This window comes from Marmota monax, unplaced genomic scaffold, assembly GCF_021218885.2.
Source record: "Marmota monax isolate L192 unplaced genomic scaffold, Marmota_monax_Labrador192_F-V1.1 WCK01_AAM20220418_F8-fsc00055, whole genome shotgun sequence".
Classification (NCBI taxonomy): Eukaryota; Metazoa; Chordata; class Mammalia; order Rodentia; family Sciuridae; genus Marmota; species Marmota monax.
This window is the reverse complement of record NW_026695205.1, coordinates 9,191,759-9,263,196: the sequence shown is the minus strand read 5'-3', so window position 1 is coordinate 9,263,196 and position 71,438 is coordinate 9,191,759. Positions and strand designations below refer to the sequence as shown.

The 71,438-nt window shown below is 48.0% G+C and overlaps 3 long non-coding RNA genes across 6 annotated transcripts; 1 reads left to right on the top strand and 2 right to left on the bottom strand.

Moving 5' to 3' along the window:
* Positions 1-16,968: 16,968 nt before the first annotated feature.
* LOC124083511 (uncharacterized) lies at positions 16,969-25,576 on the bottom strand. Its single transcript, XR_006848766.2, has 2 exons — positions 22,376-25,576; positions 16,969-22,039 (listed from the first exon to the last, which is right to left on the bottom strand). It is a non-coding gene; the product is annotated as an uncharacterized LOC124083511 (long non-coding RNA).
* An 11,835-nt stretch (positions 25,577-37,411) lies between these two features.
* LOC124083514 (uncharacterized) lies at positions 37,412-41,692 on the top strand. Of its 3 annotated transcripts, none has more exons than XR_006848772.2 (2): positions 37,412-38,324; positions 39,692-41,692. It is a non-coding gene; the product is annotated as an uncharacterized LOC124083514 (long non-coding RNA). The 3 variants fall into 3 exon arrangements; XR_006848771.2 differs by having other exon boundaries at positions 39,687-41,692; XR_006848770.2 differs by having other exon boundaries at positions 37,412-38,484; positions 39,687-41,692.
* A 15,624-nt stretch (positions 41,693-57,316) lies between these two features.
* LOC124083512 (uncharacterized) lies at positions 57,317-65,382 on the bottom strand. 2 transcript variants are annotated; one of them, XR_009225479.1, is made up of 3 exons: positions 59,212-65,382; positions 58,319-58,434; positions 57,317-58,057 (listed from the first exon to the last, which is right to left on the bottom strand). It is a non-coding gene; the product is annotated as an uncharacterized LOC124083512 (long non-coding RNA). The 2 variants fall into 2 exon arrangements; XR_006848768.2 differs by lacking the exon at positions 59,212-65,382 and having other exon boundaries at positions 58,319-59,202.
* Between the last annotated feature and the right edge of the window lie 6,056 nt (positions 65,383-71,438).

Genomic DNA, 71,438 nt, shown 5'->3' with positions numbered 1-71,438 from the left:
GCATAGACTTGTTCCTGGCCAACTAGATCCACACTCTTTTCACTTTTCTGGCTTGGAAAAGGAATACGCTGGAAAAGTCTCCCCAGTGCCTTGAAATCATGGGAATCTGCTCTGCTCCCTTTGAAGAGTTGGACATTCTGCTACAAATGGATTTAAAGGTAATAAAACCTAGGTTGAGCTCTGATGGCCTAACAGAGTCCACAGGTATCACTGTGGATGGCCCCTTTATCACTCCTCATCAAGACACCAGGAGCAGCCCCAGGATACGTCGTGAGAGAATGACGAGAGTGTGGGTTGTCATTTATGGCAAGTTCAAGTCAAGCTCCTCAAGTGACTCTACTTCATTCTTCTGTGCCAGTTCACCATCCAACTGCTTGTATTCCAACTGACATGGGAAGGCGATTTGATGAAAAGATCTAGGAGTCATTTCCCCCATTTCTCTTTATTGCCTCTGGTCCTGGTTGGAGACAGGCAGGAAGTGAGGTACAGCCATAGTTCAAAACCCAGGCAGTCTTTGATCAGGTTTGCAGAGCCTCCTCTCTCTCTAATGGTTTAGAGGGTGGAAGGAAATCCCCAGACGTGACATCAAATACCTGCCCTGAGACCACATTTCCTTCCACAGTTTGTCCAGTGAACGTGGACAGCTCAGAAAGCTTTCCACCTCCTGGCTGTTGGAAACCTTCTCTGATAAGCTGGTGTGTGGTGGCGGGGGGAGCAGGGTGGGCGGGGGGCTCCTGGGTTGGTGAGAACTGCCTTTGGCTGCTTGGACTCTAAGCCAGTGTCCACCCAGCTGTACGGCGCGGACAGCAGCAGCGCCTGCTTCCCAGCAGCCTCGTGAGCAGGGGTGAAGTGCAGGTGCTGAGCTCAAGGCTTGGTGGTCGGCACTCAGTACCCAACACCTATCCACTGTGGGTGCAACAAGAGCTCAGCTCCGTGTCTCCTCCTCATGGGGACTTTCCTCATCACCGCAGAGGCACTTCTCTCAGGGCTGCCATGACACGGTGTTTGTGGTGTTTCTGTTCAGCATGAAGTTGTCTTGCACTGTGTTAAAATTAGTAGCTTATATGAAACTCCCAAAGATAATGTCTTCCCACCAGGAGCTCCTCACAGTCGGTGGGGACACACAGAGAAGGCTCAAAGCCACTTGTGAACTGATCTGAAAGGACGGCTCAAAACAGAAAGCTCCTTTTGCAAAACTAGAAGAGAGGCTCTGTGTCTCCCCAACAGCAACGGAGGCAGCGAGACGCAAACAGGTTTAACAGTCACCCAGACGAGGGGTGGCCAAGAGACTGAGAGGGAGAAGAGACTGAATCACACAAGCAAAAATTCCCATATGAGGGAAACCACTAGGAAAAATGTTGACGCACTGGAATGAATGCTGCTTCAACTCCCAGAGTTAACAGGATTGAGGAGCCATGGAGAGCATTAATGTGGATGAACTGGGCGACGTGCCCCTGGTTTGCAAGGAAAAGGGATCACGAGCACTCAGCTGCTGACAGGCAGTTTAACCTTTCAAGTCCAACCTATCTGCTCACCAGCTGAAGGCAACTGCTCCCATGCATGGGAGAAATAAGTATTCATTGGTGGGTCACTCACGACTAATTTTTACAGGCCCTGCAATTTGTAGCTCTGTGTACAGTCAGCGTCCCGCTGACTGGGAGGAGGACGGGGAGGAGGACCGGGAGGCGGAGGGAGAGGGGAGGCTGGAGACTGAACCTCTGCAGTTTCCCCCGCACACCACTCCCTCCTCTTCTGTGACATTTTGTCTTCTCGGCTTTTGTCCAAGACGTGTGTGTGTGCAAACGCCTGCCGTCTGACAGACGGGCTGGGTGAGAACCGCGTAGATGAGGGCTGGTTACAGGCCTCTTCTCCACGAAACGAAAGCAGGCGGTGCCTCCCCAGCTCCAGGGCCTCCTCAACAGAGACTAAGCACTGGCCACGAGGCCGGGCATGAGAGTGGATCAAGTGCGGGCAGGAGGGAGGCCAGCAGGGCTTATTCCAGCACAGGCCCAGCCCTGTCCCAGGTCAGGGCCAAATCGTGTTGACCTTGGAAATGACTAAGACATGCTCCAGCTACTCCTCAGCATGAAAAGGCCACCTAACAGTCAGGGTGGAAACAGCACTTAGAAAAACCAACTTTAGTGTCTACTGTTGGCCTGAAAGTTCCAGGGGCACTGCCGAGGGTGGAAATGGCTCTAATTCCACCTTGTCCTGCCTGGCTCTGCCTTACCCTCTGGAGAGAGCAGGTAAGCTGCTTAGCCATTCAGGGTTGGTGAGTAATTGGGAAAATGAGGAAGTTGAAGTAGATCATCTCCAACATGACGCTCGTAACACTTGGAGAGAATAAGAACTTTCAAAATCTGATGGGAACTGTAAACCTTCTTTCTAGAAGAAAACACATAGATTTGACTTTCAGCATTCACTTTCAGGGAATTGATGGACACACCGAACCCATCCATGGACCCTGGGTCCCTGCTCTCCAGCAGGCTCTCCTAGCATCTTGGGACTATGAATTCTCACCGAAAAGTGGTGATACGCAGGGCACTGGCTTCTGCCCTCAAAAACACCAAGTTTAAATTCAATATTCCAGAGAGTACCAGTTCAAAATAAAAAAAAAGTCTGGTGTCTTGAATTTTAATTCATACAATATTATAACATTTAAATCAAAGGACTTTAAATTATATTGGCCTTAGGTTTCTTATTGAATATTTTATAAATAAAATTAAATTTTCTTAATGCATCAGACTTTCTACTTGCACCAGGATTTCAAAGCAATTTCCCTTGGGGATAGTGTTTTGTCCTTGGACAGCAAATTTATACAAAATAACCTCATTTTAATGAGAACTAATATTCATTTGCGAGACCCCTTTGGCCCTGTTTGGCACTGTTTCAGAATGTCAGGAAGACAAAGGTAAGGACTGAGCCCTTAGAAGAAGCACTGTGGACACTGTCACCGACTCCCCTTTAGAAATCTATGTAGTGGGCTGGAACACTTTGAGGATGGCTCCAACGTGTGGAATAGGAGCCGGGTCAGGTGGGAGCAAGAGGTGGCCAGCAGGGCCATTTCAGCAGAGGGGGAAAGCCCAAGACCATGTCACACACAGAAGGCAGCCCAGTCTCCACTGGGGTGACATATTGGAGGTCTCAGCCCCTTCTAATTCACATGCGCTTTTTTGTTAAAAGCTTCCACACCATCTTTCATTAAAACATTTCCACAGCCTAAGGCAGGTGGGCCCAGGGCGCCTCTGGGACACTCTTTTCCTCCTTTCTCCCATCTTTTGTAAAAGAAAGTGTCAGAATGGAAAGCAGAAATACTTTCCTGTGTTAGTGCCTGAGACCATCATTTCCCTGGGCCAAGGTGTTGAGTCCCCAACGTCCCCTTTTCTAAGCTGCAAATAGTTTTGGAATGAAGAAATATTGTCACTGTGATAACTTGGTATAATGTGACACAGGTTCTCCCAGTCAATGGCTCTCAGCCATCCACATGGGGCATGAAGGGACCAAAGACAGATGAGCAAGGACAGGCACGTTTTGACCTGCATCAGGAAGAGGAGCGGCCCTGAGAGGCAAGGAAGGACACTCATGCTGAGAAGGGACACCTGGGAGTGGGCAGCAGAGGGTGCCCGGGTGCAGGAGAACGCCGGAGGACTTGGTGACCATGCACAGGGAAATCTGCCTTCACCTCAAATAATTCCAATCAGTTGACAAAAATGATATGTTCCACATGAGTTTGAATGTGTCAGTTATCTTATTTTGAAAACTTTTACACATGGTAGGCAGAAAAATATTTGTGGAATGAATGAAATTATCACCAACACCCCTGAGCCATATGATAACTAAGCTTAAAATCCTCCTCATTAAAATGCAGTTCTAAAGCTGAGGGCCCTAGTGCTGACTGACGTTTATCAGTGATGGTCTGGCCATCTGTCCCAAATAAATGCCGTCAAGGTCACACTCCATGGTTCTGCATACTGTGCTCCTTTCTAGTTGTAGAATATTTTGTATTCTGTCTTTGCTTTTCATTGTGGCTATGTTGATAATGCACCTGTCACTACTATTAGTGACAATTAGAGAATTCCTGACAAGTGTCACATTGGATTTGCTCATTTGCATAGGGAGATATTAGCAATGTTTTCATTTTGCAGATTGAGATCCTGGGGCTTCAAGGCCATTCAGTAGCAAGCAGTGGAGCAGGTTCCCAGCCATCATTATGGGCCTCCCAGTCAGGGCTCTCAGCCCTTAAGGTGCCCACGTTCTGCAGCAAGAGGGCCCTCGGTCAAGGTTGCTGATAGGTGGGAGCCAGTTCACGATATAATTGCAATTAGAGTGAAAGGCTCCCGAGGAATAACAGGCACTAAGGACCTGGTGCCAAGGAGGCTGGCTTTGGTCTGGTGTTACTAAAGCTTCCTCTCTGCCAAAGCTGCACCCACGAGAGCCTGCTGCTCCTCAGCGAGACAGGCGACCTGCAGGGTGATCTGCCTCTGCACTCTGTGCAAAGGTGAGGCCACCCTCAGGTAACCTTGAGGAATGTGCTCTGAACTTTGAAGAATGTGCTCCGTCTCTCCCACTCCTCCCTGGTGCCCCTGGGAACCTACAAAACCAACCTGCCTGGCCCTGCTTTCTGGGCATCCAGGCTCCCCCACCCCACTCCCACCCCCTGCCCTCCCTGGGGAGGAATCTTGCCTCTGGCAGTTCCTGTACTCACTGCCTCCTCCCAGCCAGCTGGTGGAAACTGCCTGGCACCAGCCAGGGCTCCAGAACCTCACTGGTTCCTTCCTAGAGCCCTGAATGCAGGGTCTGGCTTGTGCTGGTAACTTCGAACCAGCTAGGGCCGCCAGTCACACCACCCCCGGGAAGCAGCGGGCTCCTGAACTCCAGCCTGTCCAGGGGGAAGGGCCAAGGTGGGAGCCACAGACTTGCTGAGGGACAGAGCTGCTGTTGTTGGCATTTGAAGATGCAGCCTCCTTTAGTCATCCTCACTCTGCTGTGACGGTGACCAGAACAGCCTGAGTCCCCAGCCAAGGAGCTGGGCAGGCGAGGCAGTGGCCAGCTCACCCCCGGGGACGTCAAAGCTGAGGTTGGGAGTCAGTCTTTCCCATGTTAGCCTGTCCTGTGCCCTTGTCTGCAGGGTGCTCACACAGAGCACGCCAGCGCCTGTCCCGGAGAGGCTCCTCTGTCCAGCTGAGGCTGCACTTCGGGTTCACTCTGCGGAGCCAGAGGGGGACTCTAAAACTCCCTCCTGCAAACACCTTGCAGGTGGACAAACTGCCTAAACACTCTAAAACTCCCTCCTGCTGGCCTGCACCCTGCTGCAACTTACTCCCACCCAGGAGACGAACCTGTGATTTTGTGCAGTCGCTGTGCCCTGAGGTCAGATCCACTCCCTGCTTGCTATCCTCTGAGCTCCTGAGGTGTCACTGACAAGCCCACCAGTGCTGTTTCCCTGTCCTTCAGAACCTCTGGGTGTGTTGTGGTGCCAGGCCTGGGCCCTGGGGGGGGGGTCCCAGGCTGTCCCTTTCTGGCTGAGCAACCTTAGGCAAGTCAGGTCCTCTGAACCTCAGTTTGCTGTATCATTGGCGTGTGGCTAGGGGAAGTCTGTCTATACCGCGCCTCAGTGTCCCCTCTTTAGGAGGGGAGTGATCTGAGACTCCTTCCTGACTATCCATTCTCACAAAAGCTTTACAAATAAATCTGATGGTTGAGAAACAGAGTTCCCTGGGGAACTGTTTCCCAGGGAACCCAACCTAAGATATTTATTACAGGGTTCAAATAATATTTGTAGAAGGCCAGTCAGACACTGGAAGTGGGTAAATCTACCAGCAGAATTAATTCAATTTAATATAAATATCCCTCAAGAGACAAAAAGGAATAGAACCCTGGCCCCTTTCCATGTTTCATAGGGAAAAATTCCTTAAGACATAGGAGAGACCTAAGTAACTGATGCTACACATAATGAATTATTTCTTTGAAAGACACACATTTAAATGATTTGCACAGGGCGCGAAAAAGTCCAATGTGACCTTTGTCACATAACCATCACTCACCAAACTTTAAAGATTCTTTAAAAAGAGAGCAGCGTGGCAGCATGTAAAATCCAATAGGCCTAAGAATTTTCAAGACAGCATCAGATTTTCATTAATGTTTATCTGACCAAATTAACCAAAAGGAGAGAGGGTGTCTGCCCATCAGTTGGTATCCATCAGGCCCAGTTCAAATGACACTGGTGTCAATTGACCCTTGGATACTAAGGATTCATCATTAACACAAACACCTTGCAGGTGGACAAACTGCCCAAACACCACCGAGCCCCTCTTCCTCACTCCTCAGGGTCCTGTGTGACAACCCTTGGTCTCATGATAGACTTTCTCCTCTCCCTCTTTATTATTTTCTCTTCATTTTAATATCAGAGGTGTGTCATTTATGGAGAAGTCAGTCCGTTCCTGTGACCTTGGCAACCACCCTTGCTGTAAAAGCCGACTCACCCAGGGAAGTCAATAAATCATGACCCTCAAGAGCTGTCCAAGTCTCTAGAAGGGAAAAGACTTCACTGTGAGAGAACAGGAACCAACACTCTCCCACTGTCCACCCCCCACCCACAAAGAAGGTCGACGGGGGAAATGTCTGTCTTGAACTATAGGTGGAGGGGAAGTATCATCCTCTGAGAATCTGTCGTGGACATTTGGCCCTCCTATTATCAATTTAATTCAACAAAGCGCATGTTGAAATTTCATTTTGAGATAGTATAGCATTGGTAACCTCCTATCATCTCACTAGAACAAACAAATTCTCCAAGGAAGAGCGGCTTTTTCCATGCAAAGTTAAAGCAAACAAGAGTTCACTGAAAAGAGGTGTGAATGAGACCAACAGTGTGGAATCAGACCCGAGAGGACGTCGGCCCCGAGGCACTGCGTGCAGTGTATAAAGTGGGTGTATTTAATTTGCGTAAAGATGTAAGAGGGGTGTTTAAAGGGATAAGAGACTGAAATAGCCAGGCAGGTTTGAAGAACAGGAAGCAGAGCCTCTCTAAAAGAGAGTGCAGCTCTTGACACTTAAAAGCCCCTGGGGAGGCGGAGCAGGGCATTGCCCAGCCGGGTGTGGACCTGGGAGACAGACTTGAAGAGCTAGCCAGAAAGCAGCACCGAGGAACTGTGGGACGGGTGGCATGAAACACGGCCAGCCTGGGTCTAGCTGAGTTCCAGAATGGAATGCAGAAAAGACTGCAGCATCTTGCAGCCTGGGTGGGGACCTGAGCCCAGATCCAGAAGCCCAGATGCGGCCCAGGCTGGCCGAGCCTTTCCCTGCGGTGGATTTCTCCAGACGCCACCAGCTTCAGCCTCCTCCAGGGCTCTCTGGGTGGCTGGTGCCCTGGAGGCTTTCTGAGCCCTACTCCACTGTCCCCAGGCTCTGCCTGCACTCCCGTGCCTCTGAGAGAGTTGCTCTGTCTGTCTTGGGGGGACATTAGGCAGGTGCTGCTTCAGCATGCTCTCTGTGCTGAGTTCTAGGTGAGCCTTTCCTGGGCACCCTGCCCCACCCAACAGTGGGTGCCTCTGGCTCCAGTTGTCTCCTTCCCTTCCCGTAGGAGCAGAGTGGTGGTTTGGGGTTGTTTGTTTGGCCCTGCCGTGTATTCGTTGGTGACCGGGGGGGACAGGGTGAACTGTTCCTCAGGGAGAGGTTCTGGACGACGTTTCATGCTTTACCTGTGGCCAGCCTGTGCCAGCAAAGGATGGCATTCTCTGGTCCTCAGACCTGCCTGGGACCTTCTCAGGAGCACCTGCTCGATGTCCACAGTGAAGAGTCGCTGAGTGGAAACTCTCCTATGGCTTCCCCGGCTGGCTCCATGTCTCACAGGAGCATGTACTTGGTCTTTAGATATTAAGAACAAAACCTGCTTTCTTACTTACGACTTAGGTGGCCCCATCCCCCCCTGTGCTCTGCTGCTCATGACTTGGGCTCCAAGCTCAGGACTCCTCCCTCCTGGGGGTTCCTCCAGCTCAGACCAGTTCAGGACTGGTGCAAGGAGTCAGCCTTCCCCAGACTCTTGCCTTTGTTAAACAAGGGGAGTTTTGCCTTCTCTATGGAGAAAATTGGGGGAGATTTAAGAAGAAACTCACCCAAAGAACAGATAAATACAAGCCTATTACATGTAGTACCAAGATTTAGACACACGTGTAAAACACATGAATCAAGGGAGATTGCTATGGCATACGTAGGCATTTGACAGATAGACTGCTGAATTGCTTAGAGTTCCATCTTTTGAACTTTTTTTTTGTTTAAAGATCTTGGATTACAATTTCAGGTTGTGGCTACCTGACTATGTATCCTGGACAAAATCACTCCATCTTTCCAGGCCTCCGTTTTCTCTGCTGTGGAAACGGAGGGTGATTTCTAAAGCTACACCACAGGATGGTTATTAAATAAGACTGGAATGCATGATAGAGTGTAAAATGCTGAGTGCCCAGCGCATGCTCGTGGGCATGGACGGCGCTGGCCGTGGAAGCTGGAAGGCTAACAGTCCATCAGTGACCCAGTCTCCTCCAGTCTGTACCCATCCCACCACTGAGTGTGGCTCCAGGGCTAAACCTCTCATGGAAAAGCTCAGAGGGCGGCGTCAAAGGTGAGCTGCAGGTGTCAGAGGAAGACAGAAGACGTGGGGAGACCAGGGGAGCAGAGAGAGCTCCCAGCATGGCCGCTCCATCACTGACCTGGTTCCTGGAAGGCCCTGGAGGAAGTCGGATGATGAATCTGCTGGCACATGGACGGTCACAGCTGTTTATAATAACAAACCAGCTTCAGAACCATTCTGCGCGGACTGATTTAATGTTCTTCTGCGGCAGATTGATGGGCTGCTTTGTAGATAAAATAAGTAATAAATATAGCCTATCTCATCATCAGCGAGAGTATGGCTCTGAGCCAAGAGAGCCTGCTAACAAGCTAGGAAACCCCATCTCTAGGGCCCTTGTGCTGCAAGGGGACGCGCCACGAGTCCCCTGCAATGTGGGGTCCTGGCCACACAGTGCATGGGCAGCTGGGGTCACAGTTTGGAAGACATGAGTGCTTCTCACTGAGTCCATCCCGAGTTTCCAGGAATGACTGAGACCTCCCAGACAAAGCTAGCGGTCTGAGTGGCCTGGACAAGTTGCAGAAGTCCTTATTCATGGACGGATGAAGCTGTGGACAGGTAAGGCCACAGCCATTTATTCAGAGAGAGTGAGCGCCTCGTGAGTACCAGAGTGGGAAACAAATGCCTCCCAAAATGGTACGCTAGGCTTCTACCCATTCACCAGGAGTGGTGGAAGTCACTTTGACTATGGGTTGTCCAAAATCCACAGCCTCAGAATCAGACTCAGTTGAACCCTAGGTCTTCTACTCCTGGGCTGTGTGTCCTTGGACAGGTCCTCACCTCTGCCTCCCCTGCCCCGTCACCTCCTCATCTGTTAAAAGTTAAGAGGCAGGAATGGCCACCTGCACCTCGGTAGTACGCGGTACCTGGAGGATCCTTTGTAGCACACCCACATCCACCTCCTCCCTTCTGCTGGGTGACTGACAGCTCCAAGCTCCCTGGTGGCTGGTGCCCTCCTGGTACCCGCTGCCTCCCCGGCCCTCGGGTCCTATTTCTGGAATCTTCTCTCCATAGACTTCTTGGTATATGAAATAATAGATGTTCTTATTTGAGTTAGGGCTGTTCTCATATTTATTGCCAAAATGATTCCACATTGAAAGAGTTGCACGATGCCTGGTGTGTAACTGTCACTCAGAATGCCTCAGTCATAACTTGTCATTATTCACTTTTCTGTAGCATCTGGCCCTGCTGATGGCCTCCTTTTTATGAAAGTTTGTCACTAGTTTTCCAGTTCCTTCCCCTCTGTTTCATCTTCAGACTGAATGAGTAGAACGATATTTCTAAGACATAAAGCTCAGTCAGTCCCTGCCGTGGTGTTTTCAGGAGGAAGACGTAGGCTGCAGAGTCCACAGGCCCTTTCATGATGGAGTCCAGGGTGTTCACCCTGACGCCACCTCAGAGTGGCCGAGAGCAATTTGAAAGACACCACACCCCACTCCAGAGATTTTCATCAGTTTGATTGATGAGGTGGGCATTTTAAGAGTCTCTCCAGGTGGTTCTTTCCCGACGGGGTCGAGAACCACCGTGCACAGGTACTTCTGCAGCCTCACCCTCGCCGCTCACCACACAGCCGTTGTACAAAAGGGTCTGCACTGTTGAATGGGTGACAGTCCCGCCAACGTCTGTCTCACAGGTGCTGGGAAGCCCTTCTCACTTGTCTTTGCGGGGCCTGCCAGTCTGTCAATCCGTCAACCCTAGTGGCAGATGCCAGCTCTTCCCAGAATGCCCTGCTCTGCTGTGGCACAGCTTTGATCCCAGCAGTGGGGACTGTCCCTCCTTCACTCAGTCACTGTGCGCTCTGCGGGTACTTTATGGTGCATCCTTTGTTCCTGCAATGAACATCTGGTGAGCCATCCTGGCAGGTGTGTCCCGAGGAACAGCAGACGGAGCTGTGGGCCTCCTCCCCGCTAACTAGCCAGGGAGGCCGGCTCCAAGACAGCCCAGGGACCCTGGAGCCCTGGAGCATGGCTGCGCTTACTGACCCACCTCTAATGAACTGCACACAGAAGCGGGGACCTGCCAGTCCAAGATTAGGGTGCTGAGTGCTCGCGGCTCCATGTTGGACTCCTCTCTCTCCCTCCCTCTCTCTCTCTCTGAGGGAAGCTGATTGCATGCTGGGGGCTGCACTATGCAGAGTAGAAATATCTTTCTACTCATTCAGTCTGAAGATGAAACAGAGGGGAAGAAACTGGAAAACTAGTGACCGAGGGCAGCCGCTGTCCCACAGGTAGTGAGCAGTCGAGAACTTGGGTCTGATGCCCACCCTGAACCGATTTTGCCAATGACAGTGAGTACTTGAAACATCCTACCCCGCGGAGCCTCGCAACAGCTTGAGTGTGACCTCACAACAGACCTCGAGCCAGAGGCACCCCTCGAAGCAGCGCCAGAATCCCTCACTACAGAAATGGCGAGAGGACGGGTACCTGTTGTTTAAGCAGGTAGGTCTTGGGGCGTTTGTTACACGGCGATAGAACATACGCACGCTGGCCACACGGCTTACATGGGGACTTAATTTGCCATCCTCCAGTTTCTTCATCAGGGTTCCTTCAGCTGTAAATAGGGGGACAATACCACCCACTCCTCAGGTGATCCTGAGACTCCAATGACAGGATGCAAATAAAAACAGTTGGTACAAAGTACTAGTAAAGCCAGGGAATCCATTTCTAGACATACCACAATTCAGATAGAGGCCTTCTCATCCTGAATTGTTTAATATCAAATGTCCTGAGATCCTAGATGAGCAACTCGAGGTGTGCAGATACCGTCACTGCGTCACTGTGTCTGCAGGGGTGACACTGCAGGGCCCAGCTGTGCTTGTAATCACTTCAACATTAGCTCCCTGCACACTCTGCTCTGACATTTGTCAGCTGATAATTAATGCCTGGGGGGAAAAAATCACAGCATCCTTTATTTATGTAGACCCTACGTGCTTCTTTTCTCAAAAGATTCAAAACAGAGGAAAGGAGAGCAGAGCCTATGTTCAGAGCCTCCACAGTGTCTCTGCCAAGCTGTGGCAGGGCTGGGCGGGCCACTCTGATCAGCAGGGGACATTCAGTGAGAGACATCACCAGTGAGCCCCACATGACCAGGCTCCAGGGGGTGCAGAGAGCTTTCAGCTGGACTCAGCTGCCTCCGAGCTCACCATCCCACGGGGCTGGAGGGGCTAGGACAGCGGCATGTGCAATGGAACAAGAAGCATCCGCAGACATTCCTCAGCCTGCGGAAGTGCAGGAGCAGTGGGGATGAGCCCAGGAGGGGATTTGTATTCAGGCCTCTTCATTCTGCTCTAGACACAAGGTCTGTGGCAAGAATAAAAATAGCAAGCCACGATATTTGAATGGAACTTGTAAAAATTTACAGCATTTTCCATCTTTTTATGATCTCGCAGAAGTTTTTAAAAATCAATCATTCCTTCCAGAATTGTATTTGGCCCTTATTAGTTGCAAAGCACTAGGCTTAATGTTGTGGAGCATAAAATGTATGAGAAAGCAATAATAAGAACAACAATAAGAACAGCAGCAGCAGCAGCAACAGCACAAGACACAGACCTTAGTACGTCCTTATATTAGGATTTTGATGCATTGTCCTCATTTTATCTTAAGAATAACTTTTAAAAGAAGATAGAAATATCCCTATCAAAGATGAGGACTAAGGTTCAGGAAAGAGTAGTAATTTCCCCAGGATTATAGAAGTGAGATGATCACAGCCAGAACCTGAGGGGTCTGTGTGTCCCAGGACCTTTGTGAATCACACACCATATCTGGCCACATCTCAACCTATCTTTATTTCAGATGTCAATAACACCTAGTGACATTTTATGTAGCATTTTATGGATTTACAAAAGCATCTTTGTACATCATTATATTTATTTTCACATCAGACCTCTGAAATTGGTATCATCTCCATTTAACACGAGAAAGTACAAGCTTGAAGAGCCTTTGGGACGAGTTCAAGGCCATCTGGTAGACCTGACAATCTCTCTGAGCAATGTGCCCAAGACTGCGATGATTTAAGGTGGAATCCACCCAGTGTTGAGAGCTACATGACAGGGGCTACATAGGAGCGTTAGAGAGGGGTGGTGGGTGCAGTGAATGGCTGTTGGAGGAATTGTGTCTTCAGGAAGGAAAAACAGCAGGTGGACAGATGTCCAGAGGACCTTTCTGCGGAGAGTGAGGTGAAGCTGTCCATGTGTCAGAAGGAGCGTTTGCTAAGGGTGGGATTGATTCCCAGTCCTGCCATAAACTCACCCAGGATCTTGGGCAAGGCCCTGACCTCTCGGAGCTTGCTCCTCTGGGGTAATAGAAGGGTGGCCACACTTACCCAGGGTCAAAGTGGGGAGAATTGAGGGGTGGCACCGTAGTTTGAAAGCTGTAAAGGTCTTTATGAATATCAACCTAATCTGAATTTTAGGCAAGGTGAACGTGTTGATCAGAGTCCCAAAGAACTTGCCCAGGGTCACACAGGAAGACCCTCTAAGAGCCAGGAGTGACCACTGTGCTCCTGGACAGCCAGCCAGCTTCGCAGGGCCCTGAGCCCTGTCAGTATCTGGAGGGACACTGGTTTGCTGAGCTTTCTGTCCACGAGGACATACTTCTTTCTCCAATCATGAACACCCAAGTCGACCAAGAGGAAAAGCTGTCTGCACACTTGTTGGTCTGAGAGGGTGAGCAGTGCTATGGCTTGAATGGAAACTTCATCCCCAGTGCAACAGAATGGTGACGTGCAGCCTTTAAGGGGCCACTAGTTCCTAAGGACAAAGCCTCAGGAATGGATCGATGCTGTTATCCCAGGAGTGGGGTCGTTACCATGGGAGTGCTTCCTGATGGAAGGAAGAGTACGACCCGTCTCTCCACACAGTACCCGCCATGTTCTGACGCAGCCAGAGGTCCCTGCTCACTCTGCAACTCCCCAGCCTCTGAACCAGGAGCCAAATGCATTGCTGTTCCTCATAAGTTAGTCTGTGGAATTCTGTAGACACATGAAAAGGAGTTTCTAAGGGATGGTCTTGGGCTCAGGACCCCCACACTTAACCTGTGACAATGACAAACTGTAGTAGGCTCATCCTCAGCTGAATCTTCAGGTAGGCTTAGAGGAGATGAGGTGGAATCAAGAATTAATAAATGGGATGGATTCAAATTAAAAAGCTTTTTCTCAGCAAAGGAAACAATAAAGTGAGGAGAGAGCCTACAGATTGGGAGAAAATCTTGACCACTTTCATCTCTGATAAAGCATTAATCTCTAGGATATATAAAGAACTCAAAAAACTTAACACCAAAAAAAAAAAAACCAATCAATAAATGAGCTAAGGAACTGAATAGACACTTCACAGAAGAAGAAATACAACTGTTCAACAAATATATGAAAAAGTGTTCAACGTCTCTAGCAGTTAGAGAAATGCAAATCAAAACTACACTAAGATTTCATCTCACTCCTGTCAGAATGGCAATCTTCAAGAATACAGGCAACAATAAATGTTGGGCAAGGATGTGGGAAAAAGGTACACTTATACATTGCTGGTGGGACTGCAAATTGGTACAGCCACTATGGACAGCAGTATGGAGATTCCTCAGAAAATTGGAAATGGAACTATCATTTGAACCAGCTATCCCATTCCTTGGTTTATACCCAGAGGACTTAAATTCAGCATACTACAGTGATGTGGCCACATCAATGTTTATAGCAGCTCAATTCACAATGGCTAGATTATGGAACCAATCTAGGTATCCCTCAATTGATGAATGGATAAAGAAAATGTGGTATATATACTCAATTGAATATTATTCAGCTTTAAAGAAGAGTAAATAATGGCATTTGCCAGTCAATGGTTAGAGTTAGAGAATATTATGCTAAGTGAAATAAGCCAATCCCACAAAACCAAAGGCCGAATGTTTTCTCTAATATGTGGATGCTAATTCACAACAAGGTGGAGGGCACTAGGGAAGAATAAAGTTATGTTGGATTAAGTAGAAGGAAGTGATGGGAGGGGAGGAGAGAGGATGTGGGGATAGGAAAGACAGTAGAATGAAACAGACATTATTACTGTATGTATATATGTGACTGCATGACCAATGTGATTCTGCAACATGTACACTCAGAAAAATGAGAAATTATATCCCATCTATGTATGGTATGCTTTTGAGACCATATCTACCTAATTTGAACCAAATAATACTACTTTTTTGAAGATGACTTAGTTTCTAATCTGATGCATAAACTACTTCTGTTATCTTTCTTCACAGGAGGCTCTAATACCAATACTAAGGCAGCAGACGGTGATACACAAGGGCCCTGTGCACCTGGGCTGCCTGGTGGCCTGCTGTTCCTACCTGTGTCTCTCAGGACGAGGCAGCAAACCTCTCAGAGACTCACAGAATGGGAATGATAACAGCCAATTGGCAGTTTTGTTAGTTACGAATTGAGATGTTGTTTATAAATAGCTTAAAACACTATAAAGACTTAAAATGACCATTACTGTTAATAAGAATGGTGGGCTGTCATGCACTGGGGGACAGAGGACTCGCAGTGGAAGGACTTAAGTCTCCTCCCTCACCTCAGGCAGGCACTGCTTCCCGTGGATGGACGGTCTTCTCCAGGCTAAACAGACACGAACACCCTGTGGTCTTTTCCTAAACACAGCACTCACCAGGCATTTCTACCCAGCTCCTCTCCATACCTGATTTGGAGATGAGGCGGGACCCCAACACAGACATGTGATCTCCTGCTTCCTTCAACTCGTGGAAAACACAGAGGCTTCTAGATTTAAACTTTTCCCTAATTGAGTATTAAATGGTATATTACATTCGCTTTCATTTCTATGTTTCTTACTACTGGTGAGGCTGAGAATCTCTTTAACTTAGTTATTTGGTCTTTAATTTTGTGCATGGCCAGTTCATAATCTTTTTCCTGTCTTTTTCCTCTCCCCATTGGTTAGTAGCAATTTCGTCTGTGACTCTAAATATTAACCACGTTGATTTTCAACCTTGCTGATGCCCCGCCTCACCTGCCGGTGTCTGTTAACAAACGCTGTCTGTTGTGCCCACAGTGAATAGAAATCTCCAGCGATTTTCAGCCTTGTATGTAGATTGTGCTGGTGGGTCTTATCTTAAAAATCATTTTCTACCCTAATGTTTGTGCATAACTGACTTAACTTTTTGTCAATCTTCATTCTTTCATGTTTATTTTGGAGTCAATTTGTCAAATTTCTCAAAAATTTCTTCTGGAGTTTATACTGGAATGTGATGCATATATAGATGAACTTAGGGGAGAACTAACCAAGTTATAATATCATTCATTCACTATCCAGTACTGAGGAGAGAACTGGGGAATGCTTTACATGGAGCTGCATCCCCAGCCCTTTTTATTTTTTTAAATTTTGGGTCAGAAAGTTACTAAGTTTCCCAGGTTGACCTCAAACTTGAATCCTCCTGCCTCAGCCTCCTGAGTCACCTGGGCATAATTATAGGTATGTGCCCAGCTTTTTTCTATGTCTTTTAAAAAAACCATTAACATCTAAATATTTTGCACATTCCCTGTTATTTCTATTCCTGGAAACTTTAGAGATATTTTAATTTTTATTATGATTTCTTGTTGGTGTCCATAGTGTAGATCTAGTTTGTATTGGACACCCTTGCAGAGCCCCTTGTCAGCTGTAGGAGCCTGTGGTTCTGGGGGTTCCAACGGGTCTGTGACTGCTTATTCCATGGTACACTGAAGTCAGGTGCATACCTGCAGCATGTTTTCACCACTAACTGTCCTGGAAACTGTCCTGTGCTGACAGGTCCCTGTCAGAAATGCAGCCATCATCTATCCTCTGGTACTGCCCTGAGCACGCTGTCTGCACTGCTCTCTCCACCCACCCGAAGAATGACCCCATTTGATTTATTATCATCCACACTTTTTTTTTTCAATAAAAAGAGGCTAAGAAAGTAAGTTCTCTCCAGTTGCACAGTTAGAGACCGAGAGAAGCCCAGGCATCTGCCCTAAAGCCCAGCCCTCTACAGTGTTGCTCATCCAGGTGTGGAGCGGGGGCCTGGGTGCTGTGCTGGATGAAGCCCATATTCGTTATGCATAGGCACACTTTCAGTGAAACAATGTGTCCATTTTTGTAATTTTATTTGTGCTATGTTTATTCTGATTATATGTATTCAATACCAAGTTAATATAATATCCAACACAAATATATAACAAATATACTTATGTTGATTCTAATCATAAAAAATAGATCTTGGCTTTTTGCTAAAATCAAGTGTTGTTTCTATTTTTCTGTTTCATATCTGATATGTCCTCTATCCAAGGGGAAAAAAATGTAATGTGGCCTCTAATAATCAATAAAAACTTAAGGGTTGATATCAAGCATGTCTGCTTTCCATTTATTTTTCTGATAATTACTTTTATCACATTTTATAAAATATTTATCACATTTTATAAAAGTAAAGTACAAATTGGTAGCATATTGAAAAAAATAACAAAAACATGTTCTTTACCAATGGCAGTTTGAGGAGCATTGACCTAGACCACGTGTACCTTCTCTGTGAAGCTATCTCTTGCCAGCTTAAGTGCTTGAAGAAGCAAATCAGGTATAATGAAAGTTACAAGGATGTGTCCGGATGCCCGACTGTCTCGATTGTCTTGATTTGTATTTCCGAGGTGCTCCTGTTGCATGAGAGCCATCAGGGCACCAAGGCAGCCTCAGAGCACGTCCTCACAATGCTCATCCGTCCCTGTCTGCTCCTTTAGACTTCAATGTCCAAGGTCTAAAAGGCAAGAACCCACTGCTGGACCTGGAATGACCAACCAACCCCTGAGCCCTGAACAGCCAGTCTGCAGACTCAACCTTCCCTTGGGGGAAAAGGAAACATTGAGCTTGAACTCGATGGCATCTGCAGGCTAATTATGAGGGTGGAGACAGTATTAACAAAACCGTCTGATTTAGAGTACAGAGTACAGTATTTGGACATAGACTGAAGTCTTTATCAGCACATCTGAGTTTACATAGTAACATTGAGATGCACCATTGAATATGGAAAGGAATACACAGTGTCTGTAGGGAACTTCAGAATTTTAAAAACCATTTCAGGTCAAGTCACAGATCTCGGTGAAAGCCACACTGGGCAGTCTGACAGATCATTGGGTGTGATAGAGCCATCCTGTGAGTTTACAGTCTAGTTGCATTTTAAAAAATAATTATCTGGCAGTGTTTTTGAGAGTGTACTGTTATCATGTTTCAGACACGATCATTTGTAGAGCTAGCAGAAGTAATATAGCTTTTATGTTTGGATTTTAACTCTCTTGTGTGTCAAAGAATTTTACAGCAGCCCTATTTAGCTCATGGGAAAAAAATCCAAATGTTTGGCAATAGGAGAATTTTTAGCAAGCCAGATTTATAATGAAATACTTACTGAGTAAACTTTTTAAAATAACCAAGATAATGTGTCAACTCATAACAATGGCTCTTCAAAATAATATTGAATATAAATCACAAAATAGAAAAATGGAATTCCTATATGGGTTATAACTGCATGAATATATGTTCTTGTGTTCAGAAAAAGAATTAAAATATAGCCAGGTGGCATTTATTGTGTGGTTTTTAATCTATAAAAATGTGAAAAAAATATTGAAAAGTACTTTTTTATGTTTTGATTTTAAGAAAACCACACCAATGTAGAGATAGTTTATGACAATTTAGAAACTGTCACAAATCTCAGCTGCAATAACTAGCACAGAAAAATAAAAGAAAGTAGGTGGACTGGAGAGCCATTGGGCTGGGCTCAGCAAGCCCCGGCCTGGCAAGTCCTGCCAGATGTCTGCTTCTATACAAAGGCCCTGGGGAGACGGCCACTTGCTAGTCCACATGCAGCTGTGACTGCTGAGCTTTTGCAGCAGAAACCACTTGGCCTGCAGAGCCTAAGGTATTTACTATGTGTCCCTTCCAGAAAATGCCCTGCTGTGGTTTGGACGTGGTAGGTCCTCCAGGGTCTGTGTGCGGGGACACTGGTGAGTGTAGGTCACTGTGTTTCTGTCTGTGGAAAAGATTCATGTTGGTCCAGCAGAGTGAGCAGTTCCCATGAGAGTGGGTGGTTGTAAAAAAGCAGGACACCCTTCTCTGCTCTCTGGCTTCCTGCCTTATCATGTGATCTCTCCTCCTTGCACACAGTCTCACCATCAACCATGCTGTGACTCAGTCAGGGGGACCCCTCACCAGAGAAGAAGCTACTTAATCTGGGAGTTTCAGCCTCAAAACTAAATAAACATCTTTTCTTTATAAAGTCTCTAGCTTCGTGGGGTTTTGTACAGAAAATGCACTAAAGTAAGTGACAACTCCTAATCTAAATGATTGCTCAAGGAGACATGAATTGAAATCTATTGCTGTTTATGGGAGTTCCATTTCAATGACAGATATGGAGGAAAACCTCAAACTACTGCAAATTACTTAGGCCTAAGTGTGATTGATTGGCACAAAAAGATCTGAGAAACAACCAGGGCAGTATTTTCAGAGAGAAATTTCAGAGCACAGGCTTATTTATAAGCAGAACATCCATGCACAAGAGTTCCAGAGCTACGTGACCTGAAGGTGGAATAGCGTGAATGAATAGAACTTAAGTGACAGCCTGGGTCACCGGGGCCTCTCAAGCCTCCTGTGGGGTCCTTCCTATTTCAAGACTCTCAAGCAAGAAGTTGTTTGTCCCACCTAAGAGCATATAGTGCCTTGTGGCAGCACCAGGTGGGAAAAAGGAAATCTTGATCCGTGTGTCTGTGTGTCTGGCTACCACCTCCCATTAATGCCACCAAATTATGAATCCATCAGTGGATTAATCCACTGATGAGGTCAGCACCCTTGTGATTCAATAACTTCCTGAAAGCCCCGCTTTGGAACACTGATGCCTCAACACACTGGGGGACGGTCCAGCTCCAAACCTCAACACAGAATGAGCTCAGACAACTCAATGGGAAAACGCCCAATTTAACCCTGGGCAATTGATCCAAACAGCTACTTCTTCAAAAGAAGACATTCAAATGGCTGATGAATATATGAACAAATGCTTGACATCACTAATCATCTACTGCAAATCACAACCATGATGAAAAGCCATTCACCACAGTTAGAATGGCTATTGTCATAAAGATACAAATTAACAAATGTTGGCAACAATGCAGAGAAAGGGGAATTGCTACACTGTTGGTGGAAATAGAAATCACTGCAGCCAACCTGAAGACAGTATGGAACTTCCTCCCAAACTTAAAAATAGAACAATCATATGATCCATCTATCCCACCACTGGGTATAGATCCAAAGGAAATGAAATCAGTATATCAAAGAGAAATCCCAGGCTTCTTGTAGAACTATTCACAATAGCCAAGATACAGGGTCGATCGAGGTGTCCACAGATGGATGAATGGATAAAGCCAGTGAGGTACATAATAAGGAAAAGTCATTGAGCCTTGAAAAGAATGAAACCCTGTCATTTGTGGCAACATAGATGGAACTGGAGGACCTTGTGTTAAGGGAGTAAGCCGGGCACTGACAGACATCTCTCGCCCTCACTCATTTGCGGAAGTTAAAAGATGGTAGAGAGAAGAGTGGTCACTAGGATCTGGGAAGTGTCGGGGAGGGACTGCAGAGGTCCTACAACAGGCCCCAACACCCATTCGAGAGGAAACAGCAGTTCTGGTGCTCCAGGGCACAGGAGGGTGACAAGTTAGCATGTGTTTCAAAAGTTTCCCAATAAGTAGAAATGGTGGGTGTTCACAGAGATAGAAGAGATAATTATCTTGATTTAATCACTTTACATCAGATACATATATCAAGTTTTCATACTGTACTCCATAAATGTACAAATATGTATCAAGAACAACATTTAAAAGGGTGAAAAAGAAAAGGCAGAATTTCAAAGGAAGTCCCTGGTTCCCCAGTGTGTACCTAATGAAAGCCCTGCTCTAAACCAGCCTTGTCTCTGAGTGCCCTGTGTCTTCCCCTGGCAGGCAACTGTAGGGATTGAAATAACTCAGCAACACGGAAATGGTAAATTGGTTTTGTGAAGGTTACATGAGCTTTGCAAGTGCCGACAAAGGCTGAATTTTAAATTTATGAATACTGTTCAAATTAAACTCTCTTTGGTGATTTTAGCATCATCTGGATCTCTAGTGGATCTCTCCCATCCCTGTGACATACCCGGGGAACCATCCCATCCCTGTGACATACCCGTGGAACTATCCCGTCCCTGTGATGCACCTGTTGAACTGTCCCGTCCCTATGAGACACTGGGTTCCCTGAAGTGTGCCTGTGAATGAGGCACAGCGAGGAGCCCTTATTATCAAGCTATTTCCCAAAGCCCCAAAGGTGGCAATAGGACCATCATGTTCTCCTCTTAGAGACAAGGGGAGAAAACTTACTTATGCAGACATTTTGAGTAGCACCTAAATGCTTGTAGGAGTCCAACCACCTGGCCCGACCACCACCAGGCCCACCTGACTGAAGTGTCTCTGCCATACTGCATCTCCCCGAGAGCCTGCCTGGTGGCTGCCATCAGCACAGGTCCCCTCTGAACACACTCCTCAGGGGTGGCCGCACCCAACAGGGGCAGCTGGTTCCCATTGGCAGCCTCTGTTCCCTGTCATTTTCTGCATGCAACAGAGGAAATCTTAACTCCTCATATTATTGCCAAGCTCCAGACGATGCATTGACCCAAGCATCCATTCAACAAGTCGGTCGGTAATTACCATCAAAGTCACATGGGCCATGCAGTGTGATAAGGATGCAAAACTTGCTTAAGACACTTTGAAAATACACAGTGGCAGTGGCAAACGTTGTTGTGAGTGCAATTAATGCCACCAAGTTGTGTGTTTTTAAAATGCAAAAGGTCAAGTCATGTGTATCTTTCCACGATCAGGAGAATGCTTCACACACAAAAGCAGTGAGACTCCCGGTCGTCATTGTGCCTAGAGTCAAGTGGAAGAGACACGTGCCATGTGTTGTTAGAAGAAAGGGGTGTAGGGGCTGTGGTGGGTGCAAAGCAGGAAGCCATGGACTAAATGCAATGCTTTGTTTTGTAGTTGGTGGTGTCCGTGGGGAAGGTCCCTAGAGGGGGGCTTCAGCATTGAGCGATCTTCTCCAGGGGCCGGAGGCCTGGCGTCCCCGAACACTGCTTGTGGGGATACAGTCAGTGATACTGAATAACGTGGAGACCTGGCATGGTGAGGTCCTGAACCCAGCACTTCTCATAACATCAGTGTGTCTTGCTCAGGGTCCAGACCTGGGCGGGACAACAGCGGCATCGGGGGCCCAGAACTCACGGAGCGCTCCTTGAAGGTGGTGCCCTTCAGTGCGCACCTGGCACCCTGCGCTCAGAATCCCGCAGCTCCTGTGGACGTGCCTGCTTCTCCAAACAGACTACAGACAGTATCTCGTGCGTCGCTGTGTTTCTGGGGCCAGAACAGAGATGGCACATAGAAAGCTCTTAGCAAGTGGCAGAATGTTGAAGACCACAGTCCCCCCCAGCGCTGGACTAAGGGCACTGTCCCCCACAACGCTGGGAACCTGCTTTGCCAATGTCTTCTTGGATCTCATCTCTGTCTTGCCATGTTGTCTGCTCAGAGGTCATGTCCCTGCAGGCGTCCCCAAGGACCCTGTCTCACAGCCTCTGTGCCCTTCCCATCCTCCGCTTTCCCCATTTTTCCTCCCTGTAACTGACTTGAAGGGGAATTTGTTCTGCCCTCAGAGCCGCGAGTCATCCCTGGCGTCCCGTCACGGCTCCTCACCTGGACACTGTATTCTTCGTCTCTAGAGGTCCACTTGGCTCCTTTCCCGTGTCTTCTATCTCCTCCTCCCGTGTTTGCCTTTACTTTGCCTCCTGGAGCAGACGGGACGCACCGGCAGGAGCTGCCTAGGTGTCCTCGTCCACTGATTTCCCCTCTCGGTGTCTCTGCACCTCTTTCGAGGTCCTGTTTCTGCTGCTCTTGGGTCTCATCTTCCTCTGGCTGGAGGTGACACCCACCCCCACCGTGTCCTTCATAGACTTTCTTGAACCCTGGCCCATTAACATCCACCTGCTGTCTCCTGGTGGGAGAAGCCCCCTCGTCCCACCAAGTAGGTGCCCTCTCCTGGACGGGAGGGGGACTGGGACTGGCTGTGCTCCTCGGGTCTCTGGTCTTCGTGCACCTGGACTTTTCTTCTGGTAAGTGGGGCGTGTACTTCCAGGCTCTCTCCTCTCCCCTTGGACGTGCCAGTCTGGCTCCTCTCAGGGCTCCTAGCATTTGACTTGCAGTTCCCTCTCCCTCGTGCCACTCCCTGTCCTATTGCTCCTCTGACCGCCCTTGCTGGTGACCCTGCCTCATGTTCTCAGTGGTCCTCGGGGAGCCCTGGGCCCACTTGCTCTCCCCGCAGCCGCAGTCCCACACAGCCAGTGCTGCTGCGCCCAGGACGCCCTGGAGTCACGTGCACTCCACCCCGGGGCTTTCTGCACAGTACTTGTGACACATTCCTCCACTTTCCTTAAAGCCTACATTGATCCCATTCCCCGCACTTCCAGAAAATCATCTTTCTTTCCTATTATGTTCATGTAGGAAGTTAAAACCCAGATGTGAGTCCCTCCACCCACTTGTCTCCAGATTTCATTTCTGCGCACCTACTAATGTTTCTTTCCCACCCTTCTGTCCTCGGGGAATGTGACCGCTCAGGTGGTTTCTTCCATCTGTGCACAGGAGCGAGTCCCCACGTGTCCTCCTGGGTTGCTCCTGTAGCCAGCCGGTGGATATTCAATTCCTCCTGTAGACATGTGCTCCTTTCTTGTGTACCAATAACAGCTGGCACCAGCTGGGCCTCACATGCGCCTGATACTTTATGAGGTGTCTTCTGTTCTCTAATGTCCTAGAAATGAGAGCCTCCAGAGGTGACTGAGAAGCTTCCGACTCCAGCTCGTTGGGCCAATCTTACCATCAAGTACTAGTAGAACATAGTACTTTAAAAACAAGTCCTATGTTCTTAAAGGTTTAGAGAACTACAGAGCTCACAAGGTCTTGCCAAGGGAGCCCTGAGATGCAACTTAATATTCCAAGTCCCTTTGCCTGATGGCGTCTGCTGATTCTAAAGCAACAGCGGAGAGTCTAAGGAGCAGCCCGCTCAGAGCCCACCTGGAAGGAGGGTGCTGGGAAACACACTGCAGAGTGCTGCTGGATCCCGGCAGTGCCAGACCCGACCTGGCTCACAGCCATCCCAGGTCCCTCCGCTCAGGACTGAATTCAGTGGTCTCCTTCTTTAACTGCTTGCCAGAAGGACATGGGGATCCGCGCTGGGGAGACAGACCAGCAGCTGAAGCCTGCCCCTGGCCGCTGCTCTCCTGGCCAGCCACCTGTCGAGTCCCCACATGTCATCACCTGGACTCATGGGCAGCCTGGCTGACCTCCAAACCTTGTGTTGCAGTCTCTGTCCACTCGACACTGAAACCAGGGAGGACTTTCTAAAACACAAATACTGCCTCACTCCCCTTCTCAAGTGCTTTCCTGAAGTTAGTTTCCTACATGGTAGAACTTCAGAGAATAGAGCCCCCGGTTTTTTAAAGAGTTGCAACAGTACCTGTGAGCAGACGCTGCCCATCTCTCTACTTTTCTCTCCCTCTGGTTCTCTGCTCTGGTTTGGAGGTGTCCTCTAAGGCCATGTGTGCAGGCTTGGTCCCCAGCCAGAGGTGTTGAGCAGGGGGGTGGGGGTTAGTGCCCCTGGAGGGAATATTTCCCTTTTTGCTTCCCAGCCTCCAAGAGGGGGACAGACCTCCCCACCACACGTGCCACCATGACATCCTGTGCTGCAAAGTGACTCCTGACAGAAACCTCTGAAACCTTGAGCCCAATAGGCCTTTCCTCCCGCTAAGCTATTTCAGGTATTTCGACCCAGTGAGGACACTGACTCCCACTCACGCTCCTGAGAACATAGCGAGCCTGGGAGGACCCGGCTCTCTCCAGCCTCCGGAGGGTCCCCCTGCTCTTCTCAGGGAGCATCCCCCCATCTCCACAGAGCTCCCTCCCTTTGTTGAGTGAGTAAATGAAGAATCCCTCTCGGCAGCTCTGTTGAAGTTCTCAAACTTTTCTCAAACCCCGTACCCACCACTTCTGTGACACTCTGTCCACACCCACCCATCAGACAATGAAGGCCTCCGTCCCCGGTCCCATGAACGCTCCCACTGCTTTCCTTTGCCCTCTTTCTAGTCTTAAATCAAAACCAAGCGTCTCTTGACCCCAGGTCCTCTGCCCTCCCAGGATTCTCCTTCCCCCGTGGACTGGAACCACCTCCCGTCTTCACGCAGCCACGTGCCTCACGCCCTGGGGTCCTCAGCGCCTCGCAGCCAAGCTGCCTCCCCTCCCCTGGGTCCACCAAGTATCTGCGAGAGCTCAGCGGGTTTTGCAGAGTTCAGCACACGATCTGGGCTCCTTGTCTGCTGCCTCCTGCCTGAACCCTGCCTTCCCTTGGATCTGGGAGCAGCAGCTTTTCATGCTTCTCCTTCCTTCTTCTCCAGTCTGGTTTGGGCCTGTTTTCCCTCACGTTGACCATCGCCTCCGGGTTGAAATCTGAGCCAGACATTCTGGAGCGTTTCTCTGCAGGTGACCCACAGATTTCAACTTCCATACCCCAAACCTGAATTTATAGCTTTGCCCTTGAAACTTATCTTCAAACATCCTCAGTTGCTCAAAATGGAGGTTTACCTTATCGGCTGCTGTGATGAGCCACCCAGATCCTCCCTGTGTTGGCAAGGGGGACTTCCCCACCTGAGGTACTGTTGGTGACAGCCCTGTGCCCTCAGCCTCTGCAGAGCAGCCCAGTGGGTGGCAGTTGCCCGCCAGAGCCGCGCAGCTTTCCCAGGGCAGCCTTCACCCGGTGAATGGAGATGACCCAGAGCCCAGCCCTGGCCTCTCCCCAGATCCATGCTGCTCTGAGGGCCACCTGGTCTCAGTCACTGGGGCTGCACCAGAGCCCCACTTCTGCCAGATTTGGTTCCCTCCCTTCCCTTCCCTTCCTTCTGCTCCTCTTCCTTCCCACAAGTCCCCATGCCAGCAGTGAGCTCACCAGCCTCAGGCACAACGTAAGTACGCCTGAGAGTCTGTTTCCTAAGAAGCCCAATCTGCGACAGTCACACAGGCATCCTGCAGACTCCATGCTGCGCTCGCTCACAGAGCCCGGCTGAGGGTCCCTACTGTGGCTTCCCCTGCACGCTGTGCCACCTTCTCAGTGCCATCCTCTGTCCTTCATGGTCACCTTCCCAAGACACGTTTCCTAACCCTCATGATTCCCATGCTGCTGATTTGTTCCTTAGCAACAATCATGCTCAGAATCACATCTTGAGCATCATGAGCAACACACTGACTGCTGTGAATTACGAGCCTCAACTTATTTCCAGTTTCTCAAAAAACAAGATCATGTTTATTTGACTTCATAGAACCAGTGGCCTTATGAGGGCATGGTATGTGGCTTGAAATAGAATAAGATGCATGACTGAATTAATAAAATGAATGAACAAACAGAAGGAGTGTGCATACATACCTGACCTCACATGCACCTTTATGGATCTAATCTGAAAGTTAACAGTTACACATCAAGTATGCTGAGTAAGATGTTTAAGAAAGAAGAAGATTTCAGGCAACCTGTAAACTTTAATTGAGAAGTGACAATGTCGCATTGGATTCAGTTTGGTCATGTTCAAAAACAGATAAGCTATTTTTGAGTCAGATTGTTTTGGTCACCTCATTTGATAGCTATTTGATGACAATCTCAATTTAAGGGCAATATTCAGCCAGCAGCTAATTCAGGGACTTAATGCAGTAAAGTCAAAATCTGAACACTGTATTCATGCCTTTGAGTTCAATGGAGTACAGTTGAATGAAATTCCACCCACAAAAATGATGTCAACTCCAAGGAGAAAAGAAAGATAATCTATATGCCAGTTTGTTTTTAGTTGAACGAAGAGAGAGAGAGAGAGAGAGAGAGAGAGAGAGAGAGAGAGAGAGAGAGAATTTCTGGATCAAGTGGCCATATTAAATGTAAATAAATCCTAAATCTAGATGGAGTTCATCCAAGAATTTTGAAGGAACTCAGGACTCATGACATTGTGAAACTATGACTACTCTCCAAAACTCATCATTAGCCATGGCTACCAGGGCAGAGGACTGTCCACACGTCTCCCATCTGCTGGATGTTTTCCCACAACAGAATGAAGAGTTGCCTCACGTCCATATTGAGCACGGACACGGAATCTCTGATAAAGGAGGGAGTCTGGACACTGAAGCAAGCACAACTTCCTGAGAGAAAGTGGCTGTTCCTGCCCGGGGAAGATCTCGGCTAGTGAATTTACTTTGTAAATTCTGGATATAAATTCAAGGACAGAAAAAGGATAACAAGGGATGTAGCCATCTGGTGGCTGCTTTCCCCCCAAAAGCATTTAGTTGCTCTGAATTCTAAAGACAAATAAAGCAAGCGGTTCTATTGGAGGAGCTTGGGAAAGAGGGGAATTACACAGGCTGCGTCTGAGGCTTGAATTCCTCCTGATGGGCGGGTGGTAAACAGAGGTCTCCACTGTCCCTCCTTCCTACAGCCTTGGTTATCAGCACCACTGCTTTGTCCACCCACATAGAAAAAAGTCCTCACTTTCAACCCCTGAGAACTGATTTGCCAAACACAAGCCTGGCATCTCTGCCCTGGCTAAGCCTTTCTTCCAACAGTTCACGGTGGACAGAACGAAGGGGGATGTCCCAGCACAGCACTGGGATTCCACAAGCCAGCTCTTCCAACCCCGGCTTCACTGGAATCCCCCGCGTGGAAGTAGTTGTTTTTTGGAAAATTTGCCGTGACACTTTTCCCTCCAAAGTTCCACATGTGTGTCCTCCATCTCTTCCTCCTGCTGACAGACTTCTGGTCATCTTCTCAGACCTGATGCGGAAGTTCACTCTTTCATCTCGTCTTCTCTTCAATTTGACCTTCATTGATGCCCTTTGTAAACATACAGATTATGACCCGAACACTGGACCAAAGCACCATCTGGAACTAAAATGTTAGTGGAGGACTCAAAGAAAGGTGACAGAATTCCAGGTCTCCTGACCTTTGAGTCTCACGGCTCCCCGAGCCAGTCTCATCCTGTTGTATCCTACCACCCTACTGTCCTCACAATCCTGGGAAGAGATGATTCAGGAGGCAGAGGCGGGGTCAGACCCATGAGCTCTGGATTGAGAAGGTCCACGTTAGACTGAAATATGACACTGAATGAAGATTTCAGCGTTCTTTCCTATAATAACTATACCCCCCAATTTAAAAATAAACGAAAACTCAGCTACATGAAAATTTAATGTATTCCTGTGTGATCCTTCTCCTTCTAGACTCCTGCGTGGAGACTAAGAGATAAAGGAGAGTAGAAAACTTGGGAAAGCAAGAAAGGAGCTGTGTTCATGTGCCACTTCTTCCTGCCTTGTTTGATTCAGACTTCAAAGTCATCTGATGCTGTGATCCTGTTCCATTTCATAAGAGACCCAGTGATGATAAGGTGTTTACCCTTTTTCCCACTGTTACGGTTTGGATGTGAGGTGTGCAAGACAATGCAAGAAGGTTCAGAGAAGAAATGATTGGGTTACAAGGGTCTTATCCCAGTCAATGATTTAATCCACTGACAGGGATTAACTGACTGGTAATTGGAGGCAGGTGGGTGTGGCTGGAGGAGGTAGGGATGGGGCGTGGCTTAGAGGTATATGTATTTGTATCTGCTGTCTGACAGCCATGATGTGGTCCCCTGTGCTGCTCAGGGTTACAGCAGAATTCAAAGGCAGCAGGGATTTCCAAGCTCCAGGCGCTCAGTGGTGTCTGCTTAATACTCTAAGTCAGCGTGCTCCTCACTGGGCAGAAGCCGACAGAATCTGTTAGCGCAGGTGAGACCCCGAGTGAGCACTTGCTGCTTGTCTGTTCAGAATTTCCCTGACCCCTTCCCCATTACCTGAGATCTCCCTGTAAAGATCTGTGTATTTCCAGGGAAACCGTCTCTCCACCCTGGTTCTGGAGCACATGTGACCTGGGGCAAGCCAGGAAGTCCCACTCCTTCCCCAGGCCATGGTGGCTGGGTGGCTGGCGTGGGTGGTCACCTCAGCTGCCCCTGCCAGCAACTTTGAGAATGATTGCTGGGAACATGGTGCAGATGCCTTCTTGCCACACAAGGGGCCACACAGTTGGAGACTCTGGCAGCCACCTTGGAATCAGCCCCCAGCAAGCTGATGCAAAGCTGGTCATTGGGTGACGTCTGGAGATGCTGAGTTCAACCTTATCTCCAGCCAGCTCACTTCTGGAATTTTCCATTTTATGATCCAATACATTTATTTTTAAGCCAGTTTGAGATTGTGATTTTTCCACTCACCACCCAGAGTCCCCTAACAAATGCAGTCTGTTGGAGACATCCCATGTCTTCCCTTCTTTGGGTAACGACAAAATGAGGCCCACAGGGAACCTGCTTGCCAGGGTCACACAGGTACAAGGGACAGATCAGCTGCCAGAGGCAGGTTCCTGTCTCCTGGTCTGTTCCTTGCTCAGAAGCTTCGCAGCCCACACACGTATACGGTGATGTCATTTGCTAGCTGAATGAGTGTCCAGGCAAACTAGTGGAAACCTCCTCTGGTCACCAGAACTCCTTGGATACGTGACATTAAGTAACTTAGGTGAGTGGGGGGAAGTTCACTGGGCCCTCCTGCTTTCCTAACTTCTTCTTAAACCTGCTTGCACTTGCTTACTGGGCGCCTTCCCTGAGGAGCTGCACATGGCAGGGAGCTAATTCCCCAGGGTAACTTCTAAAGCAACCAGCAGGCGTGAAGAACAGCCGTAGAATGCCAAATCTGACTTTCCCCTCATCCCGTTTGCATGTTTCCTAAGTTTGTAGGCCCTACTGTGTGTGGAATCCAACCTGTCACTGGACTTCTAACATGTTGCAAGCGGGCCACCAAAAGGCCTGCAAACAAGCACCCTACTTCCCCAAGTCCCCCAACTAGCCCACAGCCCTGCTTGTTCACACAAGGCCTCCCATCCACCCCAGGTCTCTCCCCCCGACCCATCTTTTTGAGGTACTGGTTTGAGCCCAGCAGTGCTCTACCACTGAGCTACAGCCCCAGCCCTTGTTGATGTTTATTTTGAGACAGGGACGCACTAGGTTTCTAAGACTAGCCTTGAACTTGCCGTCCTCCAGCCCCAGCCTCCCGGGTTGCTTGGATCACAGGTGTGTGCCCTCATGCCTGGTTCTTTCCCAGTTTTATTCTCAGAGAAATAATAACCTTCCACATTTACCCAAAACACTTAAATATAAACTGCTTATTCTTTTTTCCCAACTACTTATTTATTTAACAGTATCTATTGAGCATCTGCTACCCGTCAGGCACCATGCCAGGCCCTAGGGACAGCCTGGTGAGCAGGACACCAGCAGGGAGGTTGCACATGACACTGCTAAGGTGCCTGCCAGTATTGTTTCATTTCTTGAAAAATAATTCTAAAGCAAACGGGAAAGTGTTAACATGTTTAAATTTTGGGGCTGTGAATTTCGGGGGCACTTACTATGTTATTCTTGGTCCTTTCTCTTTTCTGTTTTTCATGTTTAAAAGGTGCTTTGTAAAGTGAGTAAGAGGGATTCTCATTAGATACCAGACTGAAGTGGGCTGAGGAGTGCGGTGGAAGGAGAAGGGGGTCATTGGGTTGGGATCATTCTCCCAAGACATTTGGCAGAAAAAGGAAGCAGAGTGGCCAAGTCATGTGGCCAAGTCGTCCGCTCTTGGTCGGGACAGACTCGAGTGTGTTCAGATTGCAAAGGGAAGAATCCACTCGGGAGGCCGGGTCTGAATATCCAGGGGTGAGAAGGAATGCTGTTCTTGAGGATGCAAAGCAAAAGCGTCCAAAGCTAGCCAGGGACTGGAGTTAGAGCCGGGCCACTTCCTCTGTAGAAGGAGAGGAGCGCAGTGCCAACCCTGGCCTTGCAGTCCTCACCGTCACACACACGTTCTGCCCATGGCTCTGAAGGCAGGTGCGCGCCAAGAGTGTAAGCAGAGGTCTTCAGGGAGGCTGGGTCCATTTGCTCACCTGGAGTCCATGTGAGTATTACGGGATGTGGTGTCCATTTCAGTTCTTGAGTGCCAGTACTGATGGGGTCGGGGTCACTGACTCCCACATCACCTCCCCTGACGGCCGGTCTTCCTGGGCTTCTGCTCTCCCGGGAACCTGGTGGCTGCTGGTGTCTTTCTTTCATCCTCACCACCCTGTCTTGATTCAGAGGTTCTTCGTCCCTCATCTAGACCACTGTGACAGCTTCCTAACTGTCCTTCCTAGTTCTAATGAGTGTCCACGCTGAGACCTGCTAGGAGTAGTTCTTCCAGTTGGAGCTGTCCGCGGCTCTTCTCTCTCCTCCAGATGAGACCAGCCTCCTACAGCCAACCGACAGGAAGCTGTGCACTTTGGGCCCAGCCGACTCCCCGTCTGTCCTCCCTGCTGCCCTCCCACTGGAGATGCCGAAATGCACCTCCGGTCTGTGAGCCACATGCCTGCTGCCCCTCTGTCCAGTCCCCTTCCTTTGGCTGCCTGGCCCTCCCATGGACGGCTGCTCCTTCACGCCAGCCTCCTCTTGGATGCCATTCTCCCCGACATCTCTCCTGACCCCAGGACGGGAGCAGCTGCTTCTCAAGAGGACCCCCAACCATCCCACCCGCGCCCTCCCATGGTGTTCAGGGATCTGTAGCTCACTCTAGGTGCAAACTTTAAGAAAGCCCCAATGTCACAATTACCCCTGTTTCTCCAACATCTTGCAAAACATCTGGTTTATAATAAGTTTTCTTAAAATTGTTTGTCACATAAATTGACAAATTTTTTTACAAAGAGGAAAATTACAACTCAGGATGATCAGAGGCCTTGCCTGGAGATGCTCACCCAGTGAATGCATGTTAAACCTGGACCTCAGCCCTCCTCCCCTCTTCTCCCTGCCCCTCTCCTCCCATCACCTCCCCTGCCTCCCCTTCCCACCTCTCCTCTCCTCTGTGCTCATAACCTCTCGCCCTGCATGTCTGTATGCTGTTGGCATGATGTCATGGTGCATGGTATGCTGACTCACAAAGGCATATTCTCCGTCCACAGTTTTCTTCAGAGCTGAGTGTCAAATCCAGGGGTCTAGTCAACGTTTCCTGTTGGCAGGACTATGGTCACACTTGAGCCAATTTAACTAATCTGTTTGTTTTTGTTGTTGTTGTTTGTTTGTTTTTGTTTGATACCAAGGATCGAACTCAGGGCCACTCGACCACTGAGCCACATCCCCAGCCCTATTTTGTCTTTTATTTAGAAACAGGTCTCACTGAATTACTTAGCACCTTGCTTTTGCTGAGGCTGGCTTTGAACTTGCAATCGTCTTGCCTTAGCCTCCCGAGCCACTGGGATTAGAGTTGTGTGCCACTGCAGCTGGTAACTAATCTGGTCTTTGGGTTCAAAACCTCACGGTGACCACTCTTGTTCCCAGCATGCTGTGTGCTAGGCAGATATGAGCGCCGTGTGATGGCAGCTCAGAGAGAATGAGCCCAGCTCTACCAGGAGGACCAGAGCTACTCCTGAGGACTTATTTAACAGTTGCATGAAAGGGTTCATAACAAATTCTTCCCCTTGGACAAAGGAAGTCATGGTCAGCTGAGAACACCATCCCCTCTTTGGTTGGAATATACACATCTGACATTCCAATGTGGATTCCAACATAAGAGCTGGACTGTCACCCTAGTTTGGCTCCTAGCTCAGCCCTTCTGCTGCAAGCCCTGACTCTAGAGCTCTGTGGGATAATAAAGACAAGATCATAGCTTGAAAATAGAGCATGCATCTGGTGTGGATTGTTGTTTTGGTTTAATTAGGACTTGCCGTTTCCTGGATTCCTATAATCTCGTTTGATGAATTGTGCTGGTTACTTGCTCAGCAGGCTTTGGACACGTGGCACTGTCAGAGGGAATGACTTAAAAAAATCATTTCCTGGTGCACAGGAAAAAAAGGCAACTGCATTCACTTTCTGTGGCTATCTAGAGAATATCTAGAGAATTACCAATATTACGATAGACAGTTGCTCCTCTGGAAGGAGATGGGCCTGGCTCCAGTGTGCATTGAGTATGTTCGACCCCACACAGCCCAGGGGGCACCTGTGTACGGGCATGGTGGAGATTAAGAGATGAGTGCCACCATCTTATCATCCCAGAGTTTCTCAAGCCGATTCCCAAGGCAGATGCACGGAGGGTAAGGAGGATCACGGCAGGCTGTGATAAGAGCTATAATAGAGGCATCAGCCCCTCACTTGTTCTCAGAGCATCCTTTAAAGAGAACTTCCACATGGAGCGCCTCATTCGGTCCTCAAATGGCCTGTGAGATGGTGCCAGGACCTTCATTTGTAAACTGACAGACAACCAAGGCTCCAATATTTCGCCTGTGTTCCCACAGCTAGAAATCGACACACAGATCTTTAGAATCCCATTTTAAGTTGTTTTTCTACCTTCCAGAATATAATAGGTGAAAAGGAAAGGAATTCCCAAGCAAGAAGAAGTAACTGAGAAAGGCCATCTGTGGAGGTGGGAGAAAGGTGACAGCATGGGTGATGGTCACCTTCCACTGGTACCATCAAGGTTGATGCAGCAGATATAGGTCAAACCATATTAAATACTTCATGAGATTCCAAGGAAAACTATTCTCTCCCTAGGATTACTTAGGTCAGGGATAAATATAACCAGAAACAAATGAGACGGATACAAGGGAACATCTAAACCTAGTCCTGCCGTGAGATACACGTCACTGCTGTGCAGGCCTTGATTTGGGTTTATTTTTATTTTATTGATATATTGATTGGCTGCAGGGAAGGCAGACTTTTTTTAAGTGTGGGGAGATTAAATTGCTCTGAGGAAGTCACTGTCTCACTGAGTTGGGCGCCGAGAGCGAGAACACACTGCCAGGCTGCCCTGCTCCGTGTCCAGGGAGAGCTCAGGGGTGGGCACTTGGAGTGGGCGCTGCTGCCCAGACACCTGCTGGGGTTGCGGAGGGCTCTGAGAGGCGCCGAGCTGTGCTGACTCATCCACCCTGGAACAAGCCCACCACTCGGAAGAGCCAGGACCACAGGACATGGAGGAGATTGTGCCTCTGGGCAGGCAGAGGAGCAGCCACTGGCATTGCCCAGCCTGATGCCTTCCCATCAGGAGAGGGCACACGCAGGAGCCATATGTCCTACATCCTGACCCTGGTCTTGAAATAGAGCAAACAGGTATCGCAAGCACATTGACAGGGAGCAAACACTCTGAACCTGCTACACACCCCCCTCCAAGTCACATGGTCAGGCGGGGCAGAGCCACATTCCAAGCTGCGTCTGTTTGATCTCCCTGATCAGGTGTATTAAAAATGTGGCTATTTGACATTAACTTTTGTCACAGCAGATTAGTTTAATAAAGATATGTTATATCCAAATTCACAAAGTCTGGGGAAGATACCAAGGGTTATGATCAAATTTGGGAAACTGTTTTGCACATGAACATGCATGTATGAGCATGGTGCTGTGGTGGTGGTGGTGGTGGTGGTGGTGTGTGTGTGTGAGAGAGAAGGAGGGGGATGGCACGTAGCAGGGTGTAGTTTAGGAAGGGTCGTGTTTCCTTTCTTAAAGCAGAGATAGTGTATTTATTTGAGTTCTGGTGAGAGACTAAGAGAGAAGTGATAGGAGAGTGGGCACAAAAGGAGCAAAGTTCAAGGTCACGGGGAGGATGACTCTCTGCTCAGGGAGGGGGAGCCCTACAGGGAGGACTGGAAGGGGTCTGGCCACACAGGCTCCTCGCACAGTGCTGGGAGGTCAGCCTATAGCCAGGCTGGCTGCTAGTTTGGTCTTTTATTTGCTATCACAGGTTTTTTTTTTTTCTTTCTTTCTTTCTTTCTTTTGGGCACAGGTTTGTTGAAGTTTGCTTGTTGTGCAGTAACCATATGTATTTAAAATATGTAGTTTGATAAATTTTGATTCATACATGCCCCTCCAAAATCATTGTTGCACCAAGAGAAAAGTGTGGCCACCAGCCATGTGGGTGTCCTCTCCCTTCGCTGGTCCCCCTCCCCTACTCCCCACTGCCCCGGCAAAGGGGAGCATGGGCCACTGGGCCACTATATTTTTTTTTTGCATTTTCTAGACTTTTATATAAATGGAATAATACCGCATGTGCTAGTTTATTGTCTAGCTTCTTTCACTTATCATAATTATTTTCAGATTCATCTGTGTTTTGCAAAATTATTAACAGTTCATTCTTTGGAGCTACTGAATAGTACTCTATTGTGTGGATATGCCACAACTTACTGTCCAGTAGCTAGTTGAAAGACATTTGGGTCATTTCCAGTTGGGCTACTGTTAAATGAAACTACTATGGACACAGTCACAGACAGGTTTTTTTTTGTTTGTTTTTGTTTTTGTTTTTGTTTTTGAGACATGCTTTTATTTCTCTTGGCCAAGTACCCGAGAGTGAAATGACCGGGACATGGTGATATGTGTTTGACTTTTTATGAAGCTCCCAATTTTTCTTCCTCCCTGTCATACCATCCTGTGCTCCCCCAGCTTTGCCCCAGCTCTTCTGTGCCCCTTTGCAAACATGGTGTGGGGCCTCTTTGCGGGGCAGCCTCTCTGCCAGATGTGGTGCTGTTCCCCGCGGCTCTGGTCTGTGATTCCTGACAGGCACTGTTGAACACGCTCTGCGTGCTTATTTGCTATCAGAGGCCTTTTGTGCTAAAATCTTATCCAACTCTTTCTGATGCTTTTTTAAAAAAATTGTGTTTGGGAAGTCCAGAATTCAAGACCATCATCAGATATTTTATTGCAAACGTTTTCCCTAGACCGCGTGGCTCGTCTGCTCATTCTCCCACAGGGTTTTTTCACTTTCATAAGGTCAAATGATCAATTTTCTTACAAATTGTGCTTTTGGTATAATATCTAAGAAATCTTTGACTAATCAGTGGTCACTATAAATCTTCTGTAAGACTCATAGTTTTACATTTAGGTATATATCCACTTTGAGCTAATTTTTCTATATGCAATGTAGATCTAAGCTAGTCTCCTCCCCCTCCCCCCCCCTTTCTCTCTATATTCTATATCAGGCACCCATTGGTGAATAGCTGGCAAAAATTTTTTCTCCTATTCAAAACATTGAAAAGATGATGTTTCAGTTTTCTATTTTATCAGAAGTACAAATGAGAAGATGATCATGAAGCAAGTTGTATTATCATTTTACAAAGTAATTAATTTTAATAAATCAGTGTGATATTAATACATTAAGATCTTGACATATAAAACCTTTAAGAAGAAAATAAGTCAGCTTTATGGGTTTACAAACATTTCCTTCCCCAGAGGCTGTGGATTGAACTCCTGAGATCCTACTGATGTATGAGGACAAACACACCTGGAAACACATTTCCTAAAATGCCTTAATGGCTGGTATTGGTCACAGAGGGCCAGAGCAGGGCTGTCATACTCCAAAGACAGGACCTTCATTCCATCCTGCTACTTTCTGTTTGACCTTGAGAAAGTCACTTAGCATTGAAACCTGAGTTCCTTCACTATAGAATGAGTGAAGCCACATTCATTACTTTTAGGAAAATAACTCTGTTCCTATCTGACTAATTAGCATATTACAAGGATCAGATACCATGGTCCTTGTGAAAAGACTTCCTCAAGTTCAGAGGACTATAAAGTTATTGGATTTTGTTTTTGTCAGAGAAATTAACAACATAGTTTGAAGGGAAAGTCAGAGATCATCAACACCTTGATGGAAACTTGCAGGAAGTAAGTTTGCAAATAACATACTGTGATTTGAGTGGGGGTGAGATAGTAGATGGACCCCAGAATTTCAGATACCCTGGAATAGCAGCTGGTAGGAAAGAACGAGGAGAGGGAATTTTTAAAAATGTCCAAATTTATAACCTGCAACAGCTCTATAATAAAAATAAAATAGGGAAAATTAAATCAGTACTAGAAAGGATCGGGTCCAGCTGCTCCTTTCAGATGGTGACCCATATGAGCCGTTCCACACAGGGGCAGGGCTCTGAATTGCCAATGCTACCGTCACCCATCTCTGGTAAGAGGAGAGGAGTGACACAGGCCAGGAGAAGAGCACTTTCCTTAAGAGGGTTAGTTTATTCCTGCTTCCCAAACTATGATTGGAGGTTGGTTACTATGCAACCCACACACAGAAAAGAGCAATTTTTCTACAATCCGGAGGAAATGGAACCGTTTTCCAGGCTCTCGGTACCATTGCTAGGGGAGACACTGTGCTTACAAGTTTGACCTCTAGTGGATGCATTAGGCATCAAACTGTCATACGCTGAAGGCCTGGAGTTAGGACTCGGACCCCCTTGAATCAGTAACAGCTGTCTGCTGTATACTGAGAGAGCCTTCAGAAGCTATTTGGGAGACAGATTTTTCTGCCATTTGTGCTTAAAACTTTCTGCAAGTCTGTTACAAGATGAGCTCACCCTTCACAAGAGCTGCCAGGCCAGAGTTTCCCTCTGCTCCTCTACAAAGTCAGTGATCATCACTATCCAGCCGATTCCTGGGAAGCATGATGTTCCCCAGTGAGAAGAACCAGGGTCAGGAAAGACCTTTAACCCCTCATTTGTTCCTGGGCATTCTTCTGTTCTCTGTGCCAAATACTATCCCATGCTCTTTGCATACACTCCAGTGACATTCGTTGGCCTCATTCCAAACTCTTGCTATGGTTGCTGTGAAATAGTTCCCTCCGGAACTCACAAAAAAGTAGGTGAGGTGGACATATAACGCAGCATTTTATAATTTTCTGTTTTTATAGCAGTGATCATGCGGAAAGAAATACAGTGTCCCGGAGGAAGGTCCCCTTATCTAGGAAGTAGGGGGCAGGGGAGGTGCCGGGGACAGTCTACTGAAGGTGTCACCTGAGAGCTGAGCCTCAGACATGCACCAGCAGAGTGCAGTGGGGCTGTGAGTGTCCAGGAGGACATTAAGCAGAAGGGGGAGGACAGAACACAGGCACAGAAGCTGTGAGCAGTTCCAGGCGAACAGAAACCACAGTGGGCTGAAGGGCAGAGACCAAGACGACGAGGGACCATGGCTGAGACTGAAGATAGGCTGGGCCAGCAGAAGGCACTTGATGGCGGCCTATGCAGACAGACGGAAGTTCACTGAGGAATTCTGGTGGGGGAGTGAGCGGTAAGACTGAGCTCTGATGTATTTCTCATAGTGCACCTACTCCAGGAGAATGGGGCGGGGGTGTGGGGTTGAAACCGGCTCCGCCAGAAGGTGCTGTTAGAACTCTCCACTCGGCACAGGAGGGGTGCAGCCCGAGTGCGATGACCCACCGCGGAGCTCTCCCTGACGGGGCCCTCGGGGGTGAGTCAGCTCTACCCAGGAAATGCTGCTTCTTCAACCTCCACTGAACTTGAAAAACGTCTGCTTGGTTTTCCTTCTAGGAGCCACGGTTAGCCCATTTCTCACTGCAAGCTAAAGGGCATTGGCAAAGGTCAGACGTCTCTTCCTGCCTCATCTTGGCCACCGACTGGCTGTCAGTCATCAGAACCACCTTCCAGTTCCTCGCCCACAACTGGATTGGAACGGATGGTCTTAGTTCTGTTCAAACAGGAAACGTCCAGGAAGTCGACACTTATTTTTTAATCTTCAAAGATACAAAAGTACCACTCCATATCTTCCTTCTCAGTGTGAGTAGGAAGAGAAAGTGAACACGTATGACCATTAAACTTCACAGCCTGCAGCATGAACAGTGCATGTAAACACACTCGCGGCGCCTACTAAGCAGCACGGAATGCATTTCTGTGTGTGCTAAACTAACTACCCAGACTGCCCTTATGTGCCAACAGAGTGAGTCAAGTTTAGTTTTCTTAACTTTAATTTTCTAAAAGTCTTCTTTACTTAAATAATTGTCTGATTGGATCTGTAATTTTGAAGATGGTGAAAACTGGCTAAAGGCTTTAGTTAAAAAAAAAGATACAAAATTCTCACTGAAATGCTGTTAACATTTAAGCTGTCAATAATGACTGTTTGAAATGTTCTATTGGGTAGAAAGCAAGAGGTCAAAGCTAAAATGACAGTGTGTCCCAGGTACGTGCCTCATGGTTATTATCACAGATTTCACAACGGGCAGTGAGTTGGAATGCCCACTGCTTTGTGAAACCTGGTTGTAATGCCAGGACTGCTGACGGCAATAAAAGGTCAGCTTTCACGTTCAAGTGGAAACAATCCCTGCTCAGGCCTGGGCTGCTCTTCCTCTTGAAGAGATTTGAAGAGTGACTCTATTGCTTGACATAGGAACCCAGCCACGAGTGACAGTTCACACTTAGGGTCTTTCGCTTTGTTCTGGCACAACTTTCTGCCCAGCTTGTCAGATCCACCCCAGTCACTAAAATGGACAAAATAAATAGTACAACAAGATGCCGTCTTGGCCAGGGTGTGATGTCTTGGAGCACGTGCTCCTCTCACAAAGTGGAAGCCCGGATCTCATTCCCCATCCTTGTCCATCTGTCAGTCTACCTGTCCATCAGGACACCCACGGCTGTGTTCTTGGCTGTCCACCCAGGTGACAGCAGTCTTCCTTGAACTGAAGGGATGTAGGAGGCACATTCAGGTGAAACACTTGAGCAATAAGCGGAAGTTCTCTGTGAGGAGCCTGTGATAGGAAACAAGAACTCAGGTGGTCTGCACCCGTGTGCAGGCGGCCCTCAGACTGCCCCTGGCCGGCAGAAGACCAGGGAAATGCCTGCCTAGGAGAGAACCCGCTGGCCGCTGGCTGAGAGCAGGCAAGGGCTGCTTCCAGGAGGGGCAGCTCTCATGCTGCTGGTGGCGGGGAGGGACTTCGGATACTCATGCAAACCTCTGGGGCCTACAAAGCTGGGTATATTCTGAACCTGTCCGGACCTGGTAGGGAGCCTGGCTGTTGGGCCCTTGCATTTCTTTAAAGTGACATGACAACACATCCCTGTCTCCAATCTGAAACTGGCCACTTGGGGTGGTCGCTTTCCAGTTGCTATGACAACAACTGACTGCAGTGGTTTTGTGTTTGGCAGGGCAGGTGGCAGCTTGGAGCTGAGAGCAGGGGCCACTGAGACAGGGGAGCAGCCTGAGAAGCTCCCACAGCACCCACCGCCATGTTTGGGGGTCTCCCAAGTGAGCTGCATTCATCCAGGGACAAAGACATTGACTGGCCTCAGGATGAGATGATCAGGATGCTGTTTACATTGATCTACATCTGGTTTCTGTTTTGTATATTTTGTGAAATATGTAACATTGTTACAATTGTAAAAGTACTATAAATAAATATGTATGTTAAATGGGGGGACAACTTAAAACACTTTTATCACTGGGGTGCATAATCAAGGACATTCCCAGGTCCCGGTGCTGTGCCTCAGGCCAGTGCACGCGTTGTTGGAGGAGGCCTGTCTGTGCCTCACATTCTAAGTTCTGGGGTTTGTCCACGTTTATTGTTATCAATCATCTCTGTGACAGCCCACCTGTATCTAAGGTAACCATAGGCTGTTGTTGTTTCATAGGAGCTAGCTTTTCATAGGTAGATTTAATTTTAAAAATATTATAGAGGAAGGTACAACTTATCTGAGGCTCTTATCTGGTTGGAGTGGCATTAGGAGTTTGCAGGGGAGTGAAGATTGATTAGCTGCTGAAAGCTTCAGTATTTCCTGGGTTACTTTAAAGGGATTTATTTTATCTGTATTTGCTGTAAACATAAAATCAGAAATGAAACATGAGTGTGTGTGTGTGTGTGTGCACGCATATGTGTGTAGTATATAGTATACATCCAGTATATATCTAGTATATATATATAGTGTTGTATATAGTATTTGGTAGTCTAGAGAGCAGGAAAAGAATAAAAACAAAACAAAGCAAAACCACCCAAGCACATAAACATAAATCCCGCATGAATAGGTGCTATTATTTGTAGACGTAAATCTCAAGACATCTATTTTGGAATATTACTAAAATAGAGTAATGTTTCAATGGAATTCATTTCCAATTATCTGCACTCCAATGGTTCTAACACTATGTCCTAGATCCTGATAAACTGCTCCAAAGGCCTCCTTGGCTTACCAGTGTAGACAGTCCTAAAGGTAAACATGTTCTAATCAGTGCCTTTATTTAAAATTGGAAGGGAATGTACAGGAATATGGAGAAAAGCAATGTGATTGTAATAGGGTGATAGAATTATACATATTTTTCCTTTAGCATTTTTTCTTTGAATGTGGTGTCATAAAAGTCTGACCAAATAAAACAGTAAGTAAAATGGAGGCCTTTGAGATACAACCTATAGCTGATGGTCAATATAGAATGTGGATTTATTCCCAGCAGAGAGAAGACACTCCTTACAGTTACGAGGTCACTGTACATACTCCATGAAAACCGAAATCTAAGGTCACTGTATGCGTCACATATGGCTTTGGGGATAAAACCTGATACCAGCCGCTGTGAGAAGCAGCCAGGTTGTCACCATGTCTCTTCAGTGAGCGAGCCAAGCCCGGCCTGTCTGCCAGGAGCTGCTCCCTGTCTGAGGCCAGGACTCTGCCTGGGAGGCTCCGAAAGCTCTCCTAGGACTGTCACTCAGCATCTTGGATGTCAATAGATGCCTCAAACGCAGCATGTCAAAGAGGATGTGCAGTCTGTCCCCTCCCTGCCCCAGAGCCTGCGGTATGCATGGCCTACCTCCTCCGCCTTTCAGCAGAGTGAACCCAAACCTCGGAGCTGCTCATCTCCGCTCCAACACTTGAGTAATTCATGAGGTAGCCGTGAGAACGCCACTGCCAAAACGGGTCCAGACCCTGCCGCCTCCCTCCCCACAAAGCAAGAGTCCCAAGATGAGCCCCACCCCTGTCACCAACGTCTGGAGGCTTTGCCTTCCTTGGCAGAACCTGACTTTTATTTCTGAATTATTACAACTGCTGACTGAACTAAAAATTCAAAACTTCACTGCAATAATCTGTTTTGTAAATTCACTGTATTTGTCAAATAGCTACTGGTTTTGCCACACGGCCATAATCTTCCCTTAATAAACTTGTATAACATGTTGCAGTGTCTTAATTTTAACAATTCCAGTATAGAACTTTTTTGATTTACTAATGTAGTAATGATGCTTATCTTTCTATGTATAGAGGAGTACCCTGCTAATAAGAAAACCACATATATGTGTGTGTGTGTATAAAATCTTATGTACCAAAGAAATACTCCAACTGAAGGGAGAATACTGTTTTAGACAAAAATCCCCTACAGCCAGGTGTGGTGGCACATGCCTGTAATCCCAGCAGCTCCGGGAGGCTGAGACAGGAGGATTGCAAGTTCGAGCCTCAGCAATTTAGCAAGACCCTAAGGAACTTAGCAAGACTCTGTCTCAAAATAAAAAAGAAGGGTTGCGGGTGTGGCTCAGTGGTAAAGCACACTGAGTTCAATTCTCAGTACCAACCAACCAACAAACAAACAATCCCTCGAGCTGTTCTTCTAGAAACATAGCTTCTTTCATGCTACTGATTGAATTTGTGCTTTCCTCTCCGAATACAGAAACAAGACACTCTCGGTGATTCCTCCTTTGGTTCTCCTGGATCATCACCATCTGCCCAAACTCCCATGTTCATGTTTTTCAGTAGATATGAATTCCCTTCCTCCTTCCCAGTACACAGGGTGGCACTAATAGAAGGTTCACCTTTCCCTCCACGGGAGGCTCAGTGTCGTCTTCAGCTCTGTGTTCTCGCTGAGTTTCCTCGATGTTCTCACTTTTCTATGCCAGCAGGAGCAGGCTGGGTTCTTCCCCTTATCCACATGACCAAGAGGCACGCAGGAGCCTTGGAACCGGGCTCTGAGCCTTGGCCCTGACGGTGCGACCTTGCTTTGCTGTGCAGGCATGTGAGGGGAGGGAGTTTTCCCCGATTGTCACCACACAAATTACACAAAACCATTGCCATCCTCAGGTGCCTTGCTGCTCGGGAGAGAGGTACAAATGACGGTCCAAGCCCCAGGTCTGCCAGAGGTTATTGATCGGCCACCATGGAGCCGGTTCAATGTGAGGTACTGTCACAGCTTCTCCAGAACCTGATCCTCTCAAAAACCCTGGAAGGTGATGCCATTCCCTTTACATCCATGAAGACAGGGATGGCCATCAGTCACAGGTGGCAGAATTGGGGCCTGGAGCCAGCTCCTCCAGCCCCAAGCCCAGAGTTCCTGGGCATCCGGTCACGTTCTCACCCACAAGCCGCCACCGCAGGTGGGTCCTCCACGCCTCGGAAGCCACCCAAGCAAAGCTCCCCAGCAGCTTGCTGTTAGGTGCAGTTACTGCAGGTGATGTTATTAGCCAGCAGCCTCAGGGGCCACCTGCATCAGACGGGAGGTCCTCACTGTAAGCCCTGTTTAGCTGGGACCACATCCCTCTTCTTGGTGTCCCGGATGACAGTGAGCATAATCTCACCGTCCCGGTCATCAAAAACACCTGCCCACTTCAGCGCTTGGAGTTGCCAAAAGCTGGCTGATGGTCATTGACAATAGTCATTAAAAGTGGAAATGTGTCAGAACAAGAAGCTCAATAAGGCAGAAGAACACTGTGCCACAGTGCACCAAAGACACACAGTGAATTAGGAGACAATCCAACTATGCAGACGACACAGTGCACACACCAGCCATGTTATTACTACACAAACTATGGGAAGAATCCCTTGATCAACACACCAAGTACCTATCAAGGCCCAGAGGTAATGTCATGAGATATTCGGGTCACAGAATGTGTTTATTGAATTTTGTTATATTTGATTAATTAATTTATTTTCAAAGAGAGAGAGGTAGGGAGATGCCAAAAGGGAGGCGATGTGGGCTTGTCTGGTGCAGTTAAAAACGGGTGGCATATTCTGAGACCAGTAGGCCTTACAAAGAAGGGTCCAGGAAAAAAAAAAACAAGACAAAACAAGCCTGTCTTCACATAATATATATTTACTGTAGTTAGGATGGAGACATTTAATAAAGAAAATGAGTATTTTATATGAGGTGTGTGTGTGTGTGTGTGTATTTTTGTTTTGGTGGTGGTTGTCATCTGTTTGTTTTGGGTACTGGGGATTGAACCCAGGGGTGCTCCACCACTGAGCTACATCCCCTGCCCCTTCCATTTTTTTAATTTTAAGACAGTCTGGCCAATGTGCTGTGGTTGGCTTTGAATTGGCAATCCTCCTGCCTCAGCCTCCCAAGTAGTTGGGATTACAGAGATGCATCTCCACGCCCGGTCTCTGTGTGTGTGTGTGTGTGTGTGTGTGTGTGTGTGTGTGTGTTATAGTCAAGATTATAAGTATTCTGGATGAAAACAGAGTACGGAGGACAACAGTCTGGCACCGCATCTGTCAGCCAGCCAAACATTTAGAAAACTCCTACAGCACCTTCCGAAGCCACCTCTGACGCCTTCTTACCGCCCGTTTTGTCCGGGTCTGCCCCGTGCTGGGTGGTCAGAGGCGGCGCCTGCATGTGGAGACTCGGTTTACAACTCAGGAACCTCCCAGCACAGTCCCTCCTCGGACCCCGACCCCCCAGCACTGAGGAGGTGGCCCCGTGCTCAGGTCTCGGAGTGGGCAGCTGCGCCTCAGCTCTGCCAGCCCCCGGTGCCACCGCACAGCTTGGCGCCTGTGCTCCTGTCACGTCCTACTTCCAACGGGGCTGAACTCAGTGGGAAGAATTATTGAGAAAAAATGTTCAGCCTAAATTTCAAGTTCTTTTGACGAAAGTCTGAGCTCCTGGCTCAGTGGAGGCCAGGTGGTCAGCTTCTGCCAGCACCTGCGGAGCCAGGGAGGGCGCGGAGGGAGAGCAAGTCACCCCCGGGGCCTGCGCTCTGCTGCGCTCTGCACCCGCGGCGCTGTCCTGGCCAAGTCTTCCAAGGCTCCCGCTTGGAGAGCTTCCTCAGCCTGAATGGAGTGCTAGTGGACACCTGCTTACTAAGGGACCCCTGGGAAGGTGCCCTGACCGCGCCCCTCTACAGCCGCAGGGACTGGGTCTTTATTCCCTTGGCTGAGGCCGCCGGTGGTGACCTCATCACTGACCAACCCCGGGTGGTCAAACAGCCCAGCTGGATCCGAACTCCCGTGGGGACACCTGTGACCGTGCGGCTGGCGACCCACCCAGGCTGCGGAGAACCGAAGGGTGCCCGCGCGCGTGAGGCACAGGCTGGGCCAGGAGGCAGGCACACGGACGGGCTCCGAGCCTGAGGTGTCGCCTTCCTGTGCCCAGCACGCAACCCGAACACAGCGCGCTGGGGTGTGCCAGCGCCCGCGGAGACGCGCCTTCGGAGATGTGGACGGCAACGTGAGATGGAGCAGAGGAGCCGTGTGCTGACCAGGTCCAAGGGAAGGGGCAAGGGGCGAGCAGGCGAGCCTGTGGCAGGGCTGGCCGGGAACGTGAGAGCAAGGCCCTTCTGCACTCTCTGGCCTCCCCAGTTGGCATGGCAACAGAGACCCAGCACCCCAGGCTGGGTGCAGGCCAGCTGCTGGCACTCCCCCAAGACCCCTCTTCCTTCGGAGCCCCCGGGAGAGGGGCGTGAGCACACACAGCCCATGGGGGCTCCCTAGAGGCTCACGATCCCAGCAGCTCCATGTGGCTGCTCTCCTGGGGGCTGTCTCCTTCCACTCACTGCCCAGTCAGCTGCCCAGAGCTGCCAGCACAAAGCTCCACCGCTGGGGCCTCGGCACAGAGAGGATGCGTCCTCGTCCCATGGATCTGGAGGGCGGAAGGCCAGGTCCAGTGTCAGCAGGGTTGCTTCCTGGCCAGGCCGGTGACTGGAGGATCTGCTCTGGTCTTTCTCTTTGGCTTGCAGATGGCCACACATTATATCATCTTCCTTTATGTCTGTCTCTCAGTATCCAAATTTCTCGTTTTTTATAAAAACGTGAGTCATATTGGACTTTAAAGCCCACCATAGGGACCCCATTTTAACCTATCTATAAAGACCCTATCTTCAAATGGGTCCACATTCAGAGACGTGTTAGATTCCAACTGTATCTTTTTTTTTTGAGAGAGAGACCCAGTTAGACCCATAGCACAAATGATAAGCAATGTTTGGCGGCCTCTCTTTGTATTTCCCTCTGCCATTTTTACCAGGTGCTGTGTTACCAGCTCTCCAATCCATACTCCAAAAACAAGACCACAGGGCTTCAGAGAGACAGAGAAAGGCAAGAGGCTTCCTTTTCACCAACACAATTGTTGACAAGTATAGGTTGAGGTATGGCCAGATAAACACAGATAAATTTCTTTGTACCTTGTTCTGTGAAGAGAGATCACTAAACAGATCTTTCGAGAAAGATCTCCAAGGTTCAAGATGGCCTTAGATGAGCCCCAGACAGAGGGTCTCCACAAGGCAGGTTTCAGGAAGGACATAATCACAGAAAGAGAAAATCATGTTTTTGTATCGTGGAATTGTCGCCTCTCAGCCTTTAAATCTGCACCTTCAGAGGCTTGCAGAGAGAAAGCATCATAGAGTGAGGAGTTTATAAAACCCTGGGCCATGGAGACAGGCAGCCCTAGTTTCAAGTGATGTGCCCACCCTGCCTGGACCCCAGCCCTGCCTCTACTAGCTGTGTGACCATGGACAAGTTACTTAACTTCTCAGACCCTTGCTTTCCTCATCTGTTAAATGGAGATAGACACGAGGTTCACGTTTGCAGTTTAAACTATGAACTTTATAATCTAAAGCATTGTATAATGTACCACATATAGAAGTGTAGTGTGCGGCCTCTGATAGTATTATCATGGTGGATGTAGCAGATGGAGGGTTGAGGTTAGTGATTTTGATCCTTGGCTATACTTGAGTATCACTGGGATGTTATAAAAATCTGAATGTTTAGGCTTGCATCCAGAGTTTACTGAATAAGAATATTTGGAAGATTCTAAAATGCAGCCAAGGTTGAGAGCCACTGATCTAGATTACTTGTTCCAATTTAAATTATACTGTGGGCTAATGAAATATCTACTCGAGCCATTAAATATCCAAAGGCATGCCATACATAGAGGGAAAGCTTCAATGCAATTTCAAGCTCTGTAACTCTATTTAAAACCACTTTGGAACTGAACTGAAATGAAAACCACATTTATCACACTGAGGCATGTTCACTTTGATTGCCAAACACTTTTTAGATATTAGAAATTAAGAAGCTTCTGATGGACGTGCTTAGCAGGCTGATGAGAATCGCCCTGTTGTCATCAGTATTTATATCCATGAACTAGGAAGTCCTGGTGCTTCTCAAACCCCTAACCGTCCAGTCCTTAGAGGTCTGAATACCTTTCCTTTCTCTTCCTCTTCACGTTAACACACCCTCTTCCTTCTGAACTTGCATCAAGGATAGGCTCACTCTTCTGGAATCACTCACAGTCACTTTAGTAAAGCAGATTCACACGAGGAGACCAGAGTGTGAACTTGGGAAGGAATGTAACCCCAAAAGTCTGGGTGGCCCAGGGTCAGCATATACTTGCTAAGCAATCCATAGTTATGGACATGCTTCCAAAGATATGGCCAAATGAAGGAGCCAGGATATGGGTTTAATGCTGTGTCTTCAGAAGGTCAGTATCTTTACAGCATATCCCAGCCCAGCCTCCACGGGACTGATCAGGTCCCTGGAAAAGCCTCAGCCATTTTGGCTGATAGCAAGGAGAGCATGGGGCTGGCTCCTTGGTAAGATTGGCAGGACATGTAACAGAAAGTCCAGCCTCAGATGCCTCATCTACTGGCCTGCCAAGTGGTTAACATCCCCACTTTATGTATTTCTTCGAGTTGGAGATTGAAGACCTCAACAAATGTGCAAAATGTATTTTGGGGTGGAATTAACACCATAAAAAGATCCATCATTAATTCCTCTGGACATATGATTATGTTTATTGATTGGTCAACTATTTAAAAATGTAAAGAATAAATAGAAAATACTGAGGGCCACTGGGAATATAAAGTGTGAGGTACTGTTTTGCTATTTTTGTAAGACAAGAGGAACAGTGGCATTCATGCAGGTATTGCAATGAGCTTGGGAGATAGGCTTCATTGTGCACTGACGTACTGAGCTTAAACAGGAAGTCCCATCACACAGCAAAGGGGTGGGATTAGGTTATCAACTGCCTATGTCTGTCTTGGGCAGGCCGAAGGCCAGTGACCACACTATTAGAGTGGAAAATGAAATAACAAAAGGGGTCAATCCCCACTGTTGGAGGGACGGCTCCCACTATCACACCAGGGAGAAGTGTGGGTAGTGGGGCTATCAGGGGAGGGCTTTGGAGTGTTTGCCACCGTGAAAAGCCTTCAGTGGCTTTCCTTCAGCATGCATAGGGTGACATCCAAGCTTCTTCATGTGGCACCAGTGACCTTCTCTCCCAGGTGCCTCTGACTTCTCCAGCTTTGGTGCCCAGGGATTGCGCTCTTCTTCAGTGTCACCGCTCTGTAATCCCTGGTGACCGCTGACCTTTCCCTCCCGCCGCTTGTCTAACTTCAGGTCATCCTGGAGACTTAATTTGGACATCATTTCCTTCAATGAATCCTTTTCAACTCCCCAGGTCTCAGGAGCCCCTTCTTCCTGTAAATCCTCATATCTGTCTGTCATTACCCCGGGGTATTAGTCCATGTAGTTTCTGTAGACAGAGAGCATGACTTACTCACTGCAGTTCAGGATGATAAATAAACAATTAGACGAATGGATAAATGGATGGAAGGAAGGGAGGGAGGGAGGGAGGAAGGAAGGAAGGAAGGAAGGAAGGAAGGAAGGAAGGATCGCAGGGCTGAATTCTGGACCTTTCCGGAGACTCCTGTGCCTGACTTGGACTAAGATATGGGAGCAGGCAGGTGGAAAGTGAATAACTTGTGTCAGCATTTTGACTGCCCCTAAACTGCTACAGTTAAATCTTAGTTGGAGTTTCAAAAAGCATCTTAAAATATGCCTATTTCTTCAAGTTCTTCCCCTAAAAATGATGTAAATAATTGATACACTCTGTACTTTTTAATATGTAGCTCACTGGTTGTCTCAAGGTCATATTTTTGGTCTTATGTTATGCTTTACATATGAGGTGTCCCCAAAAGTTCATGTGTGAAGCAAGAACATTCAGGGCCGCAGGTCTCAGAAGGGCTTAGGAGCCTCGGGGTTTCTGGGGGACAGAGGTCTGGGAGGCTGTTTGTGAAGGCAGCTCAGACTTAAGGTTCACTCATCCTTCAGAGGCAGGCAGCCACCTTTTCTACTCTGGAAATCAAAGGTTTTCTCCTGAGAGAAGTTAAACTAGAATAGCTGTATGTAGGGGCACCAGGCCCACCTGAGGGCAGAGGGAGACACTTAATGAATTATGAAACAACACCCAGAGCTCGGAGAGTCAAGCTGCGCCCCAGCTGAATTGCATTAGGTGCCTCAGATTTCATTATGAGCTGGGAAGCAAGTATCCTCATTTCAAAATGAGAAGGAAAACAAGAGACAAAAAGAAAAAAACAAAAAGAAAGAGCAAATGATGGAAGAAAATGTTTGCAAACCTTATATATGACAAGGGTTAATATCTAAAGTATTAAAGAACCCTTAGTCCTCAACAGGAAAAAAAAATGGGCAAAGACTTAACTAGACACTTCTCCAAAGAAGACATGCAGATGACCAAGGATATCAATAGACACTTACCCTCACCTATCTCAATGAAATGCAGATCAAAACCACAATGAGATGTGACCTCACATCTATTAGGATGACTACTATTAAAAAAAAAAAAGATAAGGGTTGGCGAGGCTGCAGAGAACAGAGCTGTGCAGGCCCTCCCTGGGGACGGAAATGGTGCAACCACCGTGGGAAACTTTAAAATCCAAACTTAAAGTTCAAAGTATAACTACCATATGATTCAGCAATCCCACTTCTGAGTGGAGCAGAACTGAAATTAGGGTCTCAGAAAGGTGTCTGCTCTCCCTGTTCACTGCAGCATCGTTCCCAACCGCGACATGGAAACAACCTCTGTCCATGAATAAATATGGAAAATGTGACACAAGTGCGTGCCTGGTGTGTGCTGTGCAGAGTGACTCAGGATTACGAGTGTTGGGGGGAATAGGGTTACTTGATAATGGATTGAATAATTGCATATATGCATGTTAACATACACGTGCCATATAGCTCTACCTCTGTATCTGTATCCATGCTCTGTGAAATCAGCCTCCACAGGAAGACAAACATTACAGGATTCACCAGGTGCCCGGGAGAGGGGGGACGCAGCGTTGCTAGTCCAGGTTATCAAGTTTCAGTTACACAAATGAGTAACTTCTAGAGATCTGCTCTACAACGCTGTGTCTGTAAGTACCAATGTTTTATTGTACACTGAACATTTTATTGCAAGGGTAGATCTCATGTTAAACATTCTTACCACAATAAAAGGAATGGACAAAAAAGAAAAAAGAAATTACTTCGAAAAAATAGATAACTCTGCTGGTTGGCAGGAAATGGCAACTTTGAAGACCCAAAATTAATTTATTTAACTAAATAATTTATTTAACCCTTTATAGTCATAGTACGAAAATGGGGTGCCATAAAAAAGGAACACTGAGAGAACGAAAAATACGCTGGAGAACTAAACATGGTGGACATTCATGCATGAAGGCAACGAGTTGGGAGAGAAAGTTAAGGGAATCTCTTAGAAAATAAAAAGAAGAATGAGGTGGGTAACCGGAGGCAAAAGACAGAAAAATCAGAGAATCATCTAAGATTTGGTGTCTGATATTCTCTAAAAGAAAATTAGGTTGAAGAATTAGCAGAACCAGGGATTTCAGGCGGGGAAAGTCGGGGGGACAGGGTGGGAGTGTGAAGAGAGAAATGGTGTAAGAAAACTTCCAGAAGCTAAACCCGAAAGATTCACCCAGGGCCCTTCATTATGGATGAGAAGACCCTCGCGTCACAGTGCATCCTGGGGAGTTTCAGAGCCCTGCAAACATGCCCTCAGCAAGACCCCCCCCAACCAGGACACCTACAATGGCTTGAAATCCAAATGGTGCGGGACCTGTTGACAGCGGAGCTAGACCCACAGACAGGGGACAGATGCTTTTCAAATACCGAGAAATTTAAATTCCCACCCACACTTGATATCCACATAAGCCACCGTTCAAATATGCAAAGTCTCAGAACATTTATCTCCCTGTATCCTTGTTTAGAAAGTTATTAAAGAATTTTCCATCAAAGAGGGAAATAAATAGGAAATGAGGAGCTGGAATTTAGAATTCAAGGAGAAGAGTCAAACAGGAAGAGGCCAAGGACAGTTTCAGAGAAGGCCCAAGCATACAGCTGTGGGGCAGCCTGGCTGCAACCCTTGCGGACAGCAGCCAGAGGGTGGGGGAGGCTCCAAGGGCTTGTCTGCAAGAAAAAGGGAAAACAGTGTACAGACTTCACGACATCCTCCACCACAGGGGGACTCTTTCAGAACTGGCAGAGAGTTTGGAAGTGAGCTACTGACAGACCACTGAAGACCAAGCAAATGACCCTCAAAGCAGTGGACCAGAAACACAAGCCAGTGACCCCATGTGGCCCAGCCATGATGTCTATTGATATGATCATGACAATGTACTTCCTGAATAATGACAGAGTCGACACTTTTGATATAAATATTGCTACAGTTTGGTCTTGAATGTCCTCCAGAAGCCCTTGTGTTGAAGGCTTTGTCCCCAGCCTGGGATGCCACTGGGACGTGGTGGAACCTCTAGGAGGTGGGGCCTAGTGGAAGGACAAAGATATCAGGACCCCAGTCTCTTACTTGGCCTCTGGCTGCCATGAGGAGAGCAGTTTTCTCTGCCATGTGCTACCACCGTAAGGTACTGACTTGCCACAGGCCCCAAAGCCATGCAGGCAACTGCCCATGGACTGAAACCTTCTGAAACCAGGAGCCAAAAAAACCCTCTGCTCTTTTAAAGTTTATTATTTCAGACATTTTGTCACAGTAACGGAATGCTGACTAACACAAATATATTTGGTATGAATTTGTAAATGTGCAAAAGAGAAGGGATATCAGAGCTCAGTCCTCATTTCTATTATAGGAAATCAAGGGTCTAAACTTGGAAAATCAAGAAGTAGCAGTGTAATGTTTACCCAGCAGATGGAGAGTAATAATATAAGAAACAGCTAAAGGAATTGACTGGTTATATATTAGGAGTGGAAATCAAAAGTGAGAAGAGGTGGAACTGCTGTTTTTCATTGCAAACTTTGTAGAACTTTTAGACTATAAGCATATTATTTTGATAAGCACATTAAAAATTAAACATATAAAAAATGAATGAAGCAAATTAAGTACTTAGAAACTGAATGATAGGGAATTTAAAGAAATTTTGAGACACGTTTTTTCTTTTGTATCCATTGAAATGCTCATGGAGAAACCTAAATCTAATTATGTATTTGAGAAACATTAACTTTCTTCCTTTCATTTTTAAGAAGTCATAAATCATGATTCCTCCCCTGTTGCCGATGTTGATGATCTCGTAAATGCTTTGCCTGGGAAACGAGGCCATCAAAGCTCTCCTCTTGGCAGAGTGAGGATGTGAATCACCGAGATAGGAGCAGAATGTTCTGAGCTAACTCGGCACTTAGCAGCCACCGGTGCCACCGTCACCGATGAGAACGCGAGGCTGCATTGATAAGGGTATTTGGATGCTTCAGTTAGGTTTTTGATTAGAGACAGCAAGATGTCTGTCCGTCTGTTAGCACACCCCCCAGAGCCTGCTTGAGGAGAAGCTCTTCTGCAAGGGAAGCAGTTTCTTCAAGTTGCTGGGCCTCTTTCTTGTGCTTCGTGCTTTGCTGAGTACCTTGGGGGTCGGGGTTTTAGTGTGAGTAAGCGGGCTTCTTCACCCTCCAGTTTTAAAGCTAACTATGATAAAATACTTGAGGGACAGGAAGTGAATCTGGTGACAAGCCCAAAGCTAAATGGTCCAGCCTGATCTAAGCGGTTCAGGAAAACTGCAGCGCACAGGAATAAGGGGTGGCCAGGAGGGAAGACGGACCCGCCCACTGCCAAGGGGTTGGCTACATTTTTAAGCTAAACATCATCTTAACTTGCCTCTTTCTTTCCCATTCCAACTGTGGCTTGACCATGGTGGCCTTGTGGCCAAAACATGCTTTCCCAGGATCTTTTATTTAACTGTGAATCTACCTGTTGGATACTTGATGGATATTTCATAAAAAGTTTTAATTCAGAGGAGGAAGAGAGAACAGGAAGAGTTGGAGGCAGGAGGCTGAGGCTGAGGAGTCTAAGGTCTGCTTGCCCCCCATCACCCTGAACACCCTGCTAAGAGGGCAGGTGTCAAGACTGGGACCCACGCTCATTGAGCCAGGGGCTGTATTCCCCAAGGAAGAAGCATCCAAGCAGGCTGGTCCCCTTTTCAGGGCTAAGGCCACTTGGAGAAGGAAGTTAGAGGGGACGATTGGCAAGGGTTCTTTCAAGCCTAGGACTCCGTGAAAACCTGAGGTGGCCCCAGCACGCCGGTTACACATGGAGGTGCCAAGGGTCAGTTTCCCTGAGCTCTGGGAAGCAAACCCACAGGAAGACGAAGGCTGTCGTGGGGCCTGGAGGAGGGAGGAGTGTCTGCTCCATATGGAATGTTCCTGTGGCAGAAGCACAGAGAGTTCTTTGACTTAAAGCAGTAATTACCTCCCTGGCTTCTCACATCAGCCTGTCAGACTTGGAGCACTGTTGCTGCTGTGGCATTGTTGAATCAAATTACTAAAAAGGTCAGCATCATTAATATGTTGTTTGAAAAGCAAGAAAAATGCCAGGCGGAAAATCCGTGCACCTCCAGGGCCTTTAGTCCAAAGCCTTGCTCTGATTTGCTTATTGTGCTATTACCCTGACCTGCTCCAAGGAGCAAAACCACCTGTGGCAGCTCCCAAGACATGTGGTCTCCTAACCCTCTGCTCTGGGTGGAACCTGCTCTCCTGAGCCTTCCCCAGGGGGAAGCTCCTGGGTGGGGAAGCCTGGGCTTCCTCCTACCTGACAGCAGGTGTCTAGGTCTGTTCATATGTTTGTTCTCAAGCCAAGGCTCATTTGCTAGTTTAAAACTGAACTACGAGGCCATTGGAGAAGCTCTGGGGCTTAGGGCAAACACCTCAGGAGAGGGCTAATAACCTCATCACCAATATTTTGGATGGCCTTAGAGCAATCACTAGAAACTGCTGGTTTTTCTACTCCCTGTAATGAAAATTGCTTCTTTTTGAAGTAACTTGAGAGAAAATTGTACTATATCATTAATTCACAATTAATACTCGAGATTTTTTTTCCTTCATAGAATGAGACTCATAAACTATCAGCTTGAGGCCTGTTCTGAATTAGAAATTAAGTTACCTTATAGCAATAGGTAAACAATGATTCTTGAAATGGCCCCAAACCCTGGCTTACACATCAAGGGGCTTGAGTTTTCAGCTCACCTACTTGGGTGCTGCTAGTGTGATTCATGACTTTAAATAATTATATTTGCTTGATGGGTTGCTTAGTTGTTTTTTAAAAAATATTTCCAGGTCCTTTACAGCTGTGACACTAAAGAAGGCAGTGTAAAAGAGGCAGCATGTAGAAGTCTGTATATTTTGACCCCAACCCGTCATGATGATCACAGTCGCCACGACTTTAGTCACTGCGTTGACATTGAGAACAGTCTTTGAGAAGACTATGAGCTTGATCTCGACTCCATGCCGCCATCTTTAAATATGCAACTTCAGAGAAAAGTGACTCTGATATATAACTTTTGGTTGTTTACCAATCAACATAGCAATGGATTAGCAGGCAGTTGGCTCTTAGAGGGTTGAAAAACAGAAAGGATCTATATTGATGCATATGTTTCCAAATAGAAGTCTCACCTGGGGGGAGGGGAAGCTGATGACAACGTCTTGCTTCACAGTTTTACCTAAAGTAGCTATAAACTTCCTTAAAAATGTAAAGAAACTACTAATTCATAAAAATCACTATTAATAGTCACTAATATAATTACTAATATAATTTAATAATGAGCAGAATTGAGAACAAAATCATGAAAAGTGGGTAAAAATGCCCCAAAGGCAGAGAATTCCATCACCTACTTCCACACGTATTTACTAAATTGCTTGACTCCTGCCCATAGATTTTGCATGAACCCAGCTTTTCTTCTTCCAGATGTGTATGAAATAACACTTATTCCCAACAAGATATGCTGTCTTTCTGCGTTTGATGACATGAGCCCTTATTTAGAGCTTAGACCACATCAGGCCCTGTGCTAGATGTTGCAGGGGCTGAACTCACTCCCAGTCACCGCTTTCTGAAACCGCCCCAGCACTTTGCTTATACCAATACCTAAACATTTTTTTAATACTAAAGGCACAAGTTATGCTCTAACTCAGTTAGGGTACACTGTTGCCCTGCTTTATTGCAAGCCTGACACTACACTTTGGGCATAATAGGTGCTCAACAAACATGTGGAGAATGACAGAAGAGGCAGTGACCTCTTCTGGTTGTATTCCATTAAGCAATGAGAATAAATACTATTATATCTAAAATAACACATATAACTGAATGAGAAAATGGAAATTGATCTATAAAGATTCATTTACATAAGAATTTGGGGGGTGGTAACATTTCCTGCGTGTGTTTCTATTACTAGTGTGAATAAATTATTGTATCTCTTTAAAAACAGCCTTGGTTCAGTCTGGCAAGACAGCAGCCCAGGCTCATGAATGACCTACTCATCTTAGCCACACCACTGCCTATGAATCAAAGAGTCTCAAGACAGCTGAGGATCAGGGAGTTACCGAAAACAACCTTGTAAATTCTCAGTCTTGCCTGTGCACAAAGAAAACACTCTATAAATAACCTCTACAAATAAAATCGAAACCCCAGAGACTTGGACAAGGTCAGGGGGATGACCTTCTTCTGCATGCAGAGTGGGAGACGTGGGAGAATTTCCCTTGGTGATGAGGAGTCCTCATTAGGTGTAAAGATACTTCACCAAGGGCCGAGCCGTCTGTTGTGTTCCGGGCAGCACAGAGGCAACAGTGACCAGGTGTTAGTGTGGGGAGGGATCTCTACAAACAATTGACTGTTGACTCATTGAAAGTGTTTACCTTTAGAAAGCGTCTCTCCTACCTGCAAAGTAAAAGGTAGCCTGCCACATTTTTGTAGATACAGAGTGTCGATTCATTCTTGAATAGAAATCAGCTGTGGGAATCTGAACTTGGGACCTGCAGGACAGTTGCCCATGGAGTAGGCTGTGGTACAGGAGAGAATCTGTGCGCCCAGGGAGCCTGAATCTTTTCTAATGGTTAATAAGCTGTCCTGCTCTTTGCTATAAAGGGAGGCATTATCTCCATCTTCCAGAGTGTTTATGATACAAATGTGCTGGGAGAGATAATCTGCAACAGTCCGTGTCGGTTTTTGCAAGGAATACGAAATGTGAGAGACTCAAAGAAATGTCTCTCAACACACGCATCGCGTGCATCTGCTCCAAGTGGCAAGGGCATGCACGTGTGAGTGAATGAATGAAGGCACAGAGTGAGATAGCAATTGGGGGCACAAGAATCGGCCTGTGGGCTTGAAGGCAGAAGCAGAAGCTGTTCTTCAGTCAGTTTGTCAGAGAAGAGTCTTAGGAGATGGTGACATTTGAACAGAGACCTGAATGACAGTGCCATCTGAATATCTGCCAACAGCATCCCATACTGAGAGACAAGTGAGCCAAGGCCCAGTGCAGAACTGAGCCTGTTGGGCTGGAACACACAAGAACCCCAATGTGAGTGGCGAAGGAAGGAGCCGGAGATGAGGCTGGAGAGCAAACCAGGAGCCAGGTGATGTCCTGCGCCCAGTGACCCAGGTGGACCAAGGGGAGAACTTCCTGGGTTTTAAGTCTCATAGGCTGCATTAGGCAATAAATGAACAGACAGAAGGAACGACCTCCCCTCATTTCTGAGTTGAATGGTCATAAAAGGGCCACCGGATGGCGAGTAGTTGAAAATTTTCATTCTAAGTCATGGCTCGTCCTAGAGGAGCTGGAGCCTCAAGAAGAAGACCAGAGTGGCCACAGCAAGGCAGAGACAAGCCCAGGGCCCGAGGAGCCAAGGCGAGCTCTGCACCTGCGGGCTCCCGTGCCTGGGCCCCCAGGGTCACAAGCCAGGAACACTGCTCGGGGGCTGCCCCCCACAGGCCTCGCTGGGCCCGGCCCCCACCCCCTGTGCCCTCCCCAGGTCCCCTTAGGCCTGTTCCTTTCCTGGCGTCCTCTGTTGTTCTCCTTTGTGTATTTCTTGCCTCAGTGCCTCCTGCGTTCGACTTCCACGGCTCAGGTCGTCCTTCCTATTTGCCTCCACCCATCTAATCGCGAAAGCCTCTTCTCTCTCCTGTGACTTCATGGCTCCCTCGATTCTGTGAAGCCCTGCGATGACTGCGTCTCTCGCCAGTCCGAGAGACAGGAGCAAGAACCGAGCTGCCTCCTCCACCTGAGGGGAAAAGCCCTCCCGTCTCAGGCTGGCGCCCCAGGGTGATGGGCGAGGGCGAGAGTCTCCACTCCGGCAACCCTGTGGTGGACACTCACTGTCCCCTGGGAAGAGCCAGGCCAGCGCTTAGACTAGTGACTGGCACATGGTTGATTCCCTGCCAAAGCTTGTGAGCATAATGAACGTGCTGTTGGGCCACCGGGTTGTCTGGAGCTTTTGGCATGAATGTTACACCCAAATCAGGCATCTCCAGGCTCTACGTCTTTTCTTTTATGAGCTCAAGGAAAAGAGTTGTTTATTTTGTTTTGTTTTCCACAAGCAATGATTACCATGGCTGCATAGAAACTGGTTCTTGTTCTTACCACAAAACCACAGAATTTTTGATAGGCAGGATACAAACAGCAAAATCTCAGATGACAATTGTTAACAGGAACAACAAAGTAAAACATTGGGAGACCCAGAATATGGAAAGTTAGTTTACGTCTCTGAAAGTTGCTTGGAGTAAATTTCTGTTTTTCCATCTTGTATTAATTTTCCTTTGTTTGTTGGTTTGTTTGTTTATTTTGGGCAGTGCTGAGCCCAGGCCTCATGCGTGCCAGGCCAGTGCTCTGCCACTAGGCCACAGCTCACTCCATTCTCACACGGGTCTGTCTTTTCACTGTGTCACAGCTGCCTGCGTTAATTAGCAGGTGACCGAGAGCGGAAATTGTGTTTGATTTTGTTTCTTCATTCATCAAACATCTTTTGAGGGCCTGTAGATGCCAAGGACTGCACTGGGCGCTGAATAAACCCCCTTCTTTATTGATTGCTCTCTCTGTGGCATTCGGTTATGGCAACAGAAAATGGGCTTAGATCCAGGGGAGAGGAGATCAACCCAGAAAGAGATGACGCCAGAGAATCGATCCACGGGGGAAGCACGCTTGCGTAGTTCATAAAGAATTGCGCAACGTTATTGTTCTGGAAGGACTCACCAGTGCCTTCCCTGTCCTTGTTACTTGGTTAAACTGTTAAAAAATGAGTGAACACCTCCATTAGAGCGAGGCACCCATATGAGCGTATGACTCCTCCACAGCCACCCCTCACCCAGATAGTGAGGAGAGTCAGCAGAGAGCTGCCCCTGCTCCAGACAGACTTACAAAGGATTTCACATTTTTAAACAAAGTTGGCTAAGGATCTTTTCACAATAAAAGTTAGCAAGTTTTTATGACAAGAAAGTTGGAAAAACAGAGTTCACAAAAGCAGAGCAGAGAAATGAACATACTCACAATTCCCAAAGAGAGTTGATATTTTGATTATTTCCTTCCACCTTTTTTTCCTTTGCATAAGCTTTATTTGTTTGCTTCTTTGTTAACCTAATTGTTAACACTGCATGGCTTTCACACTGCAGAGAAGGGAATGGTTTGATGGGATTTCACCTCAACTAGATGGCTGTAAAGGTCATTTGACAACACTGATTGATTTTCCATTACGTGTCGGGCGGGCAGTGCTGAGTGCGGTCGGAACAGCAAACACCGTGGGCACAGCATCTGCCCTTGAGGTGGCCATGGGAATGGGAAGGCCCGGAAATAAAAGGGCTGTCAAAACTTTGGGCTCTCTCAGTGAGGGCTCCCCTCTGCAGCTCCCTCTGTCCAGGAGGCTGTGACCGAGCGCTCCCGGGAAGCGCCTCTGTGCTCTTGCGGTCAGCATGAAGCAGGCTGGAGGTGTGGGACTGCCCTCTCCTCTCCAGCCTGGACCAGCACTGACTTCTGAAGCTGCCCGGGGCTCCCCCTGATACCTGCCTCCTACCTCAGTGGCAGCCCAAAGAAAGGAGGTGGCCCTGCCAAAGCCCCCAGCTCCCAGGCTGCTTCCTTCCTGGGTTGAGGAGACCAGGCCCAGGGCCTAACACGCCACGTGTTGTCCTTAATCTTAGAGGAGAGAGCTGTCACTCCTCCTTCCCCACCAAAGAGCCAGGTGCCACCAGCAGGGGAAGCCACGGGGAGGCGGGCTCAGCCACTGCCGCAGGAGGTACAGCACCACAACTGCTGGTCCTCAGCCCTCCCTGCCACCAGGAGAGCCGCACCCACACCCCGCCAGGCCTCTGGAAGGCCCCTTTCTGAGGCGAGGCCTGCGGTTTCCCCAAACCCTGCCTAAGTGGGCTGAACCCTGACCATTAACCCACCTCACACAACCCTCGTCATGCTCTCCTCTGGGTGACGCGCTTGCGCCAGTCCCCTGCAGGCGGGGGTGCCATTACGCACAGTGTCCCGGTTAATGGATAACTGAGCGATCAGGGGTGCAGGAGCAGGCAGCCTGGTGGTGCCACCACAGCAGGGCCACCGAGGGGTCAGGGCAGCAGGAGGCCAAGAGTCCTGGAGCGTTTATAGGAAAATGTGACAAGAGTGAGCTTTCCTTATTTCTCACCATACACACCCTGATAAGTCAAGGTTATTCTCCCAGCGACTGGTAACGCCATGAACTTTAGAATCTACTCAGGCAATCACATGTCTCTGTTGTCTGTACCGAATGCCTTTGAGGCTGGGAAATTCCTCTGACTGGTTAAACATTACATAACACACACCTTCTTGGAATGAGCAGGCCGTAAACCATGCAGCCACGCACGGGAGAAAAACGTGGACTTTGACACAGTATGAGAGTTGGGAGTCTCTTCTAATAGTCTGACTTGGAGCAAGCCTGCTTCTCCAGATTTTAATATGATTCAACATGGTGATTTGTGACACTTTCCCGTATAAAATACTCCCCAGCTCCTCTTTCTACCAGACCCAGACAGAAATACGTATATAATCTCTTTCATTCAACTGTGGTTCCTGTAGGACTCGTGACTTGGATTCCCCACAGAGGGCTGTGGTACCATGGTACTAACCGGGCAGCTACAGAGCAGAGGCCGCGGCAGGCACCCCCCAAGGGCTCTAAGGAGGCTCAGAGGACACAGTGATTCACAAAGATGAAGCTCTGTGTGCCTGGAAGGTGTGCTCGCTGTTTATATAAAGTGTAATTGGGGAGCACATTTCAGTTTAAAGGCAGGGAAACCAGATCCGGTCAGCAAGGATTAAGTTTGGGGGTGCAGGGGAAGGGAGGGCAAGGAATTTCAAATCCTGACTTCAGTCACTTTTCACTATTATAAATATACATGAATTTCTTATACATTGATTTGTCTCAGTATTTTTTTTTAATTAGAAAAATAAGTGCACACAAATGCCAGTTCCCATGTGTTTACCTGGGAAGCCCCGGTCACATCACATGTCCACTGAAACCCAAGCTTCTCCATAGTATTTATTCCATTGTCTTGAGAATAGTGGTCATAGCACCCTTCTCTCTGTTTCTCTCTGTGTTTCACTTTGAGCTCTCTGAGGTGTTCATTAGGCACTCTATTGTCATATGATCTCCATGTCGTTAGTGTAATGACTATTAACTATTTAATGACTAGAAAAACCGAGGCACAGAGATTTAATAACTCTCCAAGGTTCCCTTTGCTGTGGGTGAGATTGTCGGAGCACTGAAGACCTACAGAATGACCCTCAAATCCATGTGTGTCCCTCTGCCCTTGGCAGACACCAGGGTCCCAGAGAAGCTGTCACCCAGAGACAGATGGCTTCCCACATCCTACTATGGCCACTTGGCGACTAGGTCAGAGTTCCCACGTGTGGCTGGGAGAATAGGGACGGCCTGCTGGCTGGAATCCGGGCCCTGCACTCCGTGAGTGGGAGACGGGGAACACTCAGCCTTTCCAAAAGCCAGCGTCCTTCCCCCCAGCGGAGGGACACCTGGGCTCCAGCATGCTGCTTACACCCTCTCCATGCAGCTTCTGTAACCTCGAAGACATCTCATCATGTCAGAGGTCACCTTTGGGCTTCTGAGGGCACTGGCCTTGCCACAGCTCCCTGGTGAGAAGCCCTGGGAGGGAAAGAGAAGGGAGGAAGTCGCCACTCATGAGCCCCTGGACCTCATCAAGCCCAGGGCTCCTGAATCCCTTCCTTTCCCTCCTGGGCCAGGCCCTCCTCCTGCCATTCGCCCCTCCTGTGGCAGCCCCCCAGTCAGCAGGACATCAACCTGGGACTTGCACTTCTGAGTCCTTTGCCTGAACCCCACAGAACCACCAGGTGTCCCCAAGGCCTCTCTCCCCATCGCTGGAAGGGAAGCGTAAACGTTCAGCTTCCTGCAAAGCTTGGTGAATTCTCAGTACCCAGGAACACGGGGCTGAAAGCCCCCGGTGCCCTCGCTGAGCCGAGGAGCGGGAACACAGGTCCCGCTGTCCCACGGAGCCAGGGTAGTTCCAACGGCCTCTGCGGCACCACAAGACATCCGAGAAGAGGCAGAAATGCAAGAGGAGAAAATGCAACCAGGGCTCAACGTAGAGAATCTGACCAGAGAAGACCCTCGCCCAACACGGACGACTCAGAAGAATAAACCCGGGTCTGAAGCAGGAATGGCCGGAGCGGGCTGCGTGTGGACTCTCCCGGGGTCAACCAAACCCGCGTCCCGAAAACGGCTCTCTTGCCTCACCCGCAAAGAGATCTCCGAATTCTGATCTTATTAATTTACAAGGTCTCTCAAATATTCGACTTCATTCCCGTCTGCAGATGGGAGATTTCGTTTCTCCCCATCTGATCCTCATTCCGCGGCTTCACACTCTGGCCTCTCGGTGCCTGTGGTCTCCTGCACCAGGACGGGTAGAAGCCGGAGCAGGTGCCTGTGCGGTGTTTCCCGCATCAGGGAGAAGATCTGGCGGCTCTAAGTGCTCTGGACGTTGCACACATCTGTTGGGTTCTCCTACTCAAGTTAAGACACTTGCCAATTTTTAATTTGATAAATTGTTTTTATAAAACACAGAGGGCTGAATTTTTATCAAATGCCTCCTCTGTGTCCCTTGAGTTCTTGGCTGATTTTCCTCCTTGAGTTGTTACTGTGGTCAGTTACTTTACAGATTTTCTGGAGGAAGCCTTCCTTGATCATGATGGACTTTAAAAATAATAAGTGACCAGGCGCAGTTTCCTTATAGCTTGTGAAATTTTTATTTGTGTTTATAAATAAAAACTTGTTTGTTTACAAAAATTTGTTCATGTATCAAAGTCAGGATAGCTTTATGAATTTGATGGGTAAACTTAAAAATGTCTACTAAATTAGCTTTACTAATATTAATATTAAAATATTTACATCTTTTTCAGCTTTTATTTGTTTGATCTATCAGTTTCTGATAGTGGTTAACAAATCTCCCCTCATGGATTTTGTCGTTTGTAGAATGTGGCGATTGTTATATGTCCCTGATGAATTATTCTTTTAATCTTTAAAAAGAACTCTTTTACAACTATTGATATTGTGCCTTAAAATCTAGATTTATCGAATATTAATATTGTAATATGAGCTTTCTTTCTTTCTACTATATAGTTTTAAAATAGTTTTACTTTAAAGTCTTCTATGTTCTTCCTTCTGAGGTATATAAATAATGAATACTTCTCACTTTATTTTTAATATTTTTATTTTTTAGTTCTCGGCGGACACAACATCTTTGTTTGTATGTGGTGCTGAGGATCGAACCCGGGCCGCACGCATGCCAGGCGAGCGCGCTACCGCTTGAGTCACATCCCCAGCCCAATACTTCTCACTTAATTTGAAATTTTCTGCATTTTAACAGTGAGTTTCATCACTTTCTATTTATGATTAATTATATATCTGAACTTATTCCTCTCTTTGTGTGTTTTCTATCTCCCATGTTATTTATCACGTTCTTTGCTCATTTCCTATGAAGTTTTCTTTCCTTCCTCTTCTTCATCTACCCTTTTGTACATATGTATTTTATTTCTACTCTTCAGCATGGATACATATTGAAGTCCAATTTTAATCAATATCCCTTATTTGCCAAGTGGAAGAAACTAATGCTTCATATTCAAACCCCTCATCTTTATGTTATCATCATTTATCCACCGTGTTTTTAACTCCTCACAATAGGCCCTTTGGTTGTTTACAAAATCCACACTGTTTGGGTTCACCAGGGGCTTGCCAATTTCCTTATTATTGCTCTTTGTAGCTCTAACCTTCTTTCTGGAATAATCTTTCTTTGGGGCTCACCTTTTTTTGTGGTTTCTGCAGTGTCTATGATTAGTAAAATTGTCTTCCTTTCTGTGAAAATGATCTTATGTTGCTGTACCTTTCCGTGACCGCTGAGCTGGACACTGGGGCATTATTCCCTTTCATTCTGTCTTCTGTTGTTTCTGAAGTAGGTTTGGAGGCTCGGCCAGTTTTCCTTGTAAGGAAACTGTCGTTGTCTCCTGGTAACAAGAAATTTTATGTGTCCTTGTCTTTGTCATCCCGAGATGTCCCTGTGAAATTCGTCCTCGTTGGGGTTGCTGACACAATTGTAATGGGAGGATTCACGTCTTCCTTCAGTTCTGAAAACTACAAAACCGTGTCTTTAGAACATGTCTCCTCCCCTTTCAGGGGCACTTTCAACTTCTCACTCTCAGGGCCGCCTCCTTTAGCCCCTGGGGATTCCCCATCTCCACACTCCTCCCTGCGGTTCAGAGCTGTCTTCCATTAACTGATTTTGTCTCCAGATACATGGACTTACTGTTTAATCTACACTGAGATTTCCTCTAACTGTATTTTTCTTTTTTTCTGCATTTCTCTTTTTACACGACTTTGCTTTTGTCTTCTGATTTCTCCCCCTTCTTTTATGTTCTAAAGCAAACACTTTTTAAATACATCTCATTTCTCGGGTGACCATTTTTCTTTTTTCCTTAGGATTGGCTTGTGTTCCTGTAACTGCATAAGTCCCTCCTTCCTGGGGTGGGAATCCTGCTGGGCTGATCTGTGAACCTGCCAAGCGTTTTCCTATTTGCCTTTGCGGGGCCTCAGGGTTCCGCCACAGCTGGATGTCGTGGGCTGATTTCTAAATCTGGGGTTCCTGAACCCTGTGGGCCAGGTAGGTATATTTCCTGAGGTCACGAGTGGAGTTCTAATCCTTTTTGCATAGACAGGATCTCCTTCAAGAATCCCAGCAGTCAGTAGGAGCCTCCAATAGAGCTGCTTGGGACGACTCAAAGACCTCAGGGGCTGTGCACTGTGAGCAGGAAAACCTGACCCCTCCCCACAGAACTGTCTTCCAACACCTGATGTCCCATGAGTCACTTCTCCTTTAGACTTTGGGGTTCTCTTTATTTCTGCCACCTGTGGATTTTCTCTTCTTCTGAGGTAAGTCATATACTAACTTTGTCCACATTTCATGCTTGGAGCTTGAGGAAGTTCCTTTGACTGGCTTTCCCTGGCCTTCACACAGGACTTGGGCAGTGCTGCACTTAATACCTGGCCTCTAGGTCTCTCCATATGCACAGAAATGTCTCCTCAAGCTGCTCCAGCCGCTGAGTTGATGGGTCGTCCTAAGTTTCCCATTGGCAAAGTGACAGACTTCCTGTCCCTGGAGCATAATTGATCTGTCTTATACCATTTTTTTCCCTTAACTAGGAGAAATCTCAACTTTTTGGATGTTTGTACAGAATTATTTGTAAGTCAGAGAGACTTTGGTGAGTATGCCATCAATACCCGCTTCTAATTGTACAAACCCGAAAAACTCACGTAAGTCTCAGAGCCTCGGTTTCTTCGAATTTTAAATTAGAATAAAAGTCTCTTCCTCGGGGCTGGGGTTGGAGCTCAGTGGTAGAGCACTTGCGTCCTGTACAAGGCCCTGTGTCGCTCCCTAGCGCTCGGGGGAAAAAAACCTTTGTACAGCTTTTGTAAAGTGGATATGTTTTCTATATAGGACCATGTTCTACTTTATTCAACTTGAATGATTATTTATTGAGCATAACACGTGGAAAAGCACTGTATTTATGATACCATTTACATTTCTTATATTCAGGACCAGCTGTTGATTCTAAGGCACAGAATTAGTTTTAGCAAGTGAAAATAGATGGCACCAAGTTTTTAAGTGTCTGTATGTCCCATGCGATATTTTGAACATGCTATTGTAAAAGCACCCTTCACTGTTTATCTGAATCTCCAGTTCCCCTGGGTCTCCTACATTCTATCTGGAAAACCTAAACTGGATCCACCTGTTGCAGTTTGAACAGGGCTATTTGTGAAAGACCTCCACATGTGTGCTCCATTTTTCCAGCCTCTCCCTTTAAACTGCGGGCTAGGCTCCATTATATTTTCATATACAAGCCCGACACAGGGTATGTAGGCATCGGGGAATTTTTTAATCAAATGGTCCAACCCTACAGTAGAAGTCTTAACATGATTTTTATTTGATCCGCCCTTCCTTTGGATTGAATTAGCCATGTTTGCAATGAGATGGACAGAGCACAGAATCTCGAGACGTGGTTGAAGCCAGATGAGTTGAAAGGAAGGTGACTGCGCCCCCCCCACCCCACCCCACCCCATCCCCGGCCCATGGGAAGGTAGGAAATGAGTCCTTCAGAGAAGGGCGTCTCCTTGCCTGTGTTTCCGTGCACTCCGGCACCTCTAAGGTCACTCTCATTCACAGCTGTGCCACTCACAGGGCCCTGGACACACCGCTTCCTCTCCCTCGGGTCTGTTCCCCGTCAGAAAGTCTACAGATCCTCATTCCCAGTCCCACTTGGGGGCGGTCACAGGTGAAGGAGTGGCAGGGAAGAGGGACAGCACTGTGCCACAGTTGAAGGTCGTGAGGACCATGACTAACAACAAAGGCTCCCAAAACAGAGGCCACGCTGGGACAGGCGCCACCGGACAAGGTGAAGAGAGCTGTGCCTCCCGAGGGCGGCTCTGCCAGTCTGCCCACCCCAGCTCCCAAGGGCAGCTCTTCAGTGTGCCCTGCACCTCGAACCTGGGAAGTGCCTCCCTTAAAGCCCCGGGCCAGAGGGTGCTGTTGCCTTCAGAAGAACAAGGAAAATGGGGCTCTCCTGCAGCTCTTTCCAGGGCTAGAGCACGTGTAGCCAGGGTCCCCCGAGGAGCTGCTTCTGTCCCCAAGAACAGTCAGATCCCTAGAAAGTGACAGTGAAATGAGAGAAACGTGGTCACGCCTGGCAGCCACTAGGGGGTGGGCCAAAATAACAGGCGTTGGGCCCTGAACACGGCCCAGGGGAGAGACCAGGGTCCTGAGGAAGAGCAGCAGAAGTGGAGAAGGGGGAGAAAAGGAAAGAGAGAGAAGAAAGAGGAAAGGAGGGAGGGGGAGGGAGGGGGAGGGAGGAAGGAGGGAGGGGGAGGGGGAGGGAAGGGGAGGGAGGAAGGAAGGAGGGAGAGGGAGAGAGGGAGGGAGAGGGAGAGAGGGAGGGATGGGGAGGGAGGGGGGAAGGAGGGAGGGGGGGAGGGAGAGGGAGAGAGGGAGGGATGCGGAGGGGGGAAGGAGGGAGGGAGGAGGGATGGAGGGAGGGGAGGGAGGGAGAGGGGGAAAGAGAGAGAAGGAGGGAGGGAGGGAGGTGTTCTCTATAAATCACCTGTTTCAGAGACTAAAATGGGCTTGCACAGACTTCTCTTGCTGTGTGGCAGGTCCTTCTCTGACAGCCTATGGACCAAAGCTCTGCCTCTGGCATTTCTGTCCCCATGTGCAGTGGCTCCCCTCGCTGCATTCTCCGCCCTGGAGTTTAAAGTGAATCTCAATAAAATCCAGAGTCCTTGCATAGTGAGGTGACTCAGCTGACGCCTTCCAGCTCCTCCACAGTTTCCACCCCCAGAGGCAGTGTGCGCAGTGGGAAGAGGGAATCGGGGGCAAACTGCATCGTCACCATGTGCCTCCAAGTCCCCCAGGCAGAGCGCCTCAGAGCGCCTGTCTGTACGCGAGTCCCTGCTGCCGCATCCTCCTCCGCACCCTGAACCTCCCTTCATCACCCTCTGCACTCTCCATCTTCCAGGAGAGAAGGGAGTGTGTCTGTCCTCTGGTCACTGTGTCTCTCACACCCTCCACGAAGCCCGACACAGGGTATCTAGTGACCACACAGAGCAGTTATTGGTGTCATCCATCCAGGGATGACAGGTACCATCAGTCCTCACTCTTCCTGGTGGTTGTGCCTCCGCAGTCACCGTGAGAGCCTTCCTTAGGTCCTAAGAGGGACACAGGGCGAGGCTCCTCAGAGCCTCTGGTTGCACATTTTACCAACTGGTCAATATACGGCCTTGTTTTGTGTGACTTTCTGTTTAAAGACACCTAGTTCTATATGGACTTTTGCTCAGTAACATCAAACTCGGGCTGGGGATGTGGCTCAGTGGTTAAGTGCCCCAGGTTCAATCCCTGGTACGAAAAATGATAATAATACTAACAAAAAACAAACAAACAAAACCCCATCAAACTCACTGCCACTCTGGGTATGTCTCAAATAATGTCCTTCCCTTTTCAACTCTGGGTGTCAGATCGAGTGCCGGCTTCTCATGATGTTTTTGCTCTTGCCTCAGGAATCCTCCCCTCTACTCACTCATTAAACTCCTCCATTTCCTTCAAGGACCAATCAAATTCCAAGTCTTCTCGTCTTCTCAGACTCACAGAGAAAGAAACAACTCTTCTCATGCATAAAAGATGGGCTGTCATTACAGACTCGTATGAAAGTCACGGAGATGTGTCATTCGCTCCAAGCAGCTTACCAAGTCTCTGGGTCAAAAACCATGTATTTTCACCTCTGAATGGTGGCCCTGGCATTGATGGGGACATAACAGTGCTCAAGAGCTGCTGTTGCAAAGGTCTTCAGGTACTGCATCTGCAGGGTTACCCAGTGGCTTGTCTCCTCACTGCAGCTGAGGTGCTAGGAAGCTGGACTTTGCCCCACCTCCACCCAAGGGCATTCCACTCTCAAGACAGGAAGGGAATTGTTGACCTGCTGTGGAAACCAGGCCCGACCTCTGTGAAGCAGGAAATCAAATGTCAGGTTCTTTCTTGTTGGACAGTCCTGCTAAAGCAGGTCTCCCAGCTATGCCGGACCATTTCACCTCGGAGGGCAGCCGCTCAGGGCTCCATGCTGACCACTCGGGATCCCTGTTCTCAAGCTCTCGTGATGGACAGCACAGCACCTGGGGTCTCTCTGGATGGTGAGGTCAGCCTTGGAGGCAGGTTGGCACTACCTCCAGGGCGCTCTTGCCTGTGGGACTCAAGGGGACTCTTCCTACAAGGCCTGGGCTGGAGCCCCTGGGAGAGCGAATAGACCTGATGGAGCCGAGACGGCCACCTCTTGTCCAGTCCACTCTGCTCCGACCTCCCGGGAGTATTGGAGCTGTTCATGTCCTTGGCCTGTTTCCTCCACTTCACGAGGGCAGAGGTAAAGCCAGAGAAGGGGGGAGGCGAGTGAGAGCAATGAAAGGTTCCGTGAGCTGGTCACATCACACATGGACACCTCGGGTTGACCAGAAATCACCTCCCAAACCCTCCAGGAGGAATGCACATAACTGATAAGCGTCTCAGATAAAGTGATGGCACCCTGAGGTGTGGCTTGTGGAATTAGTCACCGCTTCCCACCTGGTGGGTCAACTAAGCTGGAGTGTAAGAAGAGATGCGGCAGGGGAAGGACCGATGCCCTCTGTGGAGTAAGCGTTAGGGGGTCTTCTGGAATTCCCCAGCCCAGCCGGGCCTGATGACACACACCTGTAACCCCAGTGATGCTGGAGGCTGCAGCAGGAGGATCACAAGTTGGAGGCCAGCAACTTAGCAAAACCCTGTCTCAAATATATATATATATATATAAAAGGGCCTAGAGAGGTAGCCCAGTGGCTAAGCACCCTTGGACTCAATGTCCAGTACCAAGAAGAGAAGACACCTCAGCCCACTGCCCTGGGCTCTGGTTCTCAGGGTCCCATGCATCCACCAAGACATAAGAATGGACAAGTCCATCTTCATTTCAAGGAACTGAATTCTCAGGAACCATATTCCCAGAATACCAAGAATCAGAGCTGAGAAGGCCTTGATCATCCTGCAGTTTAGTTGAAAACTAAACCTTTGTAAATGCAAAAGTAGACTCTCAGAGGAGGCGAGATGAGCTTCCCAAAGGCACCGGCCAAGGCTACTGAAGCTCGTGTAGCCACATCCAGCCTCACCCTGTCCAGCGGGCCCCTGCCCAGGCTGGGTGCGGCTGGGTGCCCTGCTCCCACCTCCGCTGCGCCTGCTCTCCTCGTCTTCTGACGACTACGTGGCTCAGAATCCCAGCCAGTGAGGTTCTAGGTTCACTTACAGCAGGGAAGTGAGCGCTAGACCTGGGAAGCAGAGGGTCAGCAAGGATGGAGAGCCCTGAGCTGCGATGGGCAGTGCCAGCACTCTGCAGACATCAGCAGTGGGTGCTACTGTCCAGCCTCCCCCAGTGTCCGGCTGTGGATCACACCACCCGATGTGGCAGCAGCTAAGATGGGGACGGTTCCCACTCCCAGAACACCACGCTGGCTTCCACTCAGCCCAAACTATATTTCCTGTTCTGTCTCCTCCTGCTGGAAACACCCACGATGACCTCTGAGGCTTGCTCTCCCCTGGTGCCACCTCTGTCTGCAGGGCTGTCTCTCATTGGTCAGTTACACGTGTGGCTTTCAAAGGCTGTGAACAGCAGCATGCAGAACGTGCTCCAGGGGACAGTGAATCACACCAGCAGCTCCTGCCAAAGACACCCTCCTCCCCAAAAGAGCCAGGGCTGCTTTGACAGGGTCCAGATCCTGCTACTAAGGAATGTGACATGATGTCGGGAAGACACAGCTGGACGTGACGCAGAGACGGCGACACCAGGGTGCTGACATGTGGACGGGGAGTTGCGAGATGCTGCGTGTCCTGCGGATCCTGGTGACAGTCTGGAAAACCTGCAGACCCTCTTCCAGAATATTGTTTTTAAATGCATAAAATACAATGGAGCCTGTTTCAATGGAAAGAGGTTATATTTAAATACATTTCTCAAAACACTAAAAATAGTTTTTTTAGTATGTAGAAACCATATATTATCTCCAGAATCAAGAACATTGGACTATACGGCATATCTAACAACTATTGTGACTTCAAAGCAGTGATGAGCAAGCACAGAATTTTGGTGTCATTTCAAGAATTTAATGCAGTAGGATTCATAGATAAAGTCTCTATTAGACTTGTGATTTGCTACCTATGTCGGTGAGGAAAGGGAATGCTAAACCTCAGTTAGAAGTTAGCAGAAATAATGGTGTTATTTTTTTTCTATCTACGTTCATGGACCAAACCCAAGAATTTCTTATCTAGATGTGTGGGCGATCCTTCCTTACACTCCAATGTGCTTGAACAAAATCTGGAGGCTGAAATAAGATCTAGAACCTCAGATACCAAAACAGGGACACGTTTGCCTTCCACAGTCTACAGTGTGTATGCAGCACTCTGGGGGGGGGAAAAGAAGACTCATGGTAAATGCAATTCCTACAATTTCTTTAAAGTATGGGGAGGTCGAAACATTGAATAAAAAGCCATTTTTCAATGCTAGCATCATCTGAGGCACCTTGGACATGGGAGGGATGGCACCCGTTTATTGAAAAGCTACACGGGGGTACTTTAAATGCATTTTCCCTTCTCAAGGAGGGGACAAGTGCAGAAACGAGCACCATCCTGATTGACTGCAGCACTTACTGTTGACATCTTCCAGAGAAAGTCGGGGTGGAGGGGCATCATAAGATTATGCCGTATTCCCCTTTGAAGAGGGATTTCCACATTTGACGTAAACATTAATCCCGACCCCCTCCCAACCTGGAAAAGTGTGAGGACACTGTGAAAACCCTTAAAAGTAAAGGAGAAAATCCAATTTCATCAGATGGTCTGAATAATACGCTAAAAATCTCAGCCCCTTTGAACAACAGAAAATTGCTTGAATATTTAAGCAAGCATTTGTTCTTGGGAAACAAAATGTTCCGCTCTAGTGGTTGCCACAGCAACTGCCTGGGCTAAAAATACAGAATCTGCCATAAGAAGAAGTATGCACCAAGCAAGAAAGGGAAGAGAAAATAGGAAATCTCTCAAAGGAAGATCAGTGGCAGGAATCAGCCTGCCAAGACTGGGGGTGGGGGGCACAGCGCTCAGGTAGAAGCCTGTCTCCTCCCACCCCAATGCATCGGTGCTCTCTCCACCTCCCTACAACGTTCCCTCCCCCAGGTCACACTTGCCTGTGTGGGCAGCCTGTCTTCTGGATCACGGGTCAGCAGTACAGACTGGCTCCCGCCACCTGATGACCAAGGCTAAGCCTCTGCTCCTTGCCCCACCTCCACTTGGGCCTGGCCTCCAGTTTCTCCTGGAGAGACTGAGGAGTGGTTCACCCTCCCACCCCACCTCCGCTGTCTCACAGGGACCCAGCAGCCCCTAAGCTTCAGCCTGTGTTGTCCCTTCACATGGAAATAGATGTCTCCGCCTACTCAGCCCCTCAGCTGTGCCTGGCTTGCTCCTGTGGCTTGCTCCTGTGGCTGCTCCTGTGGCTGCTCTGGTGGCTTGCCCCTGTGGCTGCTCCTGTG